The sequence below is a fragment of the Tetrao urogallus genome (assembly GCF_951394365.1).
Source record: "Tetrao urogallus genome assembly, chromosome: 2".
NCBI lineage: Eukaryota > Metazoa > Chordata > Aves > Galliformes > Phasianidae > Tetrao > Tetrao urogallus.
The window spans coordinates 17,528,632-17,600,195 of record NC_136814.1 but is presented as its reverse complement, the minus strand read 5'-3'; the positions used below and the strand labels follow the sequence as shown (position 1 = coordinate 17,600,195).

The following is a 71,564-nucleotide window of genomic DNA, read 5'->3' as shown; positions in this document are numbered from 1 at the left end:
TGCAATGAACCAGCTTCCAAGCCTGCAGTTCTGAATTCTCATGAGCCAGTAAGATCAGAGATTTTCAGCAAAGCACTTGTAAAAATACCCCTTGCTGGGACTGCTGAGGAAAGTTCAATTGAGACGGAAAATGGAGAAATTAACACCAAAGAACAGAGCATCTCTTTGGATTGATTTATCCTGTAGTTCACATTCTTAGACATTGAATTACACACCATCCATATAAAATGATGTAGTTATTACTATGTGTTTTCCAGATTTCCCACAATATATACCAAGAATTCTCCTTCCATAGAGCTCTCAGTCCAAGGACATGTCTAATGGGATAGGTACAAAGGAATCCAAGCTTCCTTCTTTGCCTTTTTTTCTTAGCCAAGTGCACTAAAAGAACAGCTTGGATCTGCCTACACTGGCTTCACAGGCATGTTCAAGGACTCCAAAAGTTCAACACGTACATGGCTAATTATAGGCATAAGAATGGTTTAGGAGTGCCCATGTACTCTCCACACTAACACAGAAGCATCTGGTGGACTGAAGATTAAATTGGTACTTCTATATGACTGCTGCTGCTTTTTATGTTCTTCAGAGGACTTCGAAAGCGTGTATATTTGCTCTGGGAAGAATCCAAACAAGTTTCAGTCACTCATCATATAAAATCACAATAACTGAATCAATCTTGAAAGGCATTTCTCTTTTTAGTACTGTTTCCTCCACATAATAATTATTTATTTATCGAAAATAGGAATGGACCAATTTCCATTTACCTGAAGATAGGACCATTTTTTCCCCAGAAAATTTCCTGAGTGGTAATCTCTTGTTATTAAGGGCATTAGTGCCTTCAACCTTGAAGCAATCCTGCTTCAACTGTAGAACTAAATGAAAAGTTAGTTATAAAACTGACAAGAAAACAGCAATCCACCATTGGCCAGGAGATTTATCACACTGCCAGAATTGCTTCCATCAGAAGAACAGCCAATTAAACAACAGCTAAGCATAACGCACAGTAAGTTTTTGCCTACGGTTGCGCTGGTGGAAAGGTCACCAGAACTTGGTCCTCTGTACATAAGGGATATCTTGTCCTTTCTCTTGGTGATTTTTCTGGAACACTGATGCTGAGTTTTTCCACCGTGCAAGGGAAACGCTAGCAGGAAAACAAGAATGCACACCCAGAAAATCCAATGTCTTAATTGGAAGACTGAGAATATTTCATAGACAGACGGCTAAATTATTCCCTACCTTGTCAGGTAAGATGCATTTGATAGCCCTGAAAGTATAAAGCACTGTGAGACCTAGGAAGTACAAGGCAAAGGATGTCCAACATAACCTACATCCTCCTGCACGCAATGCGAGGGGTTGTATAGTAGCCTGAGGTTTCCTTTGGGGCTGGGTGCTCTCTGTGCTCTGGCACTGGGTCTGGCCCTGTGTTGGCAGTGAGTGGGCGCCCCTGAGGCCAGAGGCCAGGCCATGTTCAATGCCGGCCTCCAGTGGAACTTCAGGTCTCAGCAAAGTGAAATCTACACAGTGCACGAGAGACTGCACTGTATTTTATAAAGCAATCTCTATGTCATTTGACTTCTGCTACCTGACTATGTTTTGAAACTATTTTTCATTGAAAATAAAACACTGCAGGAATACTGCAATATGACATGATATCATTAAACTACTGTAGACACAGGCTGGCGTTACAAACACATATATTTCTTTTTTTTTTTTTTTAACTGCATGGTTGGAATGTTACTTCTGGAGGTGTTTAAGGCCAGGCTGGATGGAGCCTTGGCAGCCTGATCTGGTGGGTGACAACCCAGCTCTTGGCAGGAGGGTTGGAACTGGGTGGTCATGAAGGACCCTACCAACCCCAGCCATTCTACAATTCTATGATTAGACGTGTCAAATTAAGGCATACTAGAAGGCAGAGAAAAGGCCGATGGACCGTTACCATCCAGGCATTTCAGCGTGCTTCTGAATACCACAGACAGTGACACAACTTCAAAATTTTGCTGACCTAGACAGGTTCAGATCCATACATATACAAACTTCTCATCAGCTCCATTCTAACCCACCGGAAATTAAGCTATCCTGTATTTACCAGTATAACATGCAGACTGATCTGCTTCTCATTTACTGGGAAAAGTGCCTCTGTATCCTGACCCCAATCACTTCCCATCTCCAACTACACATAAACATTGAACTAGCCTTTCCAAAGGCGTTGATTCAGTTCTACTTAATGTGGTGGAAATCACAAGCTTGATAAATCTACTGCCCTTTAACCAATCCTGATCGGAGGTTACAAGTGAGTCACTTCTAAATTTACTCACATAACAGTTAAGTAAATTGGAAAGAGCATTTCCAGACAAAATAAAAGCTTCAAAACATCAGTTACCTAAGTAAGTTAAAATGCTTAGATATAATCTCCAATCCGTGGCAGGTTGAGGCATCCTTTAAAGAAATTTCAGTTAGGAAAATGATTAATATGCATGTATAGGCTTTGAAAAGGATCTACTGTGTATGAAGAGCAGCTGCTGATATTTATGCCCCACAGAGGTTCGCTTGGACTTTGATTACAACTGTTTAATGTTCAGACTGTAAATTACACTCAAGAACAATTTATCCCCTCATGCAAATGGGATCGAACTTCATCAGTCTCATTTGACATTCATAGCGGTGTTTTTAAAGCTTTTGAGCACATTTGATCACAGAGTCAGCTTGACAATCCTGCTTGAGGGGATTTGTCAAAGCCATTAAAGCTGAGATTGTAGCAAGCCTCTGAAGGATGTTGTATCACCTGCCTTAGCCTTCATTAGCTAGCTGGGACCTCAGTGATAGATATATCTGCACTATTACACAGCTAATCTAAAAGACAAAAGCCTCAAACCAAAAGCTTAACACAAAGCTTAAACTAAATCTTCAGAATTCTAAACATTCCATTCATTCTTTTCTCCATTGATTTTCAGCTCTGCATGATCTGTTACATCTCCAAAGACAAAGAAAACTGCCCATACCCCGAAGAAGACCATATTATCAGTATTTCCAAGCAAAAGCAGGAGAAATACACGGCAAAGGAGACAAAATCGAGTACGAAGCTGAACTGGGATTCCAAGCTTACTCAAAAGAAGCGAAGTTCAAAGTTTGGACCACAGTTTGGTCCTTCAGAAACAAAGGAGGCATCTGGAAACAGCCAGCTACCACCTAGAGAACCTGTGATTTGTCAGCAAAAGCAAACTCTGAAGCAGTAGCATCTGCCTAAGCACACAAGGAGGTCAGATTTTCAGCGCTCAGTTAGCAGGCTTACGGAAATAATGTCAGAAGAGGAGTGGATTGCTCAAAAGTTGACCTTCAGGTCTTTCAAGCATATGGCTCAGGAAAGCTTTCCAGAAGCAAATTTGAGAGAAAGGGGCTATACCAATTAGTAGTGTAAGGTTTGAAGGAGAATCACAGCTTCCCAGCATTCAGGACTGTTCACTTCTCTGATTCTTTTCAGCTCATTTCTAACAGAAACCAGATCTGAGGAACAGCTACTCTTCCAATTCTCTATCCTAAGAAAGGGCATTACATTGTGAGGCTGCAGGGTACGTAATACTACCGCTATTCTTGTTCACCTCATAAAGTACAGATATTCATAATTCAGTCAGAGTGTATGTAGGACCCTCGGCAGTTCGCAGCTGAAAACAAAAAGAGAGAAAACAGAACTGCAGCTGCCTGCATAATCCTTATTCCAAACGGTGACCAGCAATGGGAATCTGGGGACTGGATTGCAGAGAGAGGTTTCAATGTGACGAGAAAATTCAAGAGGGGGGGAAATAAACTGAGCCCTCCTGCCCACCATTCATTTCAGTTTGTTCTTGGACATATATTAAACTAGTTCAGTATCTGGGGATGAATTTATTCTTCTAGGAGAGAAGAGCTGCTGAACTATCTGTTTTGTTACAAAACAGCTGATAGGCCTGTGTGTAGGCAGGACCATGCAAGTACATCCATCCACCTTAACCCTAGAAACAAAAAAATGAATGAACTTGCAGTAGCTCAGAGAAACACAATTTCTCCTTGGCACTTGTGGTAGAACTTGCCAGTCTGATGCCCTCATTAGCCAGCTGAGAGACACAGCTTCAACTTTGCTCTCAACCTTATTCAGCTTTCAAAGCAGAACCTGTGGTATGTCTCACTCTCTTCAAGATCAAAATCATAGAATCATAGAACGATTTGTGTTAGGGAAGGAACTTTAAAGATCACCCAGTTCCAACATCCTCCCAATAGCTCTGGCTGCACAGGGCCACATCCAGCTCAGCCTTGAACACTTCCAGGGATGGGGCAGCTACAGCTTCTCATGGCAGCCTCTTCCTGAGCCTTACCACCCTTGTAATGAAGAGTTTCTTCTTTACATGTAATCTAAATCTACCCTTTTTTAGTTCAATACTGTTACTCCTTGTCTTGTCACTATACTACCAGATAGAGTCCCTCCCCAGGACACCTGTAGGTATACTAGAAAGCTTCTATAAGGTCTCCCCAGAGCCTCCTCTCCACCAGGCTGAGCAACCCAAGCTCCTTCAGCCTGTCTCCATAGGGGAGGTGGCCCAGCCCTCTGATGACCTTCATGGCCACCACAAGAGCAGAGGACAGGGAGACAATCACCTCCCTCAGCCTGCTGGCCACCCCAAATAAAGGCATGAATAATAATTAAGGTCAACTGGTGGCCCAGGCTCCTTTTAGCCCCTGGGGGCTAAAAGACGTTGTTCCAGTCACACCCCAGAGCATGTTTCTGCTTCAGCACAAATGCCCAGGCTGCCCAGGAGGTGATGGCAGGTCTCAGAACACCAGGAGCTCTGAGCAGGAACACCTCCAGGCACACAAAAAAAACAGGGTCAGAATATTCTGAACTAACTGCATAAAAGAATAAAACACAGCTACTTTTGTGACTCTGACTTTCAAACTGTTGTCTCTAGCAGCAAACATATGGCAAAATCAGAAATAGAGCTGGGAACAAAACGTTATTTTCAGTTCATTTGCTTTTCCCTGAAGAAAAAAGCAAATCATTTAGCTCTCCTTATTGTGTCCAGACTTAAGCAACAGTGATTTTTCACAGCTGATAGATTATTTACTATACACACATTTTTCCTCCATCTACCAGAAAAGAACTCCAGAACATTTTTTTCTTGATTAGCATAGACACTGCCTGTGAGACTCCAGTGTGTTTCATAGAAAAGGGAATGTGAGCACTTGAGAAAGGTGACTGATAACTGTGACGGCATTTGTTAATTTTTTTTCACCTTTTCCAGTAATTGAAACTCAGAGCAGACCCACATTTGTTTCTTGCTTGGCATCTTCTATTAAGTCACATATTCAAACCTTTACAAAAAGGCCATGACTAAGACAACAGGCTCCAGTCCCCAGCAGTGTTGAGACACATTCCCATTCCCTACTTCCCAGCGAAGATCCAAAGGATCTTAGTCCCTACAATTGGAAGAAACTGCCATAAAATGTTTCAAACAAGAATTCTGATGCCTATTAAAGTGCTGTTCCTTGCATCTAAACACAGCAATAGAAAAATGACCCTTTTCCATTTTTTTTCTTTTTTCCAGAGATGGGCAGTTCTGGGCCATCCTGTTGCTACACTTTGATTCCATTACAGCCCACATGACACTGTCCAAATCTATTTTTACAGTGGTAGTAACAATACCTCATATTTTTAGAGTGTGCTGCAAACAAACACATCTGCCATCCCTTTGGGAAGTCAGAGGGAAATGCTGGACAGCTATGGAAACAGGGCACAAGGATAAGAGTCAGAATCCATACCAGAGCGTGGGGAGAGACGACCTCCTGGTTCCTCTGCCTCACATTCATTCCTGAACTGTCAGTTTTCCAAAGAACTCAAAAGCTCACTTGGAAAATGGGATCAGTAGCATGGCTTTCCCTGGAAAAAGCTTCATGAAATCACACTGTGTGCCAACCCCACTCCAAGGAAACTTCAAACCTGTAAACCGGCTTCAGCCAAACTTGAGAGGATTAACACCCTCTAAGATTGTCCTCCATTCTTCACCTTTTGGCAGTTCTACAGCAGAGACCTCCAGGTTACTGCCTCCAGAAAAGGAGAACTCAGCTGCTGTATACTCTTGCACACAGCCAGGCAGTACTAACGTTCATATGCATATAAGCACACAGGCAGGCACAAACGTACACTTTTAGTGACAGACTGACCAGCATATGCAGAGCTGTGAGCAAGCTACTTCCTACTTTGAGGACTTCCATAAAATGACATGTGAGAACAAGAAGCAGGGTAATGGCAGCACACAGCTTTCACTGTGCTGTGTTTTGGGGGCAGCTGGCATAGCTGACATGCATGCCAGGGCTGAGAGGCACTGTGCAGCCATGCATAGTCTGTAGGGAGCTCTGGCTAGTTTCAGCAAGATTCAGGGATTAAAAAAGCACAGATATAGATGTTACTGCACTTCCTTCAGCCACCTGCTCAAACACAGCCAATCTTTCCGCTGCCTCCAGGGAAACCATCTTGCTCTCCCCAATAGATAAAGATCTCTATCTGCCCTCCCATTGGGTTTCCAGGAATGTCTGTTTCCAAGGAAAAGGCAGATATAGCAAAAGCTGAAGTATTCAAAATGCAGCTAAGATGTTTTCCTGACTGCTTTCGAAAAGAAGTATTTTTAATAACAATGTAAATAAACACAACTTGGTTTTGATCCAGAGCTGGGGAGAAAAAATAGTCTAGCTCATTATGAAGGTACACAACTGTTATGAAACCATCTTTCTCTTGCAGCCAGTTCAGCTTTGAGCAGGTGATACCTCGATTCTTCAAAGATCTTAATCATCACCAGATATGTCACCATCAGAAACACTTTATTTTAACTAGTAGCTTCAAATCTGATCTGGATAAATAATTCTGTAGCACAAAGAATTAGATTGGACAGCATCTCTTCTGCCTCAATCCCTCACGTTAAGGTAAGTCCATAAGATGCGTATTAGCCTCAAGAAAAAAAAATACTGCACGCACAACAAGAGTGCACAATGAGTCAGAGCTGTTACCCTGCAGTACAACTTGAGAATAGTGATAGCTTCTACATAGAAAAGTGATGGTGCTCAAATGTGAGCGATGAGCACCAAAACACCCACTGGATGTGCCAGCCTATGAGCAAATAGGGATACATGAAATACAACTGTCTTTACATTTCCCTTATGTGCTATGCTACCCTTCCGAAGAAAACAAAAGATAAATGAATTTTCATCAACATTCAGTCCCTAACTTTCCTCCAGAGCTGCTCAAACAGCTGTTTAAAAGGCAAGAATTCCCTTGCACGTGGTAATGGATGCTTGTCCAGAAGACCACTGAGACGGCAAAAGCAATTCTGAAAGGTCACCATATCTGCTGCGCATTTGAACTACCTTCCTACAGAAAGCAAAGCATCAGGGAAGGGAGGGATGTTCACCTGTATCTCACGTGGGATGCAGTACAGATGGAAGCAGTGCACGAGCTCAAACCTGGACATTGCCTTTGAAGCCTCTGCTGCAAATGGTAACGGACAGTGGAAAAATCATAGCAGATTAGTTTTGCCGATTCTTACCTGGTTTTAGCTCATTGTGTTTTGTTGAAGGGTATTTTGGTGGTGGGGTTTTTTTTGGGGGGGAGGGGGGAGGGGGACAGGTTTTTTCTTTTTTCTGTACTTCTTGTTTCATTTACAAGTGGATGATTCTGCTGTAATTTAAGGAAAATGTTTTGTAAAAGAATTGATCAGGTTAGAACTGCAGAACGACAGGACGTTTCAGGCATTTCTCAACCAAACAGCACTTCATGCTTCACATGCAGAAGAGAAGGCAGGATTCAGCAACAGGCTGAGATCCTCCAGTGCTTAAAATAACCCAAAGGCCACCCAAACTCAGCTGGAAGCATCCCCTGATTGAAATTACATTTTATTAAAAAACAAAGTAATCCATCACTACTTGCCAATTAAAAGGAACTCATTAAGCAACTTTAGATTACTACAGAGTTTCTTTAAGAAACAAAAACTGACTGCTCTGAATCTGTCCAAACAAAATGCCCAGAACATTACGTTTCACAAGAAGACTGAGGCGGTGCTGCAAGTCCCTTCTCACAGAGGTTGATGAGGAAAGGCAAGCACGCCAGTTTTGCTGATCTATACTTCTGCTGAGATAATCCCTGGTGCACCCAGCTGCCCCTGGGACACAGAGCATCAGATGTGAAGAGGACAAAGGTAGGCAAGCCGTGGCAACCTGTTAGGAGACACACATCTGCAGAGAAAACTGTCACTGCTATTTACTGCAGATCAAAGCAGCCCAAAGCTATCTGTGCAATAAGGGAAGGAATCCTGCAAAATACCAGTAAAACTGAGTTCAGGAAGGACTTTAGAAAAGAAAATACCATGCGTAAGAGAATTCCTAGGGATAATTCATGAACCAGCTGTCTGAAAAGTCATTCCTTTGCTTTACTTCTGCTGTAAGCAGTTGAATGCAAGATACGGCGACAAGATATGGAATATGCATGAGCTTGGCTCACTGTTCTTCACAATGAGATGGATGTAAATTCACAGCAACGTGGTTGGCATCTGCAGACTGACACCAGCATTACACACAGTTCGACACATATTTGTTCAGTGGGGCTGTTAAGGATATTCAAGCAGCTGATCAGGAACAAGTAATTCATTTTATTAAAGATGGCCTTGGTCCAAACTGAGGTCAGACTACAACTGTCCATGCACTGGCCACCTTATTTTCAAGCTCAACTCCTGCCCTTGGAGTGGGAAAGGTCTAAGTGCTCTCTTTCAAATCCTGCTCCTTTTTAACAGCTTTCATCAGGGAAGGGAAACTTTCCTGTGTGCTGCCCTCCATGACCTTCAGCACTTCTTACCTTAGGAGTGACTCTTGCAAAACTGCCCCATACAACAGAAAAAAACTAAATGGGTTACACCGAGTAGACAGTTTGCAGAGGGCCTGCCTGCTTGCTTTCACACTGCTTTTACTGAACAACTGCTATTTGCCCTCTAGTTCTATTAGCAGTAATGCACTGAAACAAATGAATAGAATGAATGTCTGGTAAAGGTCGTATATAGTAAGGAGGACACATAAAAAGTTTACCTTACTGCAAAGTCGCAGAAATTTTACACATCATATATAGACAAAGATGTTTCACATTTGGCACATCCTTAAAGGTAAATTGTCCCACAGATTTGGGTTTGTTTTTTTGTTGTTGTTGTTGTTGTTGTTGTTGTTGTTGTTGTTGTGGTGGTTTTTTTAGGGTTTTTTTTTCAGTTTTTTTTTTAATGCATGTTAGAGAAATCACACTTTTCTACATTTTGAGTCTGTTAAATCAGGAGAATTTCCCTCATCTTTTCATGCAATACTTAGGTTCCACCTAGTGGCTTTCAACAGCAATAACGTCAGATAGAAGACACATTTTATTGCCTAAATGCTTAATTTTCAAAATGGGTGTTTACTTGCAGAACCAATCTTACTCTTCTTTAGACATGCAATTTATCTTTCCATCTCCCTAAAGGTTCTCTTGGCCCTCTGACAGGAATTCTTCAGCTACCCTTAATCTGTTTTAAACTAAAATAATCAAAGAAGGGCTTAGGTTGGAATGGAAAGGACCCTAAAGCCCTCCCAGTCCAACCCCCAGCCATGGGCAGGGCTGCACCCCAGCTCAGCTGCCCAGAGCCCCATCCTACCCGGCCTGGAGCACCTCCAGCGATGGGGCACCACAGCTCTATGGGCAGCTGTGCCAGGGCCTCACTGCCGTCTGAGTGAAGAATTTCCTCCTAACATCTAATATAAATCTCTTCTCTTTTAGTTTAAAGGCCATTCTCCCTTAAAAAGTCACTCTCCCTCCTGATTATAAGCTCCTTTTTAAATACTAGAAGGCCGCAAAGAGATCTCCTCAGAGCCTTCTCCGCACTGAACAGTCATAGCTCCCTCAGCCTTTCTTTGGAGATTTTCCTCAGCCCTAAAAAGGTTTTATATCAAACTAAAGCACACAGCTGTGCAAATATGAGTGTGAAGATAGGCTAGCTAAGAGTATTAGCACCTTGCATACAGGAGCTGGACAGCACTGTTGTCTATTAAATAAAGCAGTTCCTGTGTCTAACTCCAGCCATGTTATCAGCAGGGTAGTGTCTGGTTACTAGCAGAAGTCAGCTGGTAACAAATCTGTCACGACTGGTAAAATCTATCTCATTTCATAGAATTATATCACTAAGGATGAAAAGACTTCTAAGATCCTCTAGTCCAACCAATCCCCACCACGCCCACTGACTACATTCCTCAGTACCACATCTACACAGTTCTGCAACACCTGCAGGGACAGTGACTCCACCACCCCCCGGGGCAGCCTGTGCCACTGCCTCACTTCTTTCTGAGAAGAAGCTTTTTTGTAATATTCAGCCTGAAAACAGTTGACATTTTCAGCTCAGAATCCCTTCAGAGTCAAGCAAGAAACAAGTGCTTACTAGACTGTGATTCAGATACCTATTGGAGATGTTCGCCTTTGGGTGAGATGAATTTTGTCTTGGAAGTGTCTCACTTCCTCATTTCTGTTATAAGGACGCTCCAAGGAGCTCACTGATACGATGGCATCTGCATCACATCTTAAATCCCACCCATGGCACCTAACAAAAACTGTGCTGCACAGTATGTAGAACCATAGAACAGCTTAGGTTGGAAGGGACTTCAAGGATCATCAAGCTCCAACCTCCCTGCTGCATACAGGGCCACCAACCTCCACATTTAATGCTAGACCAGGCTGCCCAGGGCCCCATCCAACTTGTCCTTGAACACCTCTAAGGACAGGGCATCCACAACCTCTCCAGGCAGCCTGTGCCAGCCCCTCACTGCTCTCTTGCTAAAGAACTTCCCCCTGATATCAAACCTAAACAACCCCAAACCAGCCTCCTACCTGAGACACCACTGCTGTGCCTGTCAGGAGGTGCATAGGCGATGGAAATATGTGGGGTTGGCGCCTGAGTGCTCGTTGTAGAGTAACAAATATGTTTGCATCAGCCACAGCTCAGAATGTTGAAAGCTCTACAGGCATCCACAAGTAAGAACAGAAACAAAACATGCCTATTTTCATAAAATCATAGAATCGTTAAGAGTTGGAAGGGACATTTAAAGGTCATCTAGTCCAACTCACCTGCAATGAACAAGGACACCTACAGCTAGATTAGGTTGCCCAGGGCCCAACCTAGCCTCACCTAGATTTTCAGTCTCTAGGGACAGGGCATCCATCACATCTCTGGGCAAACTTTTCCTCACTATAAAATACTTTTTCCTTATATCTAACCTAAATCTACCCCCATCAAGCTTGAAACCATTTCCCCTTGTTCTATCACCACAGACCCTGCTAAAGAGTCTGTCCCCTTCTTTCCTGTAACTCACCTTTGGATGCTGAAGGGCCGCTATAAGGTCATCTCGGAGCCTTCTCTTCTCCAGGCAAAACAGCCCCAGCTCTCTCAGCCTGTCCTCATAGGGGAGGTGTCCCATCCCTTGGATCATTTTTGATCCAAGGGCTCTTTGGATGCACTCCAACAGGTCCATGTCTCTCCTGTACTGAGGATTCCACATGTGGCTGCAGTGCTCCAGGTGAGGCCTCACCAGTATGGAATAGAGGGGCAGGATCACCTCCCTCACCCTGCTGACCTTGCTTTTGATGCAGCCCAGGATACAGTCGACTTTCTGGACTGTGAGGGCACAATGCTGGCTCATGTTCGGCTTCCTATCCACCAGTACCACCCAACTCTTTTTCAGCAAGGTTGTGCTCAATCCTTTCATCTCTTAGCTTGCATTTCTAGTGAGGATTGCCTAGACCCAGGTGCAAGACCTTACATTTTGATTTGTCAAACCTCAAGAGATTCACCTGGGCCCACTGCTCAAGCCTGTCTTTGGTCCCTCTGGAGGGCATCCCATCCCTTGTGCATGTCAACTGAGCCCCACAGATTGGTGTCATCAGCATATTGCTGAGGGTGCACCCAACCCCAGTATCAATGTCATTTATGAAGATATTAAAGAGTATTGGTCCCAGCACTGGCCCCCGGAAGATGCCACTTGTCACTGATCTGCATCCAGGCTCTGAGCAATTAACCACCATTCTCTGGACTCAATCTTGCAGCCAATTCTTTGTACACTGAACAGTCCACCCATCCATATCTTTCTAATTTGTTGTGGCCTCAAAGGCCTTACTGAAGGTAAATGTCATCAGTGGCTCTTCCCTTGTCCATTGATGCAGTGACACCATCATAAAAGGCCATCAGGTTGGTCAAGCAGGATTCATAGAACGGCCTGCGTTGAAAAGGACCACAATGAGCAGCAAGTTTCAACCCCCCTGCGATGTGCATACGGGTCCATTTGTTCCCCATCTCCCAGTGAGCTCTAGGAAGACAGGAAAGGGAGCCTGGAAGCAGGAGTATTACAGCATTTTGCACTTAAAAAACAACAGTGACAAGTAGATACACCACCACAGAAAACTAGCTTTCAATACTATTCCGTCAGAATACATCTCACCCTACTGTTCAGTTCTATTAAACTGGCTCAAGTAGGTTCTTCGTAGCACAGGAAAAATGTAATAACATTTAAAACAACTCAATTTCATGATTTGTGGAATGGATGAACAGTCTATATTTGCCTTAGGGCAGCTTTTTCTGTTCATTTTTATTTCAAGGAGCTTTACTTTTGGTCACATGAAGACAACTGGCTCCTCTATGCAAAGAAAAGGAGGCAACTTCCACAGTTTTGTTTTCTTGCTCTGCAAAAAATGAAGAGAGAAACTGAGGCCACAACACTTTCTTGTTGTTGGGTCCAGCCTATGCTTGTGGTTTATCTGCAAGAAAAATCGTTCTGCAGCAGTTATTTCACCAAACCTGAGGACACTTACAACACCAAGCTGGTTGCAATCACTCAGTTTTACACTTGTTTTGTTTGTGGTGGTTGGGCTTGGGGGTGTCTTTGGTGGGGAAGCTTACATCATGCCCTGCCTCACGAAGCTGGAATCGCCTCCCCCTCCATAGCAGGTCACTGTGGTGGGCTCAAGAGAACACTGAAGAAACCATTCCATAAAGCTTCACTTCATCACTGAATCCTTCTTGCTGAAACAGCATATTTGATCACGTGTAAATGCTGCTTTATCCCACACTTATACAGCTGCACTCGCTGTCCTGTTGATAAGCTGGCCAGGCCGACCGGCTGCTCACAGACAAGTGAACTTCGGCGCTCGCCTTCCGTCAGCATTTCCCGCCAGACGAAACGGCTACGGAGAAACTGCAGGGCGGGACTGAGCGGAGCCGCGCAAGCCAAATCGCCCTCGGAGATCCTAGAAGCAAGAGGCAAGGCGGGGCCTGCCGTTCTCTGCCTGTGGCCTAACGCAGCTCCAGCTGCTCGGAGCCTCGGGTGCCGGTGAGGAGGCAGCAGAACGCGGAGCTGGGCTGCAAGGTGCGGTGCGTGCGGGAGTACGCGGCGCCCGACGTCCCCAGGCACAGGAGGCATCGGCAGGGCTGGAACTGATAGGTGGCTCCATAGCTCAGTGGTTAGAGCACTGGTCTTGTAAACCAGGGGTCGCGAGTTCGATCCTCGCTGGGGCCTACCAAGCTTTTGGCTTTCTTTTTTTCGTTAACTTTCTCTTTCCTATCGAATAGTTCCGTTCCGAACCCGCCTCCCCACTCCACTGGGAAAAAAAAACACGCACGGCCGCAGGGAGAACGCGTCGCCGTCCCTGCCCCGCTCCCACGCAGCTCGGCCCGAGGGCTGGTCGCTAGCACCCTGCGCTGCAGACCCAGCTCGCAGCCGGCCTCGCGGCATGGCTGCAGCCAGCAGGTGGCGGCAGCAGGAAGCCCAACGCGGGAAGCAGCGCCGGCTGAAGCCCGAACTGCAAAATGGTGCCGCGCGCTGCGGCTCCAACCTCGCCCGAGGGGAAGGCGGTACGCGGGCACAGCCTCGGTAACGCCGCGGCCCCGTTGCTCCAGTAAATGCACCGCACTGGGGAAAAAAAAATGGCGGTTCGTTACAGCCCACAGCCGCCGAGAACGCAGCAGCCCCAGGTGTGCCGATCTCACGGTGCTCCTAACAGTGCCAGCCCATGTCCCGGCCCTCAGGAACCCACACGTTGTTCGTAACTTCAGTAAAATATTGTTAAATGCAGTTAAGGTTTAATACTTAAGGTTTAATGCCATTAAGGTTTAATAGAACACATACAGACCGCTAACACTGACAGAAAGGAAGGAGAGCAACAGTGAGGAACCAAAGGAAAGAGTGGATTCAGAGCATTTGTTCCACCACCTTACATGTAATTAACTTGCTTGTTTGAGGGATTGCCATGAGGTTCAAAAGCTGCTGCTTCATCTACTCTCCTTCCTTCTCCTTCCCACTTTTCCCTTAGCTTGTGCAGCTTTCTTTGGCAGAAGCTTCTTGGCTTCAGTTAGCTGGGAGCTCTTCCTTTTCGGCAGAGATGGTGCTGGTGTTCTTCTGAGGACCCTTGCAACCTTCTGCTGTTTCTGCTTTGCCTTGTGGTGTTCACCATCAGCCTTGGTTTTCAGTGCCTTTTTATTGGACAGAGCTGGTTTCGCTGTCGATGCTTTTGTCTTGGAGGCTGCCATCTTTTTAGATTTCTTAGAAGAAGCTGTTGGGGTAGCTCCAGGGGGGTTGGAAGACCTTTTCGGGGGCTTGGTTGGTGACGGTTCATTAAGGAACTCAAGGACAGTCTCTGAGAAGAGTAATTGAGATGTTTCATTATCCCTACTTTCAGGCAGAAGGCTAATTTAGAAAAATACTGATACAAACTCTTAATAGAAGCGCAGCTTAGAAAAATATCTGGCATTCTAAAAAGAATGAACAGGTTGCATAAACATCTATCAAAAGATTCTTGGGTTTCTTGGAAATAAAGTCTGTTTAATCTTAGAAATTATGAATGTCTATTTAGGCAAATAAGCCCTGAAAGAATGTAAGAAAGCCTTGCACACTTCTCCCTGGCCAACTTAAGACTATGAATTTTTCACATTACACCAGTATCTACAAATCCCAGATAAGGCAGTTTCAGCTTGCTAAATGTTTTTTCTACTTAATAACACAATGTAACCTCTGCTCTGGTCTAATAGGACTTAGGACAGAAAAAAAAAATAGAAGGAGAGATGACTCCCCTGGATTCACAGAGGAAGAATGATGTGATTTGACCTGAGGAGCTTTTCACAAAGCAAGGACAGGCACCAAACCCAATGCCTAGGCAGAGCCATCAATTCCCCTGTGATGGCTGTGAGCACTGTTGCTTCACAACATTTAGGAAAATTCAAATACCAAGGTCTATCAGTCAACAGAAGCATACAGTACATGTGATTACCTGACTTCAACATAGGTCCTGCTCAGCACTTTGGCTTTTAACTTCACTAGCTACATCAATCATATACATGTAAGACCATTGACAGCTTTGTTTCTTGGTAAAATTAAAGCCCAACTTACTTGCACGTGGAACAAATGCAATCCGTTTGCTCTTTATTTTCACTGTTACAGGTTTGTATTTACATTTCCCTGGTGGAGCTCGCCTTGAAGAAAAAAACAACAGAAAGATGCACAGATACCTGAGAAACTGTCCAGAAATTTATAAGATCACCTAGTCCCAGCCCCCTGCCGTGAGCAGGGCTGCTGATCACTACTGACAGAGCTCTTTTTGCCCACTGACAGTACAGCATAAGGAGCTCCAGCCAGCCCCACAGAATTTGGTGTGACATCCAAAGGGTGCTGCTTTGGACATAACCGAAGGGACTGCACAGAGCAATAGACCTACATTTACCTATGTTTTCTGATCTTCACCAAGAGAAGGGCTGGAGAGAAAAATGACAAATAAGAACACGCTCTTCCAATTCGGCGTGCTTTTAAGCACAGAGCACAGCAGAGCATGACCTCAGGCACAGCATTTTCTTGTGATCAGCATTCTCCTTCAGACATGGGCAACAGCCAAGTGAGTGCTTTCCCCACACCATGTCAATTAAAAAGAAAAAAAAAAAAAGCTACTAGGGCAGGCTTGGTGGTGGCTTTTGTTGTTTCTCCCTCCTCCCCAACTTTTAAAGCACCTTCTAACACCTCTTCCCCCTCTCACTCTTGACTGAGGAGTTTGACGCCACTCCAGGTAGAAGCATGCCAGCCATGTGGGGTAGAAATAGAATAATTCTATAAAAAGCATGAAATTGCAAAGAAGAATGGGAAGACAATCTCCACTGAGAGTATGGTCAGAAGGCCAGAGTGCAGCCCAGGAGCTGGAGGTAGCAGCATTCTACTCCAGGGCCAAGCTTTGCACACCCCAGACAAACTTGCCAAGCACTTAACCTGACAGGCAAGGACAAACCTGAGCAGTTCTGCATCCAGGCTAATGGAAGCCAGAAAATACAAGAATACATTCCAGAGATCCACCTAAAAACAATGGATATGAAGCTCCAGAAGCACTGGACAGAGCTGGCTTGTTTCCAGCAAGCCTTTCAGAGCAGTGAAAGCATCACATTCCTGCCAGGGGGCTTGCTGCTCCCATGGAGCCATCCTAATGCAGTGCACTACTGCACAGCAATTCCTGGGCAGGAGGCATCAGGCCTCATCAAAAGTTGCATAAGTATACTCACAAAAACAGCCTTCTGCAGGGATACTTACAAAATGTGGAAAAAACATTTTGCTTGGAAAACTCAGGTTCACACTCCAACTGTTTGAACGCTGCATGAACTGCCAGGCTTCACTTCTCTTTGTTAAGAGGAATTGTAGCTAAACCTTGGACTGCATTTTTATTTAATACTAAAACTCAAAGTACATCACAAATACCTGCCATCACTTCCAGACTCTGTAAATGCTAGTACATATTTTTGGGATTCTTCCATTAGACAATTGGACTAATCGTCTTCCTTTAGACGACTGACTAATTCCTGCTGATCTCAGGGAGAACTGGGTGCTTAACCTGCAAGGGATGATCTCGCAACCTGTTTTTCCCTTTGCCTCATCAGCTTTAATATTTCTCAGTTCACGTGGAGAGGAGAATTTTCACATGGAAAATTAAACAAGATTCAAAATTATCTGCCTTCCATGTTGTAGTTCTTAAGGGCACATGAGGTTGACTCCTGTAAGCCGATTTCCTTGCATAAAATTAGGGACAGACATCCTTGCAGTCCTTGTGTCAAAAAGTGCAGTAAGACATCGAAGAATCAGATTACCAGTACTTTTCAATTAGCAAAAGGTCACTGCTAAATGTCCTAAGGAATGTTCATGGCTGACCTTATTAAACTGCATCAGCCTCAACATGTAACAGCACAGTTCACAAGAGCCTTGGCCTCAGCAGAGTGTTCTGTTTTCCATTTAGATTGCTTTAGCAGCAGGGAACAGTCAACACTGCAGTGACCATGCAAGATAACTAAGTCCTTCATACACAGAAATTGGGTGCTATGAGGGTTGGCAGTATCTTTTTTCCTCTCACAGATGAACTGTGCCAGGCAGATTTGAGTTGGAGAAAACAAGCCCTGGTAAGATGCTTGGTAAGACAACTGATTTGCACCTTTAATTTGCTAGCAAATGGAAATATATTCAATCCTTCACAGCTTAGGCTATGTTTGAATTTATCAGATGGGCCAAGAGCCTTGACCATAACTATTTGCTTTCGTGTTGCCACATATCAGCCTTTTACTGTGCTTCACTACTTTATGGCTTATCAATTCATTTTCTGACTTCCCTTTCATTATGGAAAGGAACATGATGCCAGCACAAAGTAAAACCAAAAAAGAAAAGTATCCTTGCTGTTATCAAATCAATTTTCTTTGATTTACAAGATCTCTGGTTGAAGTGTAAACAAAATGTTCCCCTCTCATAACCCTGAAGAACATGCATTTAGATATCACTGTGTTATACTTTAAAGGCACAAACAAGGAGATCCAATTTTGATTCTCACTGTCCCAGATCTTAAAGTTATCAGAACTTGGCCCACTTTTGGGTACACACATGATAAGTGAGAAACAAGTTCATTGAAACCGAGAAGTTGCACCAGATGTACAGTGGGTCAACAGCAATCAAGGTCTGGAGGTAGAAGGTAGTGAGATTATGTTTCAGAAGTACTTTGAATTCTGTCTCCCATGGCAGTTAAAGAATGTGTGGTGATTACAGAAGAATTTGACATTAAAAACATCTTTAGTTACTAACCTTGCAGGATCAACAAACTTGTAAAGAGATCCATGTGGCGCATAGGCACTGGGATAAGAAGTGGACATAAAATACAGCTCACCTAAATGGAAGTGAAGAAAAGCAGTTTCAGGTTCAGGAGTCCAAACTGAAACCCGGTTCCACTTTTCCCTGTTTTCTGTCTCTTCACTAGTTAACATGGTCAGAAAGAGAACCCTTTTGGTTGCTCTCTCAGTCGTGCCTTACTTCACCCTGCCCTATTGTAGGCTGACTTCTGGGGACAACAAGCGATCTCCTGGTTGCAGCAGTTTCACACAAGAAGAGCAGCCCTCAACCAAACACAGAGCATGAGCAGGGCCTTCATGAAGATGACCTTCTACATAGTTACTTTCCTATGTATAAAGACATGCTTTTTAAAATTGTTTTTACCAAAGAAACATCCAGAAGCTAGAAATTAGAGAGGAAAACTACAAAATTATTTAGCCATCTCTCAGAGGTGCAAAAAAAAAAAAAAAAAAAAATTAAAAAAAGCATGCAAAGGATCTAAACTGGCTATCCATGCAAGGCAAAAGCTTCTTATTACTGTATGGCTGCCAAGGAGAGCAACTGCTCTTGATGTCTTTCCTTCAGCACCCACTAAAATAATATTCAGGCAAATTACGGCAACTTGTAAAAGAGAAAAAATTATTGTAGCATTTCAAATTACAGCACCATAATAGTTTCTGAACAGCAACAAGTAGAAGAGACATTTAACATCCACTCACCCCACACTTAGAACAATTAAAAATTGTACATAGTTCATGCTAAAGGCTAAATCTGACAAAACGTGCCAGACAAATGGCCTAGGATCTTTTTCTGACAAGTAAAGCTCTTTTCTACTAAATCATGAAATCTCTCCCTAGAGCATATCTGAGCATCCCATAAATTTGCTTTGGCTTTTTATGTTGCATAGACCTTTGTCAGGAGACTGTGTAGAAGTAAACGAAGTATGCATTTAATCTCTGTGAAAGTCTTGTCACCATGACCACAAAATATCTCTATGCACTGAGACATTTCCACAGAACTCTGAAAACCAGCCTCTGTTTTCATTGCCAGTAAAATCTTCTGGTCTGTAATCCTAGTGTGAAGTATTGTTGCTTTGAATAGATGGAGGAATTTAAACTAATAAGAGGAAGAGGTTCAGATTAACTACAAGAACTCAAGCAAGAATGAATCATGGAATCACAAGGGTTGGAAAGGACTTCAAGAGATAGAGTCCAATTCTCTGCCAAAGCAGGTACCCTACAATAGGTCGCACAACCAGGCCCAGAAGGGTCTTGAATATTGCCATAGAGGGAGACTCCACAAACCTATCTGAGCAGCCCATTCCAATGCTCCATAACCCTTACCACAAAGATGTTCTCCCACATGTTAGTACAGAACTTAAGTTTTAGGCCATGACTCTTTGTCCTGTCACTACATATCATGGAGTGATATCATCTGTTTGCCTCCCACCTCCCATCAGACATTAAAAACATTTATCAGATCCCCTCTCAGTCTTCTTTTCCCCAGCCTAAACTAACCCTGTTCACTCAGCCTTTCCTCATAGGGGAGAAACTCCAGGCCCTTTATCATCTTTGTGGCCCTCCACTGGACTCCTTTGAGGAGATCCCTTTTTAAACTGGGGAGCACGGAACTGGACACTACATTCTAAATGAACTGTCACAATGGAGGAACAAACTGTCTTGATGTAGCCTTTTCATTAATAAAATAACTAATAAAAAAAGAAGGTGTACCATAAAATCAACAGCAGTTCAAACTCCGTAAGGAACCTGGAGCGTTCCAAGTGAAGTTCACTTGAGGATCTGATTCCTGAGCTTCACGAAGCCAGCCTGCAACAGCTTCACAGGATACAGGACACCTCTGAACCCCCTTCCTGCCACACTGAAATGGCTACAAACCTGTTGTTTAGCGCTTACTCTTTAGCAACATTTGTGAGAAGCAGCATAAGTTCACTGTTTGCCCCAAAGCACAAAACTGACGGTATTATTTCCAGTGAAGGTAGGACTGGTAAGATACTCTACCTGCTTCATCCTCAGCAAATGAGATGATGAATTTACTGTAAGATCTGATCATCCCAGGGAAAGCACAAGCTTTTGTGCTGCCAATGCAGATATCTTGCTTCTTCCACCTGTTTGTCTTCTCATCTTCCCGTAAAGCCATAAGTCGACTAGATGAAAAATAAAACTTTTATATTTTGTCAAGATTTGTTCCTGCCAAAATCATGCATTACTGACATTGAAGTGTCAGTTAAGACTCCAACTGTTGACTAGCTTTGATCATCTCTTTCAGAAAAAAAAAAAGCCTGAGCAAAAGCAGACTCATCTTAAGGACCTAACTTGGAAGAAGTTTAGAATCTCACCAAAATGTTGTTACAATGGTTACAGCCCTTAATCTAATACACAAGTATATTGGGTTCTCATTTACTCCAGTTCAAAAGGTCTCTGCTGCATTGTTAAGGTGCATACGTATGCAGAACAGGAGATGCAGAGAAAGTGACTCATCTCACCCATTCATGAAATCACCGAAGATATAGAGGCCATTCAGGTTGGGCGATTCACATCCTCTGTACACATAACCTCCAGTGACAGACTTGCCCACATTGCGGCCATAAGCAAATATTGGAAGAATATCATCTGTTAAACACAGAAACATGAGAACAGAGAAATTTATATCCAGAGAGAATCAAAAAGCAGTTGTTCAGTAATACTAACGGGCACAAAGTGACATGAAGGAGTGGAAGAGTTGAATAAATGGCATGGTTTAAACTTCAATGGGGATTCAGTCATTTATTCCAGGACAGAACCAACCCAGGGCTTTAGAGAGCTCTCTGCAGAAAGGTAGCTACCTGTAGGCAGAAATATCTTACAGATCTGTCACTGCACCACCCAGCAGATTGCCTTTACGAGTTTCTGTGCTTCTACAGAAGAGGATAGAATCAAACAATTGCAAGGCAGCTCAGCATCTTCATGGGCTTGCTGCCATTCTCAGAACAGAACATGCATGAATATGTAACCTACAAACAATTTGTCATAAGATTTCTGAAGATAAATGCTTTGTTTCAGGCAACATTAATGCTGAATTCAACACTTCTTGAAGCCCAGAATCAGATCCTACAAAATTATGCAGCCTGGGGGAAAAAGCGAAGACAGGACTATATTTCATCTTTGATCTTAATGAGGATACAGATCACAAATGTAGCTCACTAAAAATTAAAGGCAAAATCTAAAGTGGTTTATTTTTAAAAAGAGCCACGAGTACAAGCATAGGAGAGCTGCTGATGACAAATACTCATACTTGTTAAATGCAAGTTTGCTCATGCAGATGTTTCAGAAACATCCATACCAGCTTGAGATGTTTTCCTCCAAGAACTGAAGGAACATTATATGACATAATACCCAGTCCTACTACCATGCTCTGCAAAGACCACCAGTATCCACTCTTTGTTGAAGGAAGCCAAGTGAGTCAAGTTTGTCTGGTCACACCCACATTCAGATCCAGAGCACAGAGTATGTGTTCTGCTGGAGCACTCTACTCACTGGGATACACTGGCTCTTCTGTAAGATGTGTTTCATGGTCCCAGCACCAGCCCGGTTGCCCTGCCTTTTCCATAGCCACGCTCAGAGCTTCTGAAGAAAGCTCTGAAGGAAACAGAGCATCAGTTTTGTATGTAGACCCAACCTGTTGGGCTCCCCAGGAAAGCAGTCTGGAAAAGCCACAGGCTTTGACCTTAAGTTCCACTTTCAGTGTAGGACAAGGAATTCCCTCCCTGAAGGTGGTCAGCATTTCATATCAATACAAGGGCTGGGGAGAAGAGATTTCTGCTTTTAAGTAAACAATCTCCATTTAACAAGGAACTGGATTGTTCAGCTACATGGAAAAGTAATACTATAGCCAACTAAATACAAGTAGTATAAAAATAAAGTAAGCTTCTACAAGAAGCTTCTTCCTTACCCAAGGAGGAGTTATGGCAAAGCTTTGTGTCATAGCATTCAAATCCCTCTTTTGCTCTCCAGCCGTAGTTTCCTCCTTTAACAATTAAGTCAACTTCTTCAAACCTGTTCTGTCCAACGTCTCCACAGAATATCCTCCCTCTTCCCTTTTTTGTGACAGGATCCCCCCGGTCAACCGCACAGCGCCACATATTCCTGACCCCATAAGCATAAACCTCAGGGCGAGCCTTGAGATCAGACACAAAAGGGTTATCAGGAGGGATGCGATATGGCTTGCCATCAGGACCTCTTCCATCCACATCAATCCTCAAGACTTTCCCCAGCAAAACACTCCTAAAGAGAGCAACAGATAAAGACAGATTTACAAGCATGAGTGAAGACATGGACAGTTCCCTCCCTCCTTCCCCAAGGAAAAATTATCTGTTCAAAAGAGTAAAACAACAGCTGGTATGTTTTGCAACTAAATCACAGAAAACTCTTCCACTCTTCACAGTGAATTGGGTCCCCTCTACTTTCAAAACACAAAACTTTAACTAAGTTTCGTAATTATGAACAAGCACTTCCCAGAAGCACTATTACTTTACTCTTCCATACTGTCTCATTTCTAAGCCTTGTGACTTGGTAGACGAGCTCAATGTTTTCGCCTGCACTCCTACTTACTTGTTCTGAGCATTCCCAAATTTCCCAAAAGGGTCTCCAGCTTTCCCTCCATCCCCTATGAATAGATACAGATAGCCATCCACACCAAAGAGCAGTTGCCCACCATTATGATTTGCGGCTGGTTCTTCAAGTTCCAAAAGATTCCTAAAAGAAAACAAAATAAATGAAATCCAGATGTAGTTACTGGGAGGAACTGACCATTCAAGGCAGGCCACAGAAGTAGTGCATTCCTACTGTAGAAGAAAGCAAAATCACCTAGCTGTGCAGATTCCTCAGATGCAGTGCAAGGGCTCAGCTACACCCCAGTTCTTGTGAGCCTGCAGCATAGAGCTGGCTGCATGCCTTGTAGCAGAGCACTTTATGGCATCCCTTGATGAACAATAACCACAAGCCATGTAGCACACTCCTGCTCCATGTACCACAGCTTTAACCTGCACTGCCTCAATACCTCTAGCACTAGCTGCGGTGCTCACCCAGCACTATAGGCAGAGCAGTCACAGCTCACTTGCTAACACAAGCAGAAATACACAGCGCGTTCACTAGAGCAAAGAGTTGTTGCTCTGTAAACTCCAATTGTGGAAGCTGGGTTCTGCTTTCTTATATGAAAAGCAGCTGGCGGTTCTAAAGGCTTCAGCACCATCTTTGGAGTCTCACATGGTGACTGCAAAACTTGAGAGAAAATAAGTCTGCTATTAATAAGTTCTTCTCTATCACTGAGACTAGCTTTGGCAGGGGGTGGGGAAACATCAGATCAAATGAATGTACAGTACTGTACTGAAACATCCCTGTTCCCCCAGAGCACAAAAAACTTCCAAGGAAAGTTGTGCTTTACAAGCTTCAAGGCTTGAAGTTATTACTGCTCTTTAAAAAGGCAAGAGTACAGAAAGACAGGACAATTCAAAAGTCTGGATCCTGGGTTGTTTTCACGTCTTTTTAGTTTGCTGTGCAGACTTCAGCCAACTTGCCCCATTAGCTTTTTAACAGACCCACTCAACATGGGAACAGTGCCAGTTCTGCAAGGGGGAAAGACAAGAACAGAGAAAAACATTTCTCACCATGGCACACAGTAGCATTCAACATAAACTTTACCTTTCTGAGTGTGGATCTGCTCTGTTGGCATCAGAGGCCAAAACCTTCAATTCACTGATTCTGATCTTTTCCACTTGCTTCTTATCCATATATGAATAATAGATGTAAAATTTCCCATTGTTCTTGTAGTTGGGGTGGAAAGCCATCCCCAAAAAGCCTCTTTCGTCCCCTATCCACGGCGTTGCCAGCACAATACTTTTAATATCCAAAAATGGCTCCTCCAGCCGGCTGCCATCAGGTAGGTAGACCCAGATGATCCCCACCTGCTCAGCTACAAACATACGGTGGGTCTGGTCGTTGGCATGCAGCATGAGGACCGGGTTCCTCAGGCCATTGGCAACCTCGGTAAGGCAGAGCTGGAGGCAGCCTCTGCGGTCCTCCACCACTGAGCCCAGGTTGCGGTTGAGGGCCGTGTTCCTCAGCACGTTGGGGAAGCAATAGTCCTCGTCATGCAGGCGAAGGAGGTTGCAGAAGCGAGTCTTATTGGTCTCACAGCATTCTTGAATGTGCTTGTCACTGGTGAGCAAGCTGATGGCAGAGCGGCAACTGAAATGAAACTCAGAGCAATAGTCGAAACAAAGTCCTGGAAGGTTTCTGAGAGGTGTCCTTGGGTTTTCAGCATCATAGAGATGTGCAGCATACGGAGAACATTCCTAGAAAGTAAAAGAATGCAGTTGTGCACACATCCAGGAAAAGCCAAGGCTCCTCTTTGTAGAAGCAAAGCAGTTAAATGAAAAATTAATAAGGTAGAGAGCACAATGAGTCATCTTTGGAGTAGTAGAAAGCCACTAAAAGGAACTCGGAGCTCAGTAGCAGTTTCCTTCAGCAAAGCACTATCAGCTGCACCTAAGTTACTCCCAAAAGAAAGACATCTATTTATGCTGTGGAATCCTCCATTGCTAGAGGCTCCTATGGATTTAAGAGATTTTTCTATCAATCTACTTTGACCTCTGCTATTAGAAGTCTCCCTTTGTTTCATCTGCTAGATTTTAAGCTAGGCATTTTATTCTCTGTCTGTTAAAAGCAGGTTATGTTTGCTACCTTGCTGTAGGGATCTTTTGCTCTGCTCTCCCACAAGAAAAAAGTGACAAGGAAAGAGGCACTGATCAGCTCAGTAGGCTGTCAGTGAGCAGTTCTGAAGAGATGCACAGGAGCAGGATGACAGCATGACAGAGGTCTGTAAAAGTCATGTGATGTTGAAATGATGAATGAGCATTGCTTGTTCATCCTCTACCCCAGAAAGAAAAATGAGGAGCATCTGATAAGATTAGCAGGAGACAAGTTAGAAAAGGAAGCAAAATACTTTCTTTGCCAGAGAAAATTGCAGTTACTAGAGATGTACACTGGCTCACAGCAAGACTAGATGACCGAATGGAAGAGAAAACCACTGATGACTGAGTGCCAAGAAAGTCACATGTGATTTCAGAAGTGCCTGAGCTGAAAACAACTGGAAGCTAGGAGCACATTCTGTGCATTCACCCTCCTGTTACATGCTCCTCCAGCAGCTTTTGGCTACTTTCAGACAGGACACTGGGCTGAATTGGTCTGATGCTGCACAACTTCAATTACATTCTCACATGCATAAAGGTGCATAAATCTCAATTGTGGTTGAGATTTAGAACTATTCTGAGAAAATGAATCTCATCCTATGCAATTCATGTAGCTACCATTAACTCCATATGCAATCTTCAGCAAAAGAAGAACTGCAAGAAATGCTTTCAAATATTGTGCATCTGAAACTCCCTTCATCTGTCATTAGATTTTAGCATGTGCAGTAATAAAAAAAAAATCAAGCAGTAGGCTTGAATTCGTTACTATGTCCAAATTCACCATCTTGCAAAAAAAACGTGGCCAGAACTTCCATAAAACATCTATTAAAATCTCACCAATTTATATTAGTCAGTAAAAAACTAATATAAATTTAAAATTTATTTTTAATTTAATTTAAAAGCAAAGGAACTGCAGACAGATTATTTTACTGGTTTTCATGCCAGCAGCCTAAAATAATTTGTCCAGAGTTTTTATTGGTCAGATGCATTAAAGCTATAGAATCATTCAAGTAGGAAAGACCCCCAAGTCCGTCACATCAACCATCAGCCATCTGCACCATGCCCACTAACCACATCCCTTGGTTAGGGGTTCTTGAACACTGCCAGGGATGGTTACCACCTCCCTGAGCAGCCTGTGCCATTGCCTCACCACTTGTACTGAGATTTTTTTTTTTTTTTTGGTGATATTCAACCTGTTCCTCCCCAGCACAACTTACAGCCGCTACTTCTTCACCCCATCAGTCTGACCACCACCTCACCACAACCTCCCTTCAGGAGCTGTAGAGAGCAATAAGGTCTCCCTGATCCTCCTCTTCTCCAGATTGAACAACTCCAGTTACCTCAGCTGCCCCACATAAAGCTTATACTCCAAACCCTACACCTGACGGTAGCTACACAGACAAGCTCAAGAAAGGAGAATTACTACACTAGTATCTCTCCTGCTACATTAAATAAACCTGCTTAAACAAAATTCAACATCCCTTACGCTCCGCAGAAACTTCAAGGATTAGATGGCCTTACAGTAGTTACTATGAGTCTGCCTTCATTTTGCTCAAGTGTGTATGAAACAATAGAGTTAATCCAGCTACACTACAGAGCAGAATCAGCAGAAGCTGCTGAGATAATATTAATAACTCTTTGCTATTTTCTAATAGCTTGCCTGCAAAAAGTGTGTGCATTCAGCAATAAAGCGAGGCCTGAGATTTAAAACTCCCTTAGAAGTGTGATTGTCTGTACTTCCTATCCCATGCTATGTTTTCCTATTCCATACTCACGGCTTTCAATCAGCTTTAAAAAGGCTTATTTTGCCTTCGGTTTATTTTTTGGTTTTGCTTTTTCCAGCCTCTCCTTCAGCAGCTTCCTGAGCAGAGAAACATCCTTTCAGCCAGCAGCCAAACAGCTGTCCTAGCACATGGAGCAGGGTTTGCATCCAGGGAGATTTCACAGCCTTCAACTTGAACAGCACCATCTTAAGAACATTACAGGCAGTTTTCAGAATTTCATTTTCCATTTTTGGGCTAAATCCTCAAACTACACAGCTGAGTGTCAGACTCAAAAAGCTACCAATGCTTACAGCACGCTTAGCTAGCAGAAATACCGCAAAATGAATCAACTCTATCAGCAAAGACAGATGGCTTTAGAGTCTGCTTGGAAACCTCCCCAAGTCAGTTATCAAGAGAAACAAAGTAGGTTTAGAGTTACAGCAGGAAATCCGTGGACCTGAGCACATCCTCATTGAATCCTTTTCTGTCTTCAAAGGAACACAGCTCATTGCAGAGGTAAAATGCACTCTGTGGCATTGTGCCTGGGCTCTGCAGGACCACTGAGATTGCTGCAGCAACTACTAATTATTGTGATGCTGTGGAGGTAGTAGAATAAAGACTACTTTCCTTCCCTTTCAGATGAGATCAGTAACAATTTGATCCAGCAAAATGACATTGCTTAAGTGAAATCAACTCTGTAGATATTTGCTTCTCCACTATTTCAACAGCCAAATAACATTTGTCAAAAAACTCAACATGGTTGTGACAGCACAAACAGGAACAAATTTACAGGAGCAGCAAGATGTAACAAACCCAAGTTCCTCCCCATCAAATAATGAGCAAGTGAATTCCAGAAAAATAAAGCAAGCCATAACTTACTACTTTGAAAAGTGTATGTCTCAATTGAGGAGAAGGACTCTTGCTACAAAATAAGTTTATAAGAAATCCAAATTGAAATCACACCCTGAGTGAACAACCTAAATCTGAAGAGGAAATAGCCACGTTTTTACAGCGTTTCTTTTCTACTTGGATCATGCAGAAAACATTTGTAACACCAACGCCGGCCATCCTGCCAGTACCTGCAATGCACTGCTTGCTGGTTTACTGACTGTAAAGTGACAAACAGAACCCTGCTGCTACTCTACTCAGCCCTAATGCTGAGTTCTCATCCCCCATGCAGATGCCAGCACTTTGCCAGCATCCAAAAGGATGGTAACATTTTGGTACACAGATGAAGTTTTAGGGCAAAGGAAATTTTAACTAGGATAGTTTTATATGTTCTTAGTAAGAAGTGTGGCTTTTGGCTGCTTGGTCTTTTGGCAAGCAGTAAGTGCTGCTCTGCATGACTAAGAACTGTTAAAAAGGAGCTCAGATCTGTTCTTTAATTAGGGGGACAGAGAAGGAGAGCTCAGGGAGAACAGAGCAGTGCCTGTGGTCTTTTGTCACCACACAATGCCTGCTTCTGTGAGGCAGATGGACATCATGCAGACAGCACCAATAGAAACAGCAGCTGAAGACTCAGGATTTTGCTGCAGCTGCATGAACCTACTTCCTAATAAACTGCTGTACTTCTGACCACCATTTGAAGCATCCTCAGCAGGATCATAATCAGGATGTCTCCTTCTTGTGATCCAGGGATCTAAGTGCTTTGCCTGATAATTCTTGCATCATTTCATCCTGTAGAATTTGTAGTCCAGAACCTAGCAACTGCAAGCAGAAAATAAAATATTGACCTATAACTCTCCCCTTTGCTACAGGAAAACTAGCAGAGCAGCAAGATTCCCATCATCACCTGAATCGGGCAAAGCTTTCGTAAACCATTACTGCTATCAAATGTCACTATATCTTGCCAAAGCACTTTGCTAAATGCATGCTGAAGATTTGATGCCATTACTCTGTCCACCTACTTCTCCCATGCTCCCTCACCTCTTCTCCCAGCAGGACATCCATAACAGACTATCAGAACTACAACTGACCCCAAGTAAGCCCAAAACACAGGACGAAGCTACAGATTTTCCACCCTACCTGACAGAGAATATCTTTGATATATGTTCCACACAGCTTATGCCCCCGAGGATCAATATAATCCAGGATCTCATGGTATTTTGCTGCAATGCTATTGTCTCTCTCCCGGTCACAGCAGCCAAAGTTTTCATAGGCAGAGCAGAACTCCAGGTGAAAAGGAGGCTGGAAAGGTGGCCCATAATCCAGACACTGAGGATGCCCCAGGACACTGCCTACGCAGCAGAACAAGAAGAGACAAAGACAGACACATGGGCAAGAAAAGGAAGCTCTAGAGCTACTGCTTCTCCTTCCAGTGCCTGGCCAAACATTCACTTTCTTCAGTGTAGGCTTCCTGAGGTCAGATGTATGGAAATCTTGGACCTCTGGTTCATTCATTCTCCCTGCTTTATTAATTGCCAGCCACAGAGCTCAACACTCACTCGCTCAGGTTTGCTTACATTCCTGCTCCCTTTTTCTCTGAAGTTTACTATTTGGCTGGAGAGAAACCTTCCAGCCTGCCCCTTTGGTATTTCACACGTCACATGGCTGAACACTCCCCCCTGGATATTTCTCACGTCCCTAGGAGCACTCACAAATCTAATCCCCACAGCTTAGTTAAATTAACTGAGAAATCATTCCCCAAGAAATACAAAGATGGGAGTGTAAGTTACGATTGTTACACACAGAACAGGATAACCTCTCCATTTGCAAAACAGAAGATGAACAGTTTCCAATTGCTATCACTTTGAATCTGGTTTGAGACTGAATAGGGGTAATAATTTAGAACCGAACTGAGGAGGCAGTAGCTAACCATGTGTACAAGTCATTCCAGGACAAGACCATTTTACAGAGGTACTGCTGTTACCCACAAGCCTAGGTGGGAATTAATATGAAGAGGTACTCAAAAGAGTGAAGGAGAAAACAGTTTTAAGGTACCAGAACCTGAAATAGACTGTATTATGTGGCAACCCTGTCCTTAGGCTGATTGACTTTAGTGATGCATCTTGAAGATGGTTTAACATCACATTAGATTTTTGTCCACTTTTCTCTCTTGTGAAGGACATGCAGCGCTTCTCCCAGTTGCCTGGTACAGCATCAGCTGCATGTGCAGGTGCACTGTGCTTGCACACACTGCCCTCAGCCTGGCATTCTGAGGACAACACTTGTCTCACTCCTCATTCCTTCAGCGTTGAGCTCTTCGTGTTAACTAACCTTGTCCACCAGTTTGAACTTTTCCTGTTAGAACTTAAACCTCCCTCCTCCTTCCCTAGAGATATGCCATCTGCAGACAAAACAACCCAGAATATTTACATATGCAGAGAACTTCACTTCCAAGTTAATGCACAACAGCAGAGGCAACACACATCACTGCTTTCACAATGAAGTGAGAAAGCCACAACAGTTTTTCTTGCATTTAGATAAGGACAGAACACGATGTCCCACAGAGGACATCTACTGCTCACTTTACCCAAACACTCTTAGTTGAAAAAAAAAAAAAGCCCACTGCAAACATACCATCTCACATCACTCTAAATGCAACCAGACAAGACTGAGTGGAACTTTCCATTTACCATCACAGATATGATCAACTACGGAAAGCCCTAAAGGACTCCAAATTCAAAGCAGTATAAAGCACACCAACACTGGTTTGGCAGGGACTAATCCGAGGGTAGAGTACACATCTGCTTAGTGCTGACACCTGTGTAGTGCTGACAACATGCCTACAGTGCTCCAAATGCAAATCCAAGTCTTGTGCAAGTCTTTGGAAATGAAATTCCAGAACAGGAGGATCTGAAGGACAACACACTGGGCGCGTGGACCAAGAGATTTGGATTCCCTTAGCAAGTTCCTTGCTTCAACATAAATGAGGCAAGGAAAGATTTGCTATTTGCTTCATGGAAACACCTCACAAGTTTTGTATGCAGGATGAGGAATCAATTCAGAAGAAAACCAAACCTTGACCACAGAATTCAGAGCCAAGGCAGAATATTCCAATGCACTAGGAGTCAACACATTCAAAATACAATGCACAGGCTTGAGAACACAGTATGGCATTCAATAGCATGAATAGGAAATTACACTCAGGACTTGAGATTAACAAGTTTGGGTTTTTTTTTCTTTCAGGTGCAAGTCCTACATGTAAAGAAACTTGTGATTTCCCATAAGACATGAAAGTAATACTCAAGACTGTCATGCAAAAACTAGTACCATGCTCATCTTCCAGTGCTGACTGCAGCTCTGCAGTTCCCTTCTGTCACTAGAACATGATCCCTGGCAGCAATCTTGTTCCCAGAGAAGGTGACAGGAGAAAGCTCTGAGCACAGTGGATTAACAGGTTTTTTCAAAGACATCAACTCCTTCTTGTTCTCACATTCTTACTGCCACGCGAATCTCTGCTGCTGTCTCACATTTTTTTCCCCCCTCTTTATCGAAAGGGTGTACATGGTTCCCACAGGCAGCTAAGGGGACATAAGAGGAATGAGCATCTAGTTTTGTAACTCTATGTTAAGTCATACGATATCAACTCATCTGCACACCAGCACAGAGATGAGGGAAAGTGGCACAGAAGACAAATACTATCAAAACACACCCAGGCCCACCTCCAGGAAGTCATCTGCTCTATCAAAGGCCCAATTCTGAAGCCCAGAGGAGCACAGCGTCAGGCAGAAATCCAAATTAAGGACTCCAAGGAAGGGGCATCCTGTCTGGTCACCTCCCAGGGCCGTCCCAGGAAAGCCCCACTGTCCATGCACAAATCCCATCAAGATGGATCACTGCACACAGCTGTTTGGATCACCCTTTGGACTAAAGGGAGCTGCTTCCTGATGGTGTGGGATACTTCAATAGAGGCAGAGCATTTTGAAACAATCAAAATTCAACTTAAGACCCATAATAAAGCAGTAGATCATCACAAGGCAGCAGCCTTCTTATGAAGACAGAAATAAAGAAGCGGTTATGGAAAGTAGTTTGCACTGTTCAAATACTCAGAGCACATCACAAGACCCAACACTAACCTAGACTAAACTCCCAGATAAACACTTGTCTATTAAAAGCACAGCTGAACTTATCCATATAGTACTACACTGTTAAAGACATCTTTATTCATTCCCAGTGGTGGCTCAAGCCAGCCACCCAACTGAATTCTACAGAGCTGTCATTAAAACAGAAGTAGTACTTGGAAAGATTTTTGTTGTTGTTTTTAAATGAATTGGAATGCTAGTTTGTGACAACACATTAACATTTGCTTTCCAAACACAGCAACAGTGTGCAGTTCAACTCACGGGCAGGACTGTAGAAGAGGCTGTAGCAAGCCTCTTTGCAGCTCGTAACATTTTCAGTAGTTCAGTGCTGTTTCTCTCTGAAGCTCTGCAATACCAGCTTTCCCATCACCACAATACAGCAGCAACCCTACCTTCAGCTCCCCCCCCACCCCAACAATATGAGGACTTCCCTTGAACAGGACACAAGCCATGAATACAATGCATGGAAACTGACTAGGGGTATGTCAAAATGCCTCAGCTATGTGAACAGGTTGCTTCATGGCCTATATATCAATATACAATGGAAAGAGTGAAGTACAGGCCTCTCAAATTTCCACGTATTTCAGGAAATCAGCCATAAACAGTAAGTTATGCAACATTTGTAGTGAGAAACTTGCTTCATGCTGCATCACACACTGTTTGTAGGTTAAAGCATCCCACTTATGATTGCCACAACTAGCCCTGAGTGGGTTTTGAGCCACATTCCAGCAGCCATTTAAATCAGCATCCATACAAGTGAACATAAGAGTCACCTTACAATATCAGAAAAACTCTATACCATAATTACCAAGTAGTTCTCAAGGTATGCATGAAATTACTGATGTTTGCATTTCACAGAAATCAAAAACTTAAAGAAATTCTTCAGCATCATCCACTGATTTACATAATTTTATTATGAAATAAATACAAACCTAGTGCTTTTAACAGAAAAAAAAAAAAAATCTACTGAGTTGACAGTTTCTCTTTAGAGCAGATTTTAGACTAATGCCAATACAAAAGCCAGTTTCACAAGGGGAAAAAAATGCAGCAAGACCCTTGAGGACACCTTTTAATCACAGCTGTACAGAGGAATCTCAAAGACCAGATATGCTCAGGTAGGCACTGCTGTGCTTATTCACAAACTTCTTGAGTGTCCGAAACCTTTTCACCTGAGCTTTGCAGCCATGGTGCGACACGTATTTAAAGTACTTGCAATCTAAGCAAGAGAAGAAAAAGTAATGTCAGCTTCACCACAATGCAAGCAAACAAAACATTTCTACTTTTTAAGTAACATGCAAGTATGCAAGTTCTCTATTTCAGAAGGCAATAAAACAATCCAAGACATGCACGTTACCAACATAACTGCAGCACCAAATTACTGAGAGCTGAACAGGCTTTCAACACAAGAAACTGTTCTACAGAGTCTGGAAGTTAAAAGAATGGAAAGAAATCTTCTAACTAACTGAAGGCCCAAACTTACAGATAAATTATGCTCTCACACCATATTCTCATTCTTAATTTTGTCACCACTTCCTGGTCAGACGTTCTAACTGGTTTCAGCAACATTTCAATGAATTCTACCTCAAAAGTCCTGACTTTCACTTTTTTCTTGAACTGTCACTAATTTCACTCAAGACCTCCTTCCTCCTCTTTTCTATGTTATATCACTCACAAGATCCTTAAGGACCACCTAATCCTCAGTATTTGCTAAGACACTGCTTAGACTGTAGCCCAGAGAGCAAACTTTCTGTATCCCTCACAACATTCACTCAGGATCCTGCTGTATATTTTTGAAATTGTGGTTTCAAGGTTATAAACAGAGTCTGTGGTATTGTGACTGCTCAACAAGGCCAAGTAAAATTGAACTCAAACCCAGGAGAAGGCAAGTTATACAAGCTAGGTCTCTTAGAGAGGAACATCAAACTGTTTTAAACGTTTTTCTCCCATTTAACTTCAAAGACCACAATCTTCCCTAGAAGAAAGAAACAGCATTTCTTCCAGGGAGCAGAACAGATGCATCTTATCTCATTAGGGCTAGAACTAGATGTTATTTCTAGTGTATGTAGTGAGAAAGAACATTTAGTATTACCCTTTCCTAGAAGAACTCCAGCCACCAGAGCTTTTTCATACGAAAGGCTTTCATTTTCCTGCCAATTGCTCTTTGCTAAGTAGCGGCTAAAATGGAAGGCTGGCCACCAGTCCTTCCTGGAGTTCCACTCCTGCTTAATCCAGTCAAGATGCTTCTCAGAACTGCAAAAAGGTAAAACAAGAAAAATGGAGATGAAGTAGTGAAGAGGAGGCACTGAGTTTTACAATCAGCTTGGTATGCTAGCAGACTTTGACACTACACTGCAGACTGAAGAATTTAAGCAGCAGTATTTAAAGAAAACTTTGGGTTAATCTATGCATAATCAAACACTACTGTATTGCAAATACTTACCTTATCCCATTATCTTAGGCACTGAAGACCTTACAGTATGTCAGAAATGAAAACAATCTATACACCAGGGAAGTGACCACAATGCCCTGTATTTCAAGGTATTCTGAAGCTGTGTCCTCAAAAACAAAACTGCAAAGTTCAAGCATTGTACCATTTTTCCTAACCGTATGCAACAACATTCCCGGTTTTAACCCATTAACTTCTGGACCTTGTGCATAGGTAGTTGCAGCAATAAAATAGCAAAATGGTCAAACAGTACTGAATTGATTCACCATAAATATGCAGGGCTTAAAAAACATTAAAACCTCTTTTTTTTAAAAAAAAAAAAAAAAAAAAAACACAAACCCAGACATTAGAGATGTTCTGGGCATGGATTGCCTGGAGATGGGGCTCCTTCTGAAATCAGAATCCTCCTCTGAACACATAAGCAAGTAGGTATCAATCCCCAGGCATCTGACTTAGCTGTTAAGAATACATTGTATTCTGTAAGTTACCAACAAAGGAGAACACAACACACCGTGACCCCTTTGCAGTCCACTGATGCCCAAACCTGTTACAGCCAATGTATGTTTAACAGCAAAGACCAAACCATTGTTTTTCTCCTGGAAGAAGGAGAACAGTGACAGGCAGTAAATGTTATCCAGACATTTGAACAGCATTTTCTGCATAAACACGACCTGGTAAAAACCTTTTTCAGCTAATGATTACAGTGAAAATCTAAGAATTGCCCTTAGTAATAATTTCTTCTAGCCTGCCACAGAAAGCACCCTGCAGCCAAGCACAGCCACAGAACTCAGTACATGCCAGCCCAGTATTCCACCTACCAGCGTGAAAGACAAAGGTTACAAAAGAATCACTTTGTCAACTGTCCAGAGGTGGAGATTTGACACACAAATTCCTTTCTTAGCACTTTACATCAGTTACACTTACATTACAATTTGTTTCACCTGTCTTGCCAAGCAACTCCATGCTTTTACATTTTTCTTCCAGCCAGCATAATCCAAGACTGCAAAGATAACTTCTAGCCCCAGTCGACGTCTTTTCCGTTTCTCTGGAAAGAGATTAGGCTGATTAATGAATTAGCTGGATTAATCTGAACTCACTAGTAAGTAACAAAATATTCTCCAAACTTCCTTCCCACATACTGCTGCTTTCCCTATTACTGAGGGCTCCCCCCACTGCTTTCTGCCTCTTCCAAGAGAGAAAGTTAAGGAAGTGTTCATGGGTCTAGAGCACAATTCACAGCAGAGACCCTCCTTAAATGCTGCTGACTCAAAGAGGCACACAAGACCACTCACTTATCCCACACTGCCTTGCTTACAACAGATGCTGCTGTTATAATCACTGCTTCCAGCCAGTGCTGTTGTTCAACACGTTCTTCCTATGGGAAGAGAACACAGTGCCCTGGAACGTTTCAAGTCCTGAGATATCAAAACAAAGAAATTGGACTGACATGAATAGAACAGGCATTTCACAACAGCAGCTACTATACCAAAGGTGTTCTTAAAAACAACCTACCACAGAAGGTAAAAGCTGGAAATATTTACCAGTGTAAATTATTACTCCAAAAATCAGATTGCTCTCAAGAGCTACAAGAATTTAACAAATGAGTCATGTGTGAACAGAAAAAGGGAAGTATCAGCCAAAAGGGATTTTTATTTTTCATATAGAGGAACAACAGAACAGAATAATTTTGATTCCCAGACATTCTATCTGCAGACTTACATACCAGGTTGCAAGAAGATGCCCATTTTGGAAAGCAATGGATCAGCATGGAAAAGCAGTCTCCAAATGAGAAGACTTTTTTCCACCAGCTTGAAGATAAAACTCACCAGTAGATGCTATTCTTTCAATACATAACAAACCAATGCATAAATCCATTTCAACTCTTCCACAAAAGAGAAAAGGCCCCTCCAAACGCAAATACTGAGTTTAGCATATAGAACAGCGTTCCTTGGAAGTAGTGAAACTAGCATTCAGACTAGTGCACCTCCAAACAAATCATTTTTGAGGTCCTGACCGTGCATTACGACCTACTGCTTGGTCAGCCTTTGAGCTCTGACAGGTATTTGTTCACACGAGCCTGTAAATACCTACTTGTCTGCATTGAATGTTTCTGGGATCAGAAAGTCAGGCTGGGATTTTTCTTTTAATAAGTACAACTACTTCAGTAAAAGAAGGCTGTAGAACAATTATATTCTAGATTAAGCATAAAAGAGCAAATATATTTAAAGACTTACTTGATTTTTGAAGCATAGTATTAAAATGTATCATTAGTTCATGACAGGGAACAATATCATGCAAGATCTGGAAAAAACCAACACCCAAAACATACATTGAAATAATGTGAAAGCTTCCAAATGTTTCTACCGAATCCAAAGCAGCAATGTCTTCAGAGCTCTTTGGTGCCTTAGGAAAGCTGTGCAATCAGGTAACCCAATTGCCTTGATACCAAGAATGACTATCAAGAGCTAATTTGCACATCTGTAACACTGCTCGGTGACACAGCACATAAAATGCCCTCATGACTACTGAAAAACCCTGCAACAAATGCAACATTCCCAGGAGCAGCCCATACCACTGTCTTTTTTAGAAAGCTACATTCTTTCATTCCTACACCTGTTCTAAGCTCCCATCTATTGCTCTGTGCATTTGCAGGATGTATCAGACCAGTTCTCAGATCTGCCACTATCTTATAAGATAAAATTAAGTCTATAAAATTAATGCTAAAAAAAAAAATACTGAGAAGATGAAACTTTATATATACAGGCTGCCATCTAAGTCTAAACTTATGAAGCTGTTTTGAAACCATTTGCCCAAACAAAAGCATTTTAGTGCCATCAAGTGGCAAAAGAGATTCAAAAACATTGCTGGAAAAGTTATCAGCACGCAAGGGCAACAAAAGAGGGAATCTAAAAGCAGCTACACAAAGGGCCACGACGCAGCAGGGCTTTTCCTGACAGCCAGAAGTAAACTCCTACTGAACCTTAAGTTCACGGCTTACTGAGAACAACAAAACTAACTGCTGGACAGAATTGGCATGTGAGAAAAGCAAGCACCTAATCGTTTATTCAATAAAGATCAAACTACAATGGAAATCAATGCATGTTTATATACATGTACTTCCTGAGCCATGAAAAATTGATTGGAGCTTGTTTACTGAACTTTTGATGCATCAGTTTCTCAGTGACAGCAAAGACAGTAAGATACACTATTTGCTCCACCTGTTATAACACCCTTCCCAACCCTTTGCTTCCCACAAAAAAATACAGTAAGGCAAATACTACAACAGGAGACAACTGAACCATCATAGCACCATGCAAAGTGAACAACCACAGACTGCATTTACAGTGTTATATATACCTTGAGTGCAGATATCAGTGATTTCTTTGGTGCACCATGTCTCTTTAAGAACTGATAGAGGTAAACATGAGCATTGGGATTTGCAGGAAACTTTGAGTTGTAAGCATAATCCGTTAATACTTCACGAGCTTCTTGGTGGTCTCCATAGAATTCCAACAGCTAAGAAGTTAAGCTTGTCATTAGTTTGCTTCATGTTAGCAATTAAACTTCTTACAGTTCATTCTAGGCTGCTACAGAACTATCCAACAGCACCATAGCAAACTGGATGCGAGTTACACTGGAGTATTTTAATTTTACTGGTTACCTTTAACATAGGTAGCTAAAAATTGACACATAGAAGCAGCTACAGAAGAAAATCACATTTGCACTTCCTTGCTCGTTAAAGAATTATCATCATTCCTCACTGGAAAAAAAAAAATTGAAGCAGACTGCCACGTCTTTGAAGAGAACTCAGAGAACTTGGCAGCTGTCAGCACCTAGTAAAATTCCATAAGAAACACTCAAAGAAGTCAGAGCTCGCCTGCACTGAGAGTAAATCTTCTCAATTTTAAGATTAACTTTATTTATTAGTTAAAATTTGTAAGTAGATATTTTAAAAAAAAAAAAAAAAAAAAAAAAAAAAAAGACTGCATGTTTGGTGTTCAAGATTTAGTGCCACCAGGAAAAACATTGCCCTGCCAAAAAGACAACTTGCTTTCAGGAATTTAAACAAAGCAGCTGTGCTCCAATTTCTCTGCTAGCACCAGGAAAACAGAATGTGCAAGTTGGATGTCTCTTTTTCTTGGCAGCCCACAGATAAAGCTCTTTTTGTACACTATGCAGGCCCTACGGTCCCACAAACATACCTAAATCAAAGCTAGTGGGATATCATTACATATGTTGTTTTTAAAACTGCTTGTCATCCACACACAGCTGAACTGCAGACTTGCATTTAAATGAAAATGAGACAAAGAAACAAAAGAGACAAAAGGAAGAGACCTATAAAAATACACTCTTACATCCACATAAGGTTTCACAAAGAGATCCCAGACTCCAGGTACTTTAATGATCTCCTTTAAGTTCACTGCTGCCTTCCGAAAGGAACCGTGCATTTCCTGTTCAACAGACAAGTCTTCAACTCCATCCTTCTCTGTGAAAACACGAAGGAATGCCATAGTTAGCTTTATTAGCTCAGAAATATCTTGAAGTGGTGTATCTACAAGGTGATCACATCTTGCAAAGCAAGGGCTCCAGTCAAAGCTTTTCAAGAAAAAAGGCCTCAGATCCACCAGTACTGGAACAAGAGATTTGCATTGCTCTGTATCCCAACTTACAACCAAACTCATGATGGGCAGTGTTCTAAGATACCAGTATAAAGTCTGTTTATCTTGTCAAATAAACAAGTAGAGATTCAGCCACGCAGCCAGCAGGTGTATGCTGAATTAGATGCCACATCCAAGTGGCAACCTCTGCATCTTCACCTTTCAATAAAAAAAATTAGGAAAACTCAAGTTTGGGTGGCTTTTGTTAGCTCTAAAAGTTCTAGCAGCAGTATAAAGAAGTCACTGATATAGATGAAAACATGCCTTTGATGATTGTTTTAGGTGATGCTGAGTACAGGAATTATACAAGAATTGAGTGATGCTGAATACAGGAATTATGATTCAGGGTGAAAACACTGCTTTGTTTCAGAACAGTATTCCAGGACTCTAGAAAAGTGCATGTTAGTATTCTATTTTGGCACCACCATTGTTGCAGGATTATCTGTATACCATCAAAACCCAAAGCTTTTGAAGACTAGTACTTCCTTTTAGTGCCTTCATATGTAAATTCAGACAGAAGAGCAGCCTATGTGGAAATATGACTGCAACAAACAGTGATGCCTGCAAGAATAAGTCTACAGCTCAATACAAAAGCAGAATTTGGACTTACCATACTCCAACAGTATGTTCTTCTGATTGGACCAGCTATAGTAGTCCAGCAGTCCCCTGTAAGCCTGAATCAGCTTCATTTCTTTATCCTGAGCAACTGTTCGTTCTCCAAACCTCCAACTCTCTGCCAGCAACAGGTTTTGGTAAGCTTCATCTATCCGTCCATTACAAAGGAGGTGAAAGGCATGCTCTAAACAAACCTGCAATTCAAGCAGTCCATACCACAGTATTTCACATCATAAATGGAAAGAATCTCAATAATATAGCAAACATCTGCAAGGAAGTGAAAGGGAAGAGACACTCATTACTGACATCAAAATAAAAAACGCAAACATAGCAAAATATTTTTATTAGAAGCAGGTTTTACACATTGTTTTATTCAAACTGCATATTCATAGAGAACTTTGGCAAAAAGCAAGAATGGGAGAAAGCAAGTGTCACTAGAAGACTGAAGTGGGCACCAAGAACTTAAGTAACTTTTTGCTGTTTGAAGATGGTGGAGAAAGATTATTGTAAGGTTCTTGAAATCTGCATGGGTGAAAGTCATCAGTCAGGTAGTAAATTTCAGCTGTACTTATTATCAAGGCAGCTGAAAGCACATGGCCCAAAACCTCACTTGTCATTATTAAGTGCTGAATCTATTTCAGAAGAGCTAGAAATGAATGCTAGACCTGAAGAAACCTAGTAGGTTACACTCAGTTTGTTTGTTATGCAACTGCCGAACACCTAAAAAAAAAGAACGCCCAACCACACTATCATATTGATTAGGTACTGGATGAGAGTCTAAGCTTTCAGTTAGCAAACTCCTGTATGGAACTAGTGTTGGAGGACTTTGAACAAATACAACAGACTGAAAGATAGAAACATCAGAAATCAGAAACAGCCAAGGAAACCAAAACAATATAAGTTTGAATAAATCATCATTGGAAAAGAACTGGGTTCTGAGTGACACAGGTGTCCCCAGAATAAGCTTTTCTATTTTATACACAAATTAGCTACTTGAAAAGCGAGCAAAGTTTAATTACAGCTGTTTGACCAGGAGCACAGGGGTCAAATTAAGGACTGAAAACAAGACTTCACAGGTATAATTAGCCATTAATGGGGCATGTATGAAAATGAATCTAACAGTTTGAAGAGTAATTAAAGAATCTAAGCATTACTGAAAGCAGATGAAAATGTATCATCCAAATGAGATGTGGTCAGCTATGGAACAGCCCTTGAAACATCACGCAACTGGTCACTCAGTTGCACTATCTTTTTTGACACTATCACCAGTGATATTTCAAGAGAGCTTTCAGAAGCAGTAGCACTCAGATAGACGTTCAGGTAAATGTGTGGAAAAACCATCAAGACTGCATTAAGTACACTCACCTTCAAATACCTTTTTACTCCTAAAGTTTTCATCTGTTCTATGAAAGAGTTGAATTCTCTTATGTTCCTGGGGGAATGATTACACAGAATTTCTGTTCCTATTCTCCAAATCACCTATTGATATGGGGGAAAAAAAGATACAAAAAAACTTTAGTACGAAAGTGGGAGCAGTCACCATATTACACAGATTTATCAAGCCTGTAATTACTGTAACATATGAATAAAATGTACATCTGCACTGCAAATAGAAAGTATTGTGCTGTCTACTGTTACAGTTACACACATTAATCTAGAGTTTTGTTGTTTCTTTTTTAAACTGACATTCCATGTGTGCTTCACAACTGCTCATCATAAATACAGCGCATCAGCAAAGCTTATGAAAACCATATTTGTTACCTCTCTTCTTAGTAAAAACAATATGCTTCAAAGTTATTGAAAATTTCTGCTTCCCTTTTACTTGTTCCCACTGTGATGTAACACACACAATTCTTAAATTTAGCAATAAAAATTGTTCCCAATCAGATGTAGCTCCTCTGTCAACATAATTTGTTTTCAAGGCCTGCATGCAGAAGGTAATCAAATCAGTTCATTTACCAACATCATTTGATTCCCTTCCTGCTGCTTCTAGCTCAGTACCTGCTTAGGAGTTTTCAAAGTACTGGAAGAGCTAGCACAGAATTCAGTGAGCCACTGGCTTTCAGATTCTGATTGATGGCATGCCAGTTGCAAACATATTCACTGCTTCTCCATTTCAGAAGACTACATGAAGAACAATTTCTGTAGATACGCTACTGATAGAATTAACTTATCTTAAGCCAAGTTTTCATCTGTTGTGCTATTGACCTCCGTAAATAAATTGAAAAAGCAAACAAACAAAAAGCAAGAATGACCAAAAAACCCACAACACACCAGGCTGTAAGCCTAGAGAACTTTTCAGAAGTACAGCCAGAAAAGATACATCAGAGAGCACTATAGATCCACAGCAGCCCTGAGAGGGAGATCTCAGCAAAATCCAGGCTCCAGCAAGATCAGTTAACCTCCCAGCACAAAGGCATACTTGTGTAAAGGTAGCCTGAGAGACATTTAATGGACAGCAGGCTGCCTTCAGCACTATTAATGATGAAGATCGGTGTTCCTCCTGCCACATACCATCCAATGGTTTCTTAACTGTTTTTAGAAGCCCCAATGCCTCTATCATTAATTTTCTTTTTTTAAATGAGCTAGTTTTAACTTATGAATGTTTCTTAACTTTTCAAGTTACATATATATTTTTTAATTAAGCTTATGAATAGTTAAAGAAAATAATAGCCCTAAAATACTATAGGCACTTCTTGCAAGTATCTTATCAACTGCAGAACTGTGCTAAGGGACACAGACTTACCTCTGATGGCCCCATGTATTCTGTAGAGAAGTCTTTCTCCAGTGACTCGATGTAGGAGGTCAGGAACTCCGCAGCTCTCTTCCACTGCTTCTGCAGCAGTGCATCCTGGATGTAATTCAAACACAACTCCTTGCTCCTCCAGAAGTTTAACCTGCGCTCATTGGAAGACGCTAAACGAAGCAAAACACGAAAAAAATCAGCTAAACCCAGGAATCAGAGCTTTTACCAGGTAACAACCTGCCTGCTACTTCCATTACCCCTCTTCCAGGAGCTCTCTCAGCCACTACAGAAGATAACGGTAAGCTACATGGTTTAGAAGCTAAGCACACCCATTTTCCGCAGGGGCGAAAGAGACTGGAAACACGGAGCGGGAACAGCACAACGGCCGCGCCGGGGCCCCCACTCGCCTCAGCGAGGGCGACAGGCCGGCCGTGAGGGGTTCCCGCCATCCTTACCCGCTCGGTAGAGGTGCCGCGGCAGGAAGGGCAGGTGCAGGGCCGGCTGCAGGGCACTCCCCACCTGGGGACCATCCATGGCCCCACAGCGAGCAGCCGGAGCGGCAAGACAACAAACCACTTTTGTAACTACACCAAACGGCGCCTGAGGGCGGCGGCCATTTTTGAGTCTGGCGGGAAGGGGGCGGGCCTCAGCTGCCAGTTATGTGGAGAAGGCCGGGAGAAAGCGCATGCGCTCTGTAAGGCGTGGCGCAGAGCAGCGGCCATGTTGGGAGCGGATCGTCTTTTGCGCCTGCGCGCTGAGGGCATCGTGGCGCTCCGTCGTCGTGAGGGAAAGGGAGCGGGGTTCTGCCGCCCTCCGAGTTCCTGCCGAGGGAGTGCAGGGTCGTGCCTGGTGCAAAGGTTACTCTAAAAATAATGGTTGATTAGATCCTGAAGTCACTTTTTCCGTTTTCTATATTGATTTTTTGTTAGTTTGCGATGGATTGGGTTGGAGGGGACCTCAAAGCCCACCCAGCCCCAACCCCCAGCCATGGGCAGGGCTGCCCCCAACTCAGCTGCCCAGGGCCTCATCCTACCTGGCCTGGAGCACCTCCAGCGATGGGGCACCACAGCTCTATGGGCAGCTGTGCCAGGGCCTCACCGCCCTTTGAATGAAGAATTTCCTCCTAACATCTAACATAAACTTCCTCTCTTTTCATTTGTAGCCATTCCCTCCTGTATTACCACAGTCTGCCCCTGACTCTGGTAATACGTTCTGTATTGTAGAGTAATAGCAGTGCCCGTGCCTTCACGCAGTGCCTGGATCTTAGGGATCTGTTTGCATCAGCTCTACAATGTTGCTTGCACCTTTGTGGTAGAACTTGTTTTGTTCACTTGTTCAGCTACTGACCATGGTGGAGTTCTTGGGGATGTTTTCCAAGTAAGAATGCAACTTGGTTTCATTGTTGGTTGCTTGATTCTGTTTTTTTGTTTTTCCATGAAAACTCACCTATCTGGGATGAGTAAGTAATGACCTGACTCAGTTTATGGGTTCATCTCCTCTGGTGTTCTGGTTCATCCGTGATCAGTGACAGTTGTCAAGGGGAAAACGTATGTTGCAGAGCAGCTGCTTGTAGTGTCTCAACACTCTTAGTATCATTTCTTTATGACATTTAATAGATCTGGGGGCTGCTTCAAAGAAGTGTCCCTGTACAGCTTTTTTTTTCTTTTTTTTTAATTAATCTTGTGTTCTAGTTTTTGACAAGAATTTCAGTTCTTAAGTATTTGGTATTATTTGCTGATAGTTAACATGACCAAAAACTGTCTCTGGTCTGTGGTACAGGTTCTTTACTGATGATATCCTTGTCTGTTCTTTACAATTTGTCCCTCCTATGAGTGTCTCACTGATCAGTGTTGATAACAAAGTGTGGTGTCACATCCCACAACATTTCTGTTCTCATTACATCAGTATCCTAGTTTCACTATCTTGCTTGCCCCAATTTATTTCTTGAAGTCCTAAATTTGCCTACAAGAGTACTCGCATTTGACTTGTTACTTTTTATGTACTTTTATCTTGTGTCATACATGAATGAACTTTTGTTGATTCTTATGTGAACGATGCCAGTTGATCTTGTTAATAACTACTAATTATTAATGTGGTCATACTTTAAAGCAGAAAAACTATTTTCTAAGTGTAAACACATACAAAACTTTACATTCTCTGCACATAAGTGAACTCTCTTATTGGAATACATGCATTTCTATGATTTGTGTTGAAGGCTGAAATAACTTTTGCCTGAAATATCTAAAATGATGTGAAATATTTCTCTTACGTCCTGCATTAGAAGAAGCTATGGGTACATTGTTGCAATCAAGTAATTGAAGACGTAGGGAATGCTTCATGGTTGTAGTGATTAAAGTCATGTACACCTATTGACTGCAAGGTACTCATTGCACAATAAAAATAATGACTTATGCAAGAAGTATGTAATGTTGTTTCTTTTCACATCTCCCTTTCTGGCCCTTGTCTTTATGACTACGGACACCGTTACCTTTTATCTTGGTCTTTTAATGTGGATAAGCTTGATAACCTTGTACCGACAGTGTTGAACAGCTCTGTCTTCACAAGCAAGTGGAGCTGGAGACCAGGCTAGGAATTAAGGCACAAGGAAATTAATGTTAAAGGAAAACTGGTTTGTCTTTCATTCTTCAGTCATCATAAAATATAACTGGAATATACTTACTTTCATATACAGTAGTGTTTTACAGTCTTTTAAGTTTGCTACGTTTGTATGCTCTTATTCCTTGATACAATTTCTGTGTGTTTTTAAGGTTACATTAGGAGGTACATGTTCTTTTGAGATACTTCTCAGGAGAAGTGCAGCAAACAACTCAAACTGGTTGCAAACCGATACAACTGCCATCAGAATTTTATAAATCAGTCTTTCTTAGAGTTTTCAGCAGACAGTATTAGCAATGGCTAATAGGTACCATCTCTTTTTACAGGCTATGAAATGCAAAGAAAGTCAGCAAAATCCTGGGGAGGCCATCAGCAGTACTGCATGCTACATCCACGATACTGTGCTAGGCCTGAGAGAATATCTGTGGGCATTCTGTCACTTGAGCTGCTGTATTTCTGCAGTGTTTGCGTGTCGCCTTTATTCTCAGGCTGGGCCAGGCTGTAAGGAAGGGCAGGCTGTCCCAGCTAAGTTTGGTGGAGCTACTGCGGTGCTATGGAAGGTGATCTGCTTCTGCTTGATGGTTTTTCACAATGTGATTAAAATCCTAAGCTGGTGCAGGTGGAAGGTGAAGATGAAGCACTTACACTTTCTCAGAGGTACTGCTGCATTAACTAAGCTCGGATCTCAGACCCCGTATGATGAGGCTGTGGAAATGAATGTGTGGAAAGCAAAACCCAGTAATGGTGAGGATACAGTAAGAACACGAGCAGCAGCTCTAGCGCAATTAGCAGCGATTTGGTGAGTGCTGTGATGGAAGCTGGCAGTAAATGCAGCAGTACGATCAGCTGCTTCCATCGCAGGGCAAACCCCAAAGGACAAATGTTGAGGGTGCTCTTAAGTACAAGGGAGACAGGCTGAAGCCAGCTGCCAGGAGCTGTCCTTCGCACGTGCGGGCAGAATCCTTCAACTCGACAGCCAGTTCCGCCAAGTACCTCTTTGTTTTTGGAGCGGCCTCAGCATTCGTCCATTGGAGAGAGCGTTTTAGTTTTCCCCTGACATCCCATAGCTCATCAATAACGCTCAATTCCAGCGCCGGCCCCTCCCGCCCCGCGTGCTTCCTACTCCTTTTCTGACGGAGGGAGGAGGATCTGCCCGCCGCCTCCGCCTGCACAGCGCCCTCCCCCGCCGCCTCGCCTCCCGCCGGCGCCGCTGACGTGTCTGCTCCCTCCCTGCCGCCGGCGCCCGCCAACATGGCCGCAGCGGCGCCGCCGGACCCCCGTCTGCTCCTGGCCGTGCTGCTGCTCCTGCCGCCGCCGGGCCCGCTCTGCGCCGCCGGGCCCGAGATGAGCCGCCGCTTCACCGAGCGCAAGCGCTGTGCCGACCCCGAGTGCAGCAGTGAGTGCCTTGCGGGGCGGTGCGGGCGGCGGGGGGCCCTTCTTATCCTTCGCGCTGGGCAGAAAAACGCACCCGCGGGGCGGTCGGCGCTTCTGGGAGTGCCGGGCGGTGCGGGTCCGGTCGCCCACGGGATGCGTGTCGATGTCGAGTTCCGGCGGAGGGCTCTTCGTTCTGTCAGCCCGCGTGGGGTCGAGTGTTGGCGTGGGGACGGGGCAGAGCCACTCCGAGTGGGACGCGTTCCGTACCGCGCCGCGGGCGCCGGCGCTGGCCGAGCTAGTCCTCCGCGGCAAGTTTCAGAGCACATCGCTCTTTTTCTTCTGTGCTCTCCGGTATTTTATACGCTTTGGATAGCGTGAGCCTTATTCGCTACGAGGCGAGTTTCAGCCCGTCTTATTTAATATTAATAATTAGCCTCGTAGAGCTCTTCTCAGATGTAATTCTGAAGTGTTTTATCAAGCACTCCATCGCTGAGCTTACGTTTTATCTCCGATCTGATATTTTCTGTTACATCTTCGTCTCTCGACCTGAGATTCACCCCTGTGAGCGTGGCGAGATCTTATTTTCTGCCAATTAGGCAAGGCTCCTGTCATAAGACTGTTTTTTTTAAAATTGTTATTATTTTAAGTAATACTCTTTTTATTTTCTCTATACAGAGCTAATGTGCCGAGGGAAAGCAATGAAGGATTTTCGAGGTCCAGACTGTCGTTTTGTAAATTTTAAGAAAGGAGAAACAATATACGTGTATTACAAGCTAATAGGAATGTCAACTGAACTTTGGGCTGGAAGTGTAAGTGCTGCAAAGCATTTGTTCTCTTGCTTTTCTTGATATTTTCCTGCCATAATGTTTTGTTTGTTTTTCTTTGTACAAGAAAACTCAAGTTTTTCACCTGGAAACGCAGTGTGATGAATGCCATTTGATCTCGAGGCTGATGTGAAATGGGCTGCATTTGCATCAAACTCAAGGCATGCTAACATGGGGTTAAAAACTGTTTCTTTTAGAAAGATTTCTTTGTGTTGAAGGTCTTGCATTGCAGCACTGGAACTGGTGGCTCATGAGCTACCTAGAAGCTGAACTTCCCATCTCATCTAGCGAGTCTTAAGCCTGCACTTGTGTTTACCCATGAGGAGGTGTCATTCTTCCCTTAGTGTGATCTTGCTAAAGATTGTCCCTTAAATGTGTCTTAATGTTGTTCCTCTTCTTAGTATTCTGCTGCCAGCCAGCTTGTCTTTTTTTTTTTTTTTTTTTTTTTTTTAAGCTACATGTGGAATTAAAGGGAAAAAAAGTAATAAAATTAAGAGGAATTATAGTAAATTGGACTTTAAGAGGTCTGTGTCTGTCATTCAGCTTTAGTGGCTCATTGTAGCAGCTTGCAGAATAGTGACCGTATGTGAGTTGTCATTTTCTTTGGGTAATCTGAGCACGCAGCAGTAAAGGGAAAGGAGTATTCATGGAGCAAGCCCTCCTCTAGGTGTGAGCTTAGAGTTATTTTAAAAAATGAATAAAGCACAACAACCAAGAAACTCCTGTGGGATTTAATGCTGTGCGTGTTATTTGTCTGCTAGAAGCAGAGCTGTGATACCCGAGAGGAGGAGTTGTTTTTGTGGGCTTCCACTGAAAATCTGGAAGGTTGTTTATTCCATCTCCCTGTTACCCCCTGCCCTTGCTTCTCCCACACCTTTTTCTTGTGTCTGAACTGTTTATTTCCACCTCTCTCCTTGCTCTGCTGTCCAGGGAAGGCAGCTGCCTGTCACTGTGGTGCACGCTGTTGGAAGCCGCACCTGGCCGCGTGCTGAGGGCCTGGTGGTTTGGTGATGAGCAGGATGCGTGGCTTTCTCTGACCTGCTCAGGCTGGGTGTGGACAGGCAAGCTCTCAGCAGGAGCTGAATCCAATTAGAACAATATAGAAGAGAAAAGAAAGCTGCAGCACGCAGTTAAAGAAAAATTCATAATTGTATCGTGCTGGTAATTCCCTTCTGACATGTACTGGGCCATAAATAATCTGGCTAATTAGATGGTGTGGGTTTGCAGAGCTGCCAGTTCCTAAGATGAGGAGTAGTAACGTGGGGCCAACTGTGCATCTCCTACTGACAAGGTGTAGTCCAGACTGTAAGATCAAACAGCAGCTTTAAGGTAATTGCTGTGTTAATGTGCAGTTCAACCCTGTTCACCGACTGGCAGCTCATGCCAGGTGTGTCTCCAAGTTAGAAGGGGTTTCTCCTCCCCATGTTTAACAAGAAAAAGCTGAAGTTGGCAGGTCTAGAGGAATGGTGAAACTCTGATCGTTTACTGTCATTTTTAATTGTGTTACATGCTTTTCTGCGTTTCTTATAATGATCACGGGCTAATTCAGTCTCTTTTTCTCATTTCTGTGGTTGTCCTGCTGGCTGATGCTCAGCTGGTAACAGAGCAACTAGCTTGCAAATGCTGTGGAGGGACCAGAGGTGCCTCCCCATGCACATTCAGCAGGGGACTGGCACATCTAACCCTGCTGCTGACCCTGCAGTCGTGCACTTGTGGGTTGTGCTGTGGTTTCTCTCATGCACCGTGACTTCTTATGCCAGCTTTTGCAGCTTGATTTTGGTGACCAGCCATGTCTCTTGTGTGCAGTCTTGGTGCTAAGGGGAGGCTCTTGCTGGCTAATTAAAATCAGGCTACCTAGTGGGCTCTGCGTTCAAACAAATTCCTTCTGCCACAGCCTGTTTAGCGTCTTGCTGCGTGAGCTCATGTCATTTGATCACATGTGTTTACCCCACTGACTTCTTCCCTTTGCTGGAATTTTAGAGGAAATGATTTATTAGAATCGAATAGAAACTATGAATTCAAGAGACAGCTTTCACTTCGTGACCTTCAGATGGAGGCAGAGGTTAGGAGAATGTGTGCGTGGGAAGTTTGGATTACTGCATGCTGGGGTTTGTTTCAGATGAGTTAGAAATACGGACTATAGTCCGGAGCTGTTTTTGAGGAGCCATGAGAATTACAGCACCATTTCTGACCTGAGGGGAGATGATCCCTTAAGGAAGGATTCACTAAGGGTGAACAGTCTGTATCAGTTGGGTTTGGGCTTTATTTGCCTTTGCAAAATTCACTCCACCCTTTTCAAGCTGTTGTTGATCTTTTGCCCTGTGCTGGCAAACATGTTGTAATGTAACAAAATAGAGCCTTTATTTTATGATCTCAGCCTTGTATACTTTATTTTTTGCAGAATTTCCATTGAGTTCAGTATTCTTCATGTGAAAAATTTCTGGAACTCAGCTGTAGTATATATTCTGCATGTGACATGGCAGGCTGCTTTTGGCACTAGTGCAGCAAAGCCAAACACCAGGGCAGTATTCCACAAACATTATTTATTTGTGATTTTATATTATGAATTTCATGAATAACTCAGTTCTAAGAAAATACATGAGGTTTTCCCATAACCAGAAGGTGGAGCATATCTGGTGCTGTCACTGCCCCACGCACACATCCTGCTCCACAGCTATCCTCCTCTTTAGTGTTCACATCTCACTGTTTACAGTGTTGTGTTTTGCAATGTAGATTTTTCTCCTGTGCAGCTCACCTGTACTCTGCCCTCAGCTTTAACAGGGTCCAGAGCACCAAAGCTATGTAGGTAATTCAAAACTGATCCTTTTTAGCAAGACATTACAGCAAAGACACTTCAAGTTCTTGCTGAAAAAGGCTATTTCATCTTATGGCAAAGGTTTTTTTTTTTTTTTTTTGCTCTGATTCAATGTTGAGAAAACTATTTCTGGCCTTATGTTACAAGACATAGACTTTGCTGTGGATCATGCTCCTCCCAATCTCATGCATAGGGTAGCAGAATGGGAAGGTGGGATAAATTTAGATTTCAGATAAGCCAGGAAAACGTGTCTCTCAGGTCCTAGAGGACAAGGGAATTTATTCCCATCATCTGTATTCCTTGATGTTGCCAGCGTTCAGAATGGGCCGACCATATCTGCTTCCTTCTTTTGGCAGTTTGGAGTACTTGTGATGTCAGTGCTGTAGAGTTTTGAGATTGAAAAACCTTTGAACTCCTGTTTTTCCAACTAACTGTTGTCTTGTGGAGGTAATTAGTGTGTGGGGCTGGCTTTTTGGTCAGCAGTGTTTGCTGAAGCTGCTGGTGTCACATGTGGGCATTGGAGGGGACAGATGCTGTATGCATTGCTGCATGGTTTTGTCCCCCCATAGCATTTTATCTGGGAAGGGAGTGAAATTGTCTTTTAAAGCGGTCTGAAGGGTGCATCTCCCTTCTTTACTTAGTGTTCCCAATGCCTTTTCTCAATCATGTCTGTATAGAATGAGGAGTGTTTCCTTCACTTGCACAATGGAGCATTATTTTCCTGTACAAGACTGGACCTGCAGAGAGAGGAACAGATAAAATTTAGGGCATGCAGATCCTGTATGGTTCATAAACCACATAAATGGCAAACTGGGTCACTGCAGAGGAGTTGTATGGTCAGCAGCTAGGATTACACCAAATGAGTTTCAAATTGTGATGTCTAATTATAATGGTAGTCGCTGAGATTAGTCTGTAAGAGGGCTACTTTGAAGCTTTTGCTTTCAAGAAAGGTCATTTAAAACTGAAATACAAGTTCATGGAGAGAAATAAGTCAGGTTAGAATAAAACTGTATTATGCAGCACAAGGACAAAAGCCTGCATCTTTTCTGTAAGAGCATAACTGGTTGTCTCTGTGGCGTGTTCACAAAATAAGTTGTGCCTATGGGGATGTAATAGATTTATCTTTTTCCCTGTCTCTAACTTAGCAGTCAAAACTATGGATGAGAGGTTTTGAGTGGGAAATAGCTAACGAAGGAAATCCTGCTATGTACCAGTACTTACCTTGCTTGCATAGTTTAAAAAAATGTTGATAAGTATTATCTTCCGGGTACGATTTTTCTCTCTGCCTTGATAGATTCAGAAGATTTCAGTCCAGTTGAGCCTGTTTCAGTAATATCAGTGTAGCAATACTTGCCTGCATATTCCTACCTATTTTAACGCAGTTGCTTTCCTTTTTTTTTTTTCCTTTTTTATTTGATTTTTAACTGTCTGCACTTCCCAAAGCAATGTCATGCAAATTGGCAATTGTCTTCTTCCTCCTACAACAACAAAAACTGACAAAACAAAAAACCAAGAAATGATCAACACTTTTTTTCTCTTCCAGATTTTTGGCCTCCAGGAACCCTGTACCTTTCTGGGTGTGTCCACTGGGCACTAATTGCCCAAACTATCTAATCTGTGTAGCGATAATATGCTTTTAATATTGGCTTCTTGACAGCTGTTGTCAGGGCTATCGAGCAAGCAGTACGGTATTGATCTTATCCTGTTAGTGATAAGGGAGTTTCATGTCTTCTGCTATTTGCATTGGCGTAGCATGTTGCCTGTCTTTAAAACAGCCATCTGTAACCAGTTGTTGCTCAGTGCAGATCGACAGTGACGTTGCAGAAGGGGGCATATTTTCCATACAGGTTTTAAAATAAACTGTGGTATTACCTCAGGGGCAGTTTTGAGCTTTCCTAACATCTACTTTTTGCCTTGAACTTCAAAGTGAGTATATTTACTGAAATATTGACTACTAAGGTTTACATTCATGCACAGAGGCACTCTTCTGCTTACTAATTGAAAACATTCCTGGTACAAATATGGTGCTGATGAGAGAGCATAGGATAGCAGTTAAAGCACGTGTGAGTCGCAGTGCTTGGGTTTCACTCCCAACTCTGCTAATTCTATATATTGGTCTTTAAAACACAAGCCATAAAACTTAGCAACTTCACAAAACTATGGAGAAATGTGAGCATAAAATCAATGGCAACTATTGTATAAACAAGGTATTGCTAACCTTTTTCTTCTAGTCACGGTGTTAATTTTCATCTAGAAATACTTGAGAATGAGATTGATGCTTTTGTTACAGTGTCTGTAATTAGGATTTTAACAGTCATATGATTTCAGAAGCTTTTTTTATTTAAAACCACTTTTTGTTTGCTTGCTTTTGTTTTCCTGCAGATTGGAAGTGATTTTGGATATTTTCCAAAGGATTTACTTGAAATAAATCATAATTATACCAATGAGGAGCTAGAGTTACCAACAGAAGTAAGTCTTATATGTTGTTATTGCTTTTTTAGTTGGGCTTTTTACTGTTTCCTACGTCAGCATTCAATAAAATCACTGAGAAGGAGAATGGGGAGTGCCAGCAATCCTCAGTTACTCTTTTTTTTTCAGTAAGCAGCTAACTAAGTATGTTCAAGTATGTGTTGGGAGGTGAAATGTTTGTATAGATATGCATCTGCAATCAGCAGCTCAAATTCTGGGCTTTGATGTTTCACTTCTTGAATAATGATGCTTTGTTAAAATAAAATTTGTTTTGGTTGAGTTCTAGAAATGCTGCTGGCTGGCACGCATAAGGTGTTTGCTGTGTATTCAGAACTGTTTATTTTCCCAACTGCAGAAGTTTGAAAGTGCTATCAGAAACAAGCAAAACCCATTGTGCTGTTGGTCTTTTGATTTTAGAATTGATCCTTCAAAGCTTACGCAAATGACACTCAGTCATAGTAGTAATAGCTGGTAACTCCAGAACTACTGCTGCAGATGCAGCTTCAGAACCTGATGAATTGTATTCAGTGGCTCGTGCTGCAGTTGATTATTTCAGAAACTGTGTGGCAGGCAGCTCCTGCTTGGAGGGCTCAGTCGGTTGAGGAGAAACCAGCTAATAAAGCTTGGGACAGTGACATTTGCTTTCTTCTCCTTAGTAGCAGTCAGCAATAGAATTGTTCTGAATTCTTTTTAATTAATGTGATGATTAAATCAAAACACTGTTGAGTCCATTGCTGGCTTGCCTTTTGTTCTTTAATAGAAGGTCTTGGAAGAGATTAAGCCATTTTCTTTTTATGTAAGTTTTTATGAGTTTGGCAAAAGTTCAACTGATTTGAAAGAGTTTAGGAATTCTGCATGATTAATAACGTTACTGCTGTATCTCTGTATTTCTGTAGCTGAACAAGAGGGTTGGGTCTCATCATTGTAAAATGCAAAATAAATAAGTAATTATGACTACATACTGTTCTTCGTTTCAGGAAACAGACTTTGTTTGCTTTCAAGACGGAAGAGATGATTTTGATAACTATAATGTGGATGAACTTTTGAAGTCATCGGAAGAGACGATAGCAAATGAAAGGGATGCTGAATCAAGTGATCCAGGGACAAAACCAGCTGAAAGAACTGAAAGAGATAAAGAGGAGGGAAAGGTTGATACAGTAGTGTCCCATGATGCTTTGGAGACAGACAATCTCGAACTAACAGGACTTGAAGATAGGGAAGCCCTTGCCATGACGGAGGAGGCAGACAGTTCTCTTAAAGAAGGAACTGAAAATGCTGAGATAAACCCCACTGTTAATAGTCATGAAGAAATCTCTCAGGGAGAACAAATTGCACATGAGCACTTACAAGGAATGTTAAGTGAGAATCTAAAAGGGCTAGAAAGTGAAAATACCAAAAACTCTAGTATTCCTCAGGGTGAAACTAGTCAACTTGACAAAGAGAGTGAAGAAATCAATGCCTATACGCTTTTAAACAGAGAGCTCTCTGTGAACTTGAAAACAAAATTTGGCTCAACTGCTGATGCTGTTGTATCAGATGATGAAGTGACTCGCCTCGTTACATCAGTGGAAAATGATTTTAATGAAGATTTAAGCATTAATGCTTATGATGCAGAGGAGGAGTCAGACTTTGTAGATCAGTTTGAAGAAATTCCCTTGCTGTCATTTATGACAGAAGAAGAAAGCATATCCCCAGTGGATTCAGAAGCTGATGAAAGCAATGGCTTTGAGTCAAAACATCATAAACTTGATGAATATGCAAATGGTGCTACAGAGCTACACAACCAAAGAGACAATGAGGAAGAACGTGATTCAGATGCATTAATTACTGAGGATGCCTTCAGTGAGAATGAGAAGTTGGGTGATAATGTAAATATGGACAAGTTTGAATCCGAACAAACAAAGGAGAAGCGGGATGAAGAGATGCCAGTCAGCAAGAGAGAAGCACCAACAGCAACTCAACTTGATGGTCTCTCCAAACAGCTCATTAGAAGAGAACCTGTAGGTGCAAGTGACGCAGATTCAAAAGAAAAAACAAACAAAACTGAACAGTTTGAAGAGCAGCTCGTGACTGATGAAATGGTGTTGCATCCTGAAGAGCTGAAGAGTACAGTTGTGCCTGATCCTCGTGTTTTGCCTGGTCCAGGAGATGGTCTGAAGTTCAAATCGTTTGTTGGAAGTAAGCAAGGTGCTTTAAGTCCACCTGCTGGTGATGTGAACCAAAGTCCAGAAGGAGTGCCACTTGCTGAAATAGAGAAGGAAGAGGAAAAGTTTGAGGGTGACACCTTGAAGGAGAGCTCTGAAAGTAAGTTTAAGCACAGAAAGTTATGGGAGAAAATGAAGGAGAAAGAAAAAGCTAAGTATGAGCCTTCTGGTGATGTTCCAGCAAAACCAGTGGAAGATGTACGAAATGCATCTCGGAGTGATGCAGGAGATACTGACCTTCTAAAAGACAAACTGGAGCAAGGAATGCCTGCGGTGGAAAAAGAAGTCCTGAGACAGGAAGAAGATTTGAAACAAACAGAGGAGGCTGATCGTGAAGATCAAAAGCCCATCTCTGTTAAGAAAGAACCAGAAATAGAGAGGGGAAACATGAAAGAAACCTCTGCAAATGAGGGAGACCCAAGCCACGGGGGAACTGCTGAACGACCCAGGCCATGGGAAAATGAGACTGAGTATTCAGAGGCAGATGTGAAAGAAGAGCTTTCAAGAAATCTTGGCAAGATGACAGTATTTGAAGAAAGTATTGAGAAAAGTTCCCCTGAAGAAAAATCAGAAAGTGCTACACAGAATACTAATGCAGAGAATTCTGCACAGCAAGGAACTGTTCATACTGATAATGAAGACTCGGACAGAAATCTTGGCACAAGTTCAGCTGGAGAAAAAGCCCCAAGGCTAGAATTGCAGTCTGAAGAGCCAGATGCTGAAGAAGACCCTGACTTGAAGCAAGAGGAAGAACTACTGGAAGATGAGAACGCTGCAAGTGCAAAGCTGTTGCAAGCAAGGCTTGCCAATGTTCAGGGTAACGCTCAGACAACTAGAAGTACAAATCCTGACTTAGGAGTACTGAGCGAAGCTCTTTCAGGAACTGCAAATCCTACTTATGAAACAGCAGAGGAAACAAACTCATTTTCTGAGGAGACTAAAAAAATAAGCAAGCTGGAGGATGCACATGAGGCTGGAAACAAAGAGGTTGATGAACTGGTGAGTGAAGATACCAAATTAGATGAGATTGAACATGCCATGGGAGACAACAAAGAGTCTTCTGAAGCTGAGGACTCATCAGCTGTGGAAGAATATATTTTCAAATCTCCTGACAGAAAGGACAGCAACGACTTTAACCAAAGGAAAGACCATCTCCCAGAGGGCATTTCACTGGGAGACTCAAAAGAGATTCAAAATTCAGAGGATACAAGAAACACCCACCAGCATTCTGCACATTTCCCCAGCCCTGTTGATATGTCAGCAGCCACAAATGACACTGTAACAGACTACAGTGAGTCTGTGAAGCGACTCACAATAACAAGAGATTTCCTTGATGAAAAGCGTGTGATACGCCTACAGAAGTACCTTGGGCTCCAAAATGTGATTAGGATTGAAGCCATGTTTCAGGACATGAAGATAGAAATGGAGCTTGCTCGAAAGGCAAGCCAGGACAATGAAGAAATAGAAAAAGCTTTGGACCAGATACTTAAGTCTTCAGACTCGAGCATTATGGATGTTGTAGGAAAAGTCCTGGATTCCAGAGTGGCAGAAAATCAAGAGGAGGTGGTAAAAGAAATGGATTTGTATGATGAAGAAAGTGCACTGATGGACGATATTCAAGAATTAATATACTCTTTAAGAAGTAAATACTCATCTACGAGTGAGAGTGTCCCACTTGCTTCTTTTCTACAACAGGAAGGAGATGAGCTGCATGCTCAAGGTAGGATATCAGAACGCATGTATATGGAGAGTTTGAGAGAGCTTTCTGTTCTGCATAAGAAGACCAAAAAGAAAAATAAATCATTGTTAACTGGCTTGGCATTTAAATTGATAAAGTGGAAGTAAAACTATATCCCAAACAACACTGTGTACTCTAAAAAAGCTTTAAGAGGGTGAGGGAGCAGAATTGGAAGAGGCCCTACAGAATCTGCTGGTGTTTTCCTTTATTTTTAATGCATATTTTTGCTGTTGTTCTGGATAGGAAATCCTGTGAGAAAACAGTGCATTCAGTGTGCCTGTTCTTGTGGGCCAGCTTCTGTGTAAGAAAGGGGGATCGGAGGATGAACATGGCTAGGAGGAGATGTTGAACTCCTCTTTCAAGAAGTTATGGATTCACATACACTAATGTGCCGAATTTGCTAGAATGCTTGGAGCAGTCTTTTCTGAACTAGCTACCCTATTATGGGACGTGCAGTAACTAATGCAAATTTCAGGCACTAAATCTATGTGTCTAAATCTCAGGTGTTCCTACCGTCTTGTTTTTGTCCACGTTCATAAAAGTGTGTGTATAAACATAAATACTGAACAAACTGGTCTTTTGGTGGGATTAGAACCAGTCCTTGAGTCTGTTATAGTCTTGCTATTATCTAATTAATATGTAAGGTGGTAAGATGTGCTCTTAGCAAGATTCCTTTCACAGCAATAAATATTCAATATATGGTTTCTTATAAAGTCCCATCAAAACCAGTAAAAATATCTCACTGTCTGGTCAGTGGTTGATTCTCTGCATAAATTCCAGAGAGACATTTAATTAGACAGCACTGAAACTCGTATAAGTTCAAGTATAGTATAAGTTCTTGTATAAGTTCAAAAAGTATCAAGAAAGCTTTGTCAATGCAGTATTTCTCTGGAGACAGCTGCCAGCAAGAACTACACATCACTTCAATGCTTAAATTCTTGTCTTTCTGTCACAGGTGCTGCAAAAGAAGCTGAATATGACACAGCTCCTGTCAGAAACCTACATGGCATTGATGAGAGCAGTCAGAAGTTTCAGCAGCTTGAGGACAAGAGGCCATTTCTTCCTATGGAGGAGGAGGAGGAAGCAGCTGTTAATATTCCACCTGAGGATGAGGAAGCCACCTTCTCAGATGACAGAGAAGCTGCAGATGGGTACAACAGTGAAAGAGAATTGCTGCTGGCTGATTCCTTTGGGGCAACTGGTGCAGGAGAGAGTGCCGAGGGAGATACTGCTCCAGGTAACCTTCTGAATTCGGTTGTTTTGTTATTTTGCTCCTAAAGAGGAGTGAATTGGCTGAATAGTTCTTTGAGGGATATTGCAGGGGTTTTCACTGATGTTTTCATTGAATGTTGGTGTAAGCCTGGTAGTTTTTACTAATCGCTGACATCCCCTCTAGTGGTACTGTTGTGTAACTGCCGCTTGCCTTGGTAAAGATTTTTCTGCTGTATTTTTGCTCTTTAGAAACAAGAAGAGTAATGTTCTCTTATGAGCACCGTAATCGGAGCTCAGTGCTGGGGTTGTTGGGCTGTGTCAGGGTGGCAGCAGATATGAGAGCAGCAATGACAGGCAGCCCAGGTTTTCTCCACTTGCGGAAGGGATTGGTGATTCGGCCACTGGGCTGTAGAACCATGATCTTGTCTTGTTCTTTTAAATCCATGACTTGGAAAGATTTGACTTGGGTCTGCTGTGGGGGAAAAATCGGCCCTTCTGGAGCGTGTACCAAGGAGGGATCCTGCTGCTGCCGCCTTCTCTTGCTCTGTTTTGCTGTGGGCCGCTCGCTGTGCTCAGCTCGGCTTTGCTGCTCTGCATTCAGCTCTGATTCCACTTTGAGGCTTAGCCGAGCACTAAGATAAAACGCAGGCACACCTCGCTTAGCCTTCGTACCTCGTGAGGTACCGTGCCACCCCGCGACCGAGCAGCTTCTGAGCGAAACCTGCCTATAAAGATCCCTAGCGATGTTTAAACGGCTGGTGGGGTTGAGCGCTCAGCCGTTCTGCTGTGTTTCAGACCGCGCTCCGGACGTCTCGCCCTCCGTCCCTCCAGACTCCAGCGCCGTGCCGCCAGGAGGCGGCGCCTCAGGGGAAGCACCGAGCGGGGCGACGCGCCGTTTGCTGCGCCAGGTGAGTGGCGGGCCGGCGGCGGCGGCGCGCGGCGATGACGTAGCGCGGGGCGGGGGGCAGCGCCGGGCTGACGTGTGCTTGCGAGTCGGCCGGTGCCGCCATGGAGCCGGCGGGCGGCGCCGAGCCCCCGGCACAACGGCTGCTGCAGGTGGGGGCGCGCCGCGCCGGGCGGCTGGCCGGTGGGACGTCAGCGGGTGGGCGGCTGCGTCGGGCGGCGCGCGGAGCCTCAGCCCTCCTCCTCGGGACGGGCGGCTCCGAGGGGGGATCCCGCAGCGCGGCGGGGGGCCGCTCGTGGCGCCTGACAGCTGCGGCAGGGCGCCGGTCGTGGGTCTCGGGGCCGCGCCGAACTGCTGTCGGCTGCGGTGCGCGCACGACGCGGAGAGCCGTGCTGGCCGGTGGCAGCCCTCGCTCAGGGCCTCTGGGGAAAGGCGTATCACGAGATAGATGGCATATGACCCTGTGACAAGGGTGAGCGGCAATTACAGAGCTGTTGGCGCCGCTTTCTTAATAACGCCCGGCTGCAAAGTTGTATTTTTTCCCCTGTTTTTCTGGCCTCGCGGCTGTGTGTGGAAAGGGATCGGGTGGCTGCCGGTGCTTTGTAACGAGATGTGTGTGTGGCTGTGTGTTCTTCGCTAGCAGGTGGGGTTGCCGGCTGTCTTTCAAACGCTCTCACTTCTGAGCAGAAACACAAGCGCCGAGCTGCCGTGTGGTTTTTTTCCTCTTCGGTTTTCGGTTTCATACAGAAGAATTGCGGGAAAGCTCTAGATGCTTCTCAGGCTCTGCGAGAGGCGCAGAAACGTTTGTCAGACCGCTCGCTTTACTTGTCAGCCCTTACTTTACTGCGCGCTTTACCTGAGCGCTTAACAGAAACGTATTCACTGCTGTCTGTGTTGTTGGCTTTCAGCTGGCTGCCACCCTGCCTGAGGATATCCGTCCTGGGCCTGATTTCCATGGGCTTCCATGGGAGCCTGTCATTGTCACTGCCTTAGTGGGGATGGCCACACTTGCTATCGTTTTCTGGAGAACCTGCCTTTCGGTGAGTGTATCTCGTGCTCGTGAGCCTGCTGATACTTCAGGGACTGTTGTTTGTGGCACCAAACTGTTTTGGCGTTGGGGATGTCAAAGCAGTAGGTTTTTCCATGTGGAGTGTTAGTATCAGTTAAATGCTGAGCTTCGTTACTAAAATTTGTAATTTTTTTATTAACTCAGATGGTGTTCCTTTTATGCTATGTATTGAAGATTTCCTTGTAAGTGATGGCTTCCAAATCAAAATAGCAGAATGCAGTATAAACCTAAAAGGCTGAGGAAAGAAAAGATCACCATAGCTCTGGTGTGAGAAGCCTTCCATGTACTTGAGCCCATTGCTGGCGGTCTCCAAAACAAGCAGTTAATACTCCTTCATATTGCCCAGCTGCACCATGCTTAGAAACTGAAAAACCTGATAGTAATTTTCACCACAGAGCCCCTTCCATGCTCTGCTCCTCACTCTGTTCTGCTGCTCTTTCATACACAGATAACCTTCTGTGAAAGATAAATGCCATCAGTAGCTCTCAGGTGTACCACTGCATCTTTGAGAGTGAAAATTGCTTAGGACTCTTTATTTTATAGATATCCTTTTCAGTGATGTGCATTGGAAGTCTGTGAAATACTTCATCTTTGCTAAACAACCAAATATTATCTGAAACAAAATTGCTAATTTTTTTTTCCTTACTTGAGTTCTGATATCTAATACACTAGATCAGTCTCAACTCCCCAATACTGTTGTGCTTTTACAGCACAAAAAAGAAATCTTCTGAGTTCCTGTATTGGTGTTTTGAAATGAGCAATTGCTGTGAAAACAGAGGATCGAAGTGAGGTGCGTGCTTTTTTATGTTAGCAAATTCATGATTGTTCTTTGCAAAGCGGTTTAATTTTCTTTATTCCTCATGGGATGCAGCCACTTACTGTTATCCTTTTAGTGTCTGAGTAAACAGATACTTGCTTAGGCTCTAGGACAGGTCATTAGCTTAGAAGCTTTTATTAGAAAACAGCTTAAGCCTGTTTGTAGTGTTATCCAACTCCAGTTGGCAGGAAGGGATGTACTTTCCATGTGCTGCTTTAATCTGTGTATACACGGCAACTTGCTTCCATAGGAAATATTAACGTCTCTATTACTTACAACTATTTTCTTTTTTCTTCTATAGGTGAAGAGTAGAATGTATCAAGGTAAGTTTCTCTGTGCTTTTTGGTGTGCTTCCTACTGAGGCACTTTAAAGTTTGGAAAGTTGTTTCAGAGAACCAAGTGTTAATCTTAGTTCCTTTCAAGGAGAGCACTGAGTTCAGGGTTATGGAGTCAGCTGGGCTGGGAGATGTTGTTTACCTGAGTGAGGATTTTGAATATGCTTTGAGTTAAGAGAAACAATGTGACCCACACCTGTGGATTAAAGAACAGGCAAGGGAAAGCTCAGTGTGGTTCAAAGTAAATGTGATCCCTGGGTTAACTGGTACAATGGGAGAATGTTTGGTTTTCAGACTTGCAGTGAATTTTCCTTTCCTTGGTGCTTCTCTTGTCATTTAGAGGGTTGCAGGGAGCCCAAAACCGGCTGCTATGCAGTTAGGAAAGGCTTCCTACATGCAATCTAAATATGCATGTAGTTTGAAGTGTGTGCAATTGACTTGTATTCAGTAGAAAAAGAATTTAAAGTGGGGCAATTTGTATTTGAATACAAAATGAAAATATGAAAGAACTGTCTTCACACTAACTCTGCCATGTTTCCTCACCACAAACCATACTGCTTACTTGTCAGTACTCTGTAGTTTCATTTCAGTTATACTGGAGTTTTCTTTCATACAGTTCATTGTATGCGGGTTGGTGAGATGAAAAAGTCTGTCTTAGATCTGTAAGGAGATTTCTGGGCTGAAAAAAAGATGTTTTTGGAGAGGGGAAAAATTGTACTGCTGATACAGAAATTTCTTAGCAGCCTTCTCCAAAAGAATGAAGAACATAGGTCTAACTTTTTTCCTCAAAATATTTTCTCGTATGATACTACATAGTAACTACTAAAACTAAGAGCAAATACATGCTTTTCAAGCACGATGAAATGAATGTCACTAAAAATCTTTATACAAATAGAAGAACATTAGCGGTGACAAAAATGCATTGAAAGATCTTATTTTCTGGATTCCACTTGTAACCTATTACTCGTTGTTTGTCACTGCAATTAACTTGAAGATCAGTTTAATTGGGCATTCCTGCCCTTAAAGTGTTGGAAAGCATTTTGTACCTCAGCAGTCCCTTGTTGCCCTCCTTTCCTGCAAGCAGAAGGGCTGAGGATCCTCTCTGCCAGGAGCACCCGTGTGGGAGAGGAGAGGAGGGAGGAGCAGCAATTGCCATCACAGTGTGTAGGATGTGGTTGGAGCAACCAGTGCTTCTTGTTTGTGCTGCAGAATTTGCTGTGCAGCACGTGGGGCTTGTGGTGCTCAAATAAAGTAATGCTAATTGGACAATTCTTTAATTTATTGCACTTCAGTTATTTTTTTGCAGTGATGTAGAATGTATCCTAAAGGTTGGTTGGAGAGAAACAAAGTATGTGTCTAAACAACTGCTGCTTGATCACAGCCATTTCAGGTGTCCAGAAATAGTGTCTGTTAGAAAGCCATGCAGCTCCTTGAGCATACTGAAGTTCTTTCAGAGCTTTCATCCCATTACTTTTGCTGACCACGCAGTTTTCAATATTACAGAAACAGGTTGTTGTTCAGGGAAGGCAGCTGCATCTCCTTGACTATCAGAGCAGCAGTCTGAGACATCTTCAGCATTCTGACTGTCACTTCTTTTGAAGTAGCTCCTCTGTGTGTCGCCAGCACCTCACTCTGCTTAGCTGTGCTGTTTGTGAGCAGCTCCCACCAAGCAGATGCAAGAGCTAAATGATTTGCATCAGTGTTTAACAAGCTTTACTGTCTTGTTTTCAGTCCTAACTTTAAATGAAAGCTGGAAGTGCTCAGACTCCTGCAGAATGATCTGATTAGGAGGAAGTGGACAACTCTCCTGGTCTGTGCTGTAGTCCTTTCTTACAAATGCTCCCTGAACTGATAGCTCTGATTTTGTTGTTGTTTTTTTTCCCAGTATGTGAAGTACAATTATTGTAAGCTTCCTTTTTCTTTCTAGTGACTGAAAAGCAACTGGCTGAGAAGATTCAAAACCTCCTACAAGAAAAAACAGAAATGTTAGACAAGTTTTCAGAATGCGATGAAAAGGTATCATTCTAGGTTCTTGTCCCCTTGCTTGCTGATTTTGTTATTGGTTTAATGGCACAGTCAGTGCAATGGCTAGTGTATTTTTGTTTCCATTCTTACTGAATATTGTGTTGAAATGTCCTCAATTCGGGTGGTTGTTTTTGTGCTTAGATAAAGCAAGCGAAGGAATCGATGAAAGTGGCCCAAGAACAAAAAAGCATTCTCTCAGATGAAATTGCGGGGCTCAAGGTAAGGAGCAGTCAATAGTCTACGTTTGTACTGACACCAGAAATGTTCATGAAATGACTTGCTTTAGTTGATCTTATACTCTTTTTTTGTAGGACACAGTCAAAGGACTAGAAGAAACAAATCATCAGCTAGATGACAAAATAAAAAGTCTGTGCACAATGCTTGACACAGAGAGAAAACAAAATGCGAAGAAACAGAAAAAAGTAAGAGCAGTCACACCTGTCTTGCACTGTCCTTACCTTAAGTGTGCCCTACAAACTGCTCACAGTCTGTTGGTTAACAGATAGAGGCAGAGAAAATGAGATGAACCACCTCAGAAAGACCTGGAATTAAACTTTGGGTTCATTCCAAGTTCAAGGGGGAGATTCGCTCGTCTTTTTTCTTACAAGATTTTTATCAACTTCTGTGGTTGTGCTTTCACACATAAATGGATTTTGAGCCAAAGCCAGGAAGTTCCATAACAGTATGGGCTGAAGTTCTTAGGTTGGTAAGAGAGGTTTCCTTGTGCTTAGAGGAAATGTGTAATTCTGTAACAAATGTGAGAATCTCTAAGCTGCCCCTAATTTGCATCCAGAGGTGGTACTTAAAAAAAAAAAAAAAACAACAAAACCACACACTATTTTTTTCTTCCCTTTTTTAAAGTTTGATTTGCTGTAATAATAGTAAGTTCCAACATGTTCTTTGGTGTTTTGATCAAAGGTTGTTGCTAATGGCAGCAACACGTGGTACTTCCATTCTGGGCTGTGTAGGTCTAAAGGGAGCTTTCCCTGCCACGCACAGCCTGAGTCAGAGGGGAAAGTTGGTTCTAATGTGCACTGTGTTTCTGTTCCTTGCTTCGCTGAGAAGGCAGCACTGCATTGCTTCTAGTCTGATGGTTGCTCTGAGTGGAAATGCGTTGGTGCTCTGAATTTCCATTTCTGCTTCCAAAATGCACAGATTACTCAGGCTCAGCTCCCTACTAGATCAATAGAGCTCACTGTTCTCCTTTTTCTTACTTAGCTTTCTGAAACCCAGAAGTCCTTGGAGAAGTTTGAAGAGGCTTTCAGTATGCATTCTGCAGAGCTGTCAGAGGTAAAGCATTATCTGAGTCCTTCTGACAGTCACAGGTGTCAGTTCTGTACCAGGAAAACTCTTACCTAGAACCTGATAGAAAATGCTAGCTTGACAGATTTCAGCTGTCTGTGCATGTATGCCTTCTTTTCTGTTAGCAGGTAAGACGTAGCTGTTACTCCCTTACAGTGTTTTTTTTATGCCTCTTTTTGTTTCAGGTGCAGATAGCCCTTAATGAATCTAAACTAAGTGAAGAAAAGGTGAAAGCAGAGCTTCAGCATGTGCAAGAAGAGAATGCTAGGCTGAAAAAGAGCAAAGAGCAAGTAGGTTCTGCCCAGGGGAGGCAACATTGTTTCTCCTTTGAGTTAAACACTAGCACTTTACTCCTAGTTTTCTTGAGTATATCTTCACAGTGTCTTTGTTTTCTTAACAGCAGAATCTCATGTTTCATGTTAAGATTAAATTTAAACCCCTTGGGCCCCACAATCTCTTTGTGCAGACAAGCCACACATCTCCATTATGCCAGTTCCATTCATTCGATTTTTGTCAGTAATTGATCAGAAGGTTTGTACTAATCTGATGGTCGCTGTGTGATCAAGAAATTGCTACTTGGGGTCAGGGCTGAAGGATGTTATAGCAAAGAGTTGCCAAAAATCAATTCCGAAGCAAAGTTAATGCAGTTCCCCTTTAGCCCTGAAATGCCATGACAGTGCTTCTGTGGGCAGTTGACAGTATCTCTGTTTTCATTCTCCGTATGTGACACAAATGCTGATTTAAGAAATGTGGTGATACAGTTATCTCTGAGCTGCAGTTAACTCCTGATATCCTGATGCGTAGGAGTAGTTTGTTTCTGATGTTGAAATATTAGAGAAGGCGTCAAGTTTGTAAAATCACCTCGTCGTGTAACTTGCAGAAAGATTTTAAGCATCCAGCTCTGCCAGCAGACCGGCAGCGTGTGTCATAAGCATTAAGTTTGCACTTCATCTGTGGCCTGTGCTGATCAGATCTCTGAGGAGGTGGTAGTGAAACAGACTTCTGTTACACATTCTAAAAATAAACCGAAAAACTGTCTTGCTTCTGTGTTTCATACAGCTGCTAAAAGAAGCTGAAGGTTGGAGTGAGAGGCACACTGAGCTCACTGAGCAGATCAAACTGTATCGGAAGTCTCAGAAGGACATAGAAGAAGCACTTGCCTACAAAGAAAACGAAATTGAAGTAGGTTCTTTGTAACAAGCTTTAAACATCGCGCGTTGTAAAATACTTCAGTATAGTTTACAAAACGCAGAGCAATCCTCCTTCAGTGATCCTTTGATTTCTGTACTAGGTTTTAACTAACTGCATTATGCAGCTGAAGCAACTTGACACAGATTCAGCATCTGAAGCCAAGAAGGACGGTGAAGGGCTCGAATGGAGCACAAGAGACGATCTGGCCAATGGAGAGTTGCCAGGTACAGTAGTCCGACCTGCTGGCTGGGGCACGTAGCAGCTAAAGCACATCAGGTGATTTATACATCTCATGTGGGGAACGAGGAGAACAGTGCGTGTAGCTGCTTGTGCTGCAAGAGTTGATCTTCAGATAACACAAAGCACTGAATGGCCAAATGCTTAAAAGGTCCATAATTGTTTTTAGTTTGCTGTTCAGGTGTGTTGTAGATGTAATGACGGTTCTAAAGATAACTGTATAGAAGCTAGCAATTAAGACCATTCTGAAAGCTGAAAATCTCTGCCTTGTTGTGCTACATTTATGTTAATACAAGTTTTTAGTCAAGAATCCTGGTTATCTCAGGATCCATTTAGGTAATGGTGTCTTTTAATCTGAAAGACTGAAACAGAAGTTGGCAAAACTATTTAGGAAGTATATCTTCCGTGATGTTGGACATGTTCACAATGTCTGTGATTCTGGGGCACTTCTGTTATGTCTCTGATTCCCTCCTTCCAGCCTCCTGAGTTTTTCTAATCCTACAACGTAATTAGGATGAAAATTCTCATGGCTTGAATTTCACAAACTGTGTCCAGTAACGGACACTGTTCACACTAATGTTATACTGGTGGCTAGAAAGAAAAGCTGCACGGAGCAATCTTCTGGAATGCTTTTTGGAGTAATTCTACGAGTTCCCTTATGCTGGGGGGTGAATTACTATCGTGTCTTGTTTCCTACACAACTCCCTGCCTTTTTTTCTTTGGACCTATCTGCCATTGAAAGGTGGGGAATGTTACTTTTAACAGCTGTAGAGTCCAGGGAATTGGGATTAAGAAACACCAAAAACAAATGTATTTTTCTCTTCTAGATAATGAGAAGATGAAGACTCAGATTAAGCAGATGATGGATGCCTCCAGGGTATGCTACACAAGAGGACGAATAAATACAGTTACATTACTGCTATGCCTGAGATTGTAAACTTTCTGCTGACTTTTTTTTTTCAGGTAAAAACTATGTTATCCCTAGTTGAAGAAGACAGAAATTCTCTGCAGTCCAAGCTGAGTGACGAAGTGGCAGCAAGACATGAGCTGGAGGGTGGGTAGACTTAGTAAAAAATTGCTTAGAATGAAATTCTGTTTATGATTTTCAAAGAAACAGATCGCCTAAGGTGCATAACAGTTCCAGTTGCAAATTCCTCACTTACCTTTGCTTCTCCAACAGAGCAAATAAAAAAATTAGAACACGACTCCTCCTCACTGCAGTCAGCCAAAGCTCGACTGGAAAATGAATGTAAAACACTACAGCAGAAAGTGGAGATTCTTGGTGAACTTTACCAGCAGAAAGAAATGGCACTTCAGAAGTAAGCCTTGAATCACTCTTCCATGAGATAACTAAACTGTTTGAGTTCATGTTGATAGCTGAGGTGAATGAATCACTAGCACTGAAGAACTACTTGTGTATCTGTATTCATTTGTCATTCATGTATTGTTTTGTTTTCTTACTGAGATACCTGTAATACAATCTCAGTTTAGTGGGGAAAACATTAAGGGATGTTTTCAGCTACATGCTATAAGAATGAGGTTCTGATGGCGAAGCAATTGAAAGATGTAAGGCTCAGGTGTGTGGGGTTGGAGGAAACAGCACTGGGAGAATCTCAATAGTTGAGGTTCTGCAGTACCTCAGTGCCAAAGCTTCTGATCGTATTACCTCAGGATCCAGATGTAATAAACACATACTGGAGAGGAAAAGGAGAACCCAGCTTTCGAGAAGAGAAGCCGTCCTCTCTAACTGAGGGATATATATTCCTTCCAAAACTTGTAGGAAGTGAGACTGCCTGTTACTGTGTTGATTGATTTCAGTTTAGGGCTTCCCGTATCTTTTTTTCTGGGAAGCTGTTTGCACATGTGAGTTGAACTGTGCATTAGGAATAGTTCACTTGTGAGTAGTTCTGTGGCTCACTGCTGTGGGATAGCTCTTGTAAGAGAGGAAGACATTAGGAACTTCCTCAGTACTTGTAGAGAAATGTCAAAAACCATACAGTTAGTGAAGTATAAGGTTAAAAAGGGTGTGAAAAATTATTGCATAGTAGATGTAGGATGGTGAAATACTCTTTTTTAATCTGTTTGGTTTTGTTTTTTCCCTGTGTAGAAAACTAACTCAAGAAGAGTATGAGCGCCAGGAGAAGGAGCAGAAGTTGTCTGCTGCAGATGAAAAGGCCGTGCTGGCTATCGAGGAAGTGAAAGTTTACAAGTAACTTTGGTTTCTGAAAGCTGTTGTTTTTCTTTATTTCAGCTACTGAAGAAAACTCATTTAATTTTCCTCTTTCCCCTCCTTTTCTTTTTATAAAGGCAGAGGATTCAAGATATGGAAGAGGAATTGCTAAAAACAGAGAGATCTTATAAAAACCAGGTACAGTAGCTGCCAATTACTGCATCATTCTAATGCTCTGTAATGAGTTCTTGGAAACCAAGTTGTTGGAAGAAAAAAATTAATATACTTATTTTCTTCTTAAGATTGCTGCTCATGAGAAAAAAGCACACGACAACTGGGTAAGAGTGTTCTTCCCTTTTTGATATGAACATTTTGTATTTGGCTTTGGGCTGGTGCAGTTAATGCAGCTGGCAAAATTTTCCTTGGCAGCTTATTGCCCGCTCTGCTGAGAGAGCTCTGGCTGAAGAGAAAAGAGAAGCGGCCAACCTGAGACAGAAGTGAGTACAGTACAGGCTGGTTTTATTGCTCTGGGATCGTTTCTTAGGCAAGGAGGAGCTAAGATTCTGCAAGGTGCATGGTCAGCTGGTTTCTGTACAACGTGCGAGAAGGAGAGGTCGGGTTGACCTCCTTGAATACCGTGTGGTACACATATGAATAAGAACTTTAAGCTTTTAACTTGTTTTGATGGTTAGAAATAGGATTACTAGGTAAAAGCTCAAACATTTTACTATATATTATATATATATAAAATATTTGAGAGTCATTATACATTATAAGTTAAAAAACTATTTGTTAAATTTAGATTAATGGAAGTGAACCAAAAAACCATCATGCTTCAAAGACCTCTAATTGTAAAGCCAACCCCAGGCAGACCTGATCGCCAGGTCCCACCACGACGAAGTAAGTGCTCCTGTTTCTCCCAAAACTCTGGTCTTAGAATCAGCTTATTTTTAAAAAAAAAAAAACAAAAAAACAAAAAAAAAAACACAAACACAAAAAACAGCTATGATATAGTAATAAAATCAGTGTGATTTACTTTTCTTTGTTGATTTTTCTTCCTTGATGTAGTGCCCTTAAGTAGAGATGGTTCTTTTGGTCCATCTCCTGTGAGTGGAGGAAATCCATCACCCACACAGATGATGGAAGTTCCCAGTAGGCCCCTTTCTGCTCCTCAGAGGGAAGGATCAAGAGCTGAATTTGGTAAGGAGAGAGGGTTCCTTTCTGTCATGCCTACCTTACGTGCTGCAAAGAATGCTAAGGTCTGATTTTGATTCTAGGGATCGTGTAAGTATTGATACCTGCTTTGTTAACGCACAAATGGATTTTAATTTAAAGTAGCTCGGGCACGTGTTGATTAGAATCTCTGGTGTTGTTTCTCTTAAGGTACAGTGGTAGACGGCCCCCCTGCTCCACGGAGGCCACCAGAGCTCCCTGGAAGGATGTCTGTTCCTGGTAAGTTATGTGGCCTGCCCCCAGTTGCACACAGTCTTTCAGTTCAGAAATGGAACCTCAAGAACCACATTCCTTTTCCAAAAGCGTGACTGAGACTTGCCTTTGTGGCTCTCTCTGCAGATCTTGGGCCTGCTGTAGCATCCCTGATCAGCAGTGGGCCGAGAACCTCCTCTCCTGCCACAGCAAAGGATAGGGCGGTAAGCTGCAAAAGAAACAACCTTCAGGAAACATTTCTAATACACGATTCACTGTACTTCTGCTGCTGCTTTAACTGTGTCATGTTCTGTCTTGTCTATGTCCTGTCACTACTTTATTTGATGTCTGCCCCTTTCCCCAAAAAAAGCAGCCCTCTCCCAAAGAGCCTGAAGCCCCCTGTGTAACTACTGATTCACCTTCATCTATTGAACCAGCTACAGTGAGTATTCAGAGGCTGAACATGGTGGTGCACTGCTTTCATGAAGAATAACAGGCTTGGTGTTCTGAACTGCTCAATAACAAAACACTGCAAAACTAACTAAAGGCTGATACTTCTGTCTCAAAGGTTTCTCTAATGATGAACACCTCCTGTCTGTGGTTTGTTTGTTTTAAATGGAGTTAATGAAATTAGACCTTTCTTTTAAGGGCTGCAGGGAAACACTTCATTTCAGCGTGACAATGATAATCTTAAGCACTCTTACTTGTGTATTTAACTGCATTCCATATTTAACGTTGGGTGCCAGGCCCTACACCAAAGGGGTATCCACCTGAGGATGCTTCACAGGAGTGATCATTCTCCAGCTAAAGCTGTACTTGGAAAATTAGTCATCTGAGAAGATGCACAAACTGTTCACTCCTAGGTAGTGCACACAGTGTTCTGGTTGAGGGGATGATGATGCAACACACCTCCTTATGTTCTACTCAGTTAATGAGTTTTGGGATGTCTTTCCCCCCTGTCCCCCTCTCCATCTCTTGGCCTGTGGTGAGTGGTTGCGGCGCTCAGCGGTGTTGGTATTCCTCAGGTAGTGACTAACATGCTGGAATATTAACCTCATCTCACACAGGTTAACGTTGGTCCCAAAGGCCCACCTTCTTTCCCTGGGACGCCCGTCATGACCTCTCCAGTGATGGGACCTCTGCCTCCACCACCTGTTAACTATGGTCCACCACCAGCTCCTTTTCCTGGACACTACGGGCCTGGGCCTCGACCTCTCCCTGTGCCCTTAGGTACAGTTGCATTGCCTTGTGCTCAAACGGAACTTTTCCCACTGAGCTCCTCAGAAGCGTACCGTAGAACTGGGAATGCCATCCGGTAGCACCAGTTTCCCCATGCTTCATGAGGTTTAGCTGTCTTGCTCCAAATGTTTGAATGAGTGAGTGTCTCCCCAAGTCTCCGTCCCGCCAAGGTGCTCTTCCTTGATTAGGCTGTAACAGAAACCAGCAGCCAACAGGCACTAGGATAGAACTAATGACTGCTGCAGTCTTGCATGTGGCAGTGACCTACCCCAGAGCCGCTCCAACGAATGCAGAGATGAAGAACAAGTCAGGTTCAAGTAAAATTTAACTCCGCCTTCTCCTTTCCTTCCAGTTTGTGGTGCTCCCTTACCACCGCCAGCCGCAAGAGATTTCTTACCTGGCCCACCCTTAGGAATAAGAGATCTGCCTCCCGGCCCCCTGCCGCCCTTTCCGGATCCCAGAAGCTACAGACGTGGGCTCCCTCATTTCCGACCCCCGGCTCCTCCTGGCCCACGCGATTTTCCACCAGGCCCGCCGCTACCCCCGCCTGCCTCCAGGGACTACGCACCTTCTCGGAGCAGAGACTTGCCTGCAGCAGGACCCAGGGACTGCCCTGCACCGCCACCCGCGGCCTCGAAAGACTACACACAGCCTCCTGTGCAGAAGCCCTAACTGCAGCCTCCGGTTGGTCAGCAGCTCAGTGGAACGGCCTCCCGTGCGCTTCCTGCGTGCTGCAGAAACGGTGGCTGGTTCTCTAGTTGAAGCCATTTGTTTCATTTCAGTATCTCTCAGTTTTTTCAGGAGTAATTTTTATCCGGTCGCTGCAAACATTTATGATCACCTTAAACTCATCCATCCTCTTGGGCTGCAAGAACCTTTTTGTGATGGACTTGAATCTACTCGAAACGTGCAATAGAACGGAAATACCTGTGTGGCTAGTTTTAATTAAATGTAGCCTTTGTTACCAGTTGGTGAATGAATTAATTTCTTGAAAAATGTAAATCAAATCATTTCCTGTGGAAATAATTTTTAAGTAAAATGCCATCTTACCTGCCTTCTCCATCACATCATTAAGTTGCAGTTGTTGTAGGCCAGGAGTTTACATGAGGACTGTGAGGTGTGGTTTTATTTTTCTTTTTAAAAAAAAAAAAAAAAAAAACAAACTGTCTGGTCAGAGATCAGAAGCACAAATGACACTGTATTCAAAGGAAAGTTATAATAAAAAGCAAAATTCCTTTTGCTAAACCCTGAAGGCTTTGGTTCAGTGCCATTTTTTTGTTCAGAAAGAACGTTGGTTTAGTAATTTAACCAGAGAATGCTGCAGCTACGACCAAGTTGAAGAACCGAGTCAGAGCTGAGTAACTGCAGATGTCACAAGGTTTAGGATTGAATGAGTAATGTGCCAGACTAGTCCAGCATAA

At 42.9% G+C, this 71,564-nt stretch overlaps 3 protein-coding genes across 3 annotated transcripts; 1 reads left to right on the top strand and 2 right to left on the bottom strand.

The window, feature by feature from the left end:
* Positions 1-14,336: 14,336 nt before the first annotated feature.
* HHIPL2 (HHIP like 2) lies at positions 14,337-29,100 on the bottom strand (the record flags this gene model as incomplete). The annotated part of the gene is made up of 9 exons (XM_079550887.1): positions 28,714-29,100; positions 23,877-24,529; positions 22,788-22,931; positions 22,129-22,460; positions 20,684-20,810; positions 20,199-20,344; positions 18,157-18,238; positions 15,451-15,533; positions 14,337-14,701 (listed from the first exon to the last, which is right to left on the bottom strand). The coding sequence occupies exons 1-9, from the start codon at positions 29,086-29,088 to the stop codon at positions 14,337-14,339; spliced, it is 2,307 nt and encodes a 768-aa protein (XP_079407013.1). The 5' UTR covers positions 29,089-29,100.
* Positions 29,101-32,806: 3,706 nt separating this feature from the next.
* TAF1A (TATA-box binding protein associated factor, RNA polymerase I subunit A) lies at positions 32,807-42,711 on the bottom strand (the record flags this gene model as incomplete). The annotated part of the gene is made up of 10 exons (XM_079532504.1): positions 32,807-32,928; positions 33,802-33,962; positions 35,083-35,203; positions 36,393-36,459; positions 37,516-37,674; positions 38,514-38,644; positions 39,427-39,625; positions 40,797-40,910; positions 42,178-42,347; positions 42,633-42,711. 10 exons carry the CDS (start codon positions 42,709-42,711, stop codon positions 32,807-32,809), a joined length of 1,323 nt encoding a protein of 440 aa, XP_079388630.1.
* Positions 42,712-46,044: 3,333 nt separating this feature from the next.
* Positions 46,045-70,815, top strand: MIA3 (MIA SH3 domain ER export factor 3; the record flags this gene model as incomplete). Its single annotated transcript, XM_079550090.1, has 28 exons — positions 46,045-46,189; positions 46,843-46,976; positions 52,189-52,275; positions 53,253-56,199; positions 57,173-57,454; positions 58,225-58,337; positions 59,242-59,373; positions 60,521-60,542; positions 62,482-62,570; positions 62,721-62,798; positions 62,891-63,001; positions 63,798-63,869; positions 64,067-64,171; positions 64,941-65,063; positions 65,173-65,296; positions 66,137-66,186; positions 66,273-66,363; positions 66,490-66,628; positions 67,417-67,518; positions 67,617-67,677; positions 67,782-67,817; positions 67,909-67,976; positions 68,282-68,379; positions 68,548-68,679; positions 68,863-68,931; positions 69,052-69,128; positions 69,972-70,134; positions 70,496-70,815. 28 exons carry the CDS (start codon positions 46,045-46,047, stop codon positions 70,813-70,815), a joined length of 5,970 nt encoding a protein of 1,989 aa, XP_079406216.1.
* Positions 70,816-71,564: the final 749 nt, after the last annotated feature.